General features: G+C 40.4%; 1 non-coding gene across 1 annotated transcript; it reads left to right on the forward strand.

Annotated features, from left to right (window-relative positions):
• Window positions 1-30947: 30947 nt before the first annotated feature.
• On the forward strand, window positions 30948-31030 carry TRNAL-CAG (transfer RNA leucine (anticodon CAG)). Its single transcript has one exon. It is a non-coding gene; the product is annotated as a tRNA-Leu (tRNA).
• The last annotated feature ends 41059 nt before the right edge of the window (window positions 31031-72089 follow it).

The raw sequence follows: 72089 nt of genomic DNA on the forward strand, positions 1-72089 counted from the left end.
ACAGAGGCTGAAAGGTAGAAGAGATGGCAGCAGGGGGAATGCACCCCTGCATTCTTTGAGCATCAGGAGGATATGGCATACCTTTAAAGCCAGGGCACTTGTGCCTTCCAAGGCAGTTTCTTGAAGTGCAGCCTCTACCAGGAAGTACAGCATGCAGGTCCTGAGAAGGGCCATGGCTTCCTCTTCTGCTGGTCCCCCTGCTGTACTGAGGCCTGCAGAGAAGCAGCAACACCTCCCCAAGAAGTGTGTGATCTGGCAGCACCGCAGCAGAGACTAAGGGGATGATCCCCAAAAGATCACAGATCAGTATTTGACACTACAGCTCTGTTCAGAAAGTTGTGTTGTATGTTATTCTTGCCCCCAGTACAGAACTCAATGTGCAGACCTTCTCTAGATGGCCTGTCTTATTTGATCAGGGTTGAAAATCTCAGCATCCCACAGAGAAAGATTACCTTGTCCTTCTCGGTGAGCTTATCTTACTCCCAATGTGCAGTTTAAAGTGAAGCCTGAGCCTTGCTAATTGTCTTAGAGCTACAGTTTCCAGAACTACCAACTGAAGAAGGTTTTGGAACAAGATTATCAGTCCTAGATATGATGGTGACCAAATCTGATCTGAAGTCTTCCTTCTCCTACAGGAAACAGCTCAAGAACTGCAGCTATGCAAGTCTTGGCTTGACTCTTCCTTGCACATGCATATGTGTGGTCTACTCCTCCTTGTGCATGCATATATGCAGTCTGGACACAGCGGCAGGTTAAAAAGTTTGCTGGGCTAAAGTTTGAAGCCAAGATATACAACGTAGACTCACTTGTGAATTTTCACCTCTATCATACCATTACAAATTGTGAGGAGGACAGAGTGTGTACAGAGGAAGTTAAGGCATGAAAGGTCCTACAGAAACATAACCTGCAAAAACAAGAGTGCCAGTACTGCTTGAAACCTCAAGTAGACACACTGGCTAGCTAGAACATGTTCAGTTCATAAGAACACTTAAGAGAAAAAAACTCAGTGCATCAAAACAACAGATGCGCTCCTGCAGATGGGCTCTGACCCTTGGAAGGAAATTTGGCTGACTATGTGTGTGCCCAGCAGTGAGAGGACATAGGTATCAGATTGCTGGCAGTGAAAACTAGCGTCCTGCACTACAAATGCCGCAGAGAGTACAAGCTGCCCAGTTTCAACAGAGCCACTGCACTCTCTGCAGGCTGAATCTGCCCATCAAAATAGCTGCAGCTTCTCAGTGTGGTAATGTGATCAAGAAAATCATCCTGTATGATGGTTAGCTTCATAGAGAGTGCTTCTTTATGTATACCCAGGAAAGGATGACCCATTCAAGTGGAAGAAAGGAAAAGTGGCAGAAACCATTGCCCCCATGTCCCTCTCCTCAGTCATCATTTTCTCTGTCATCCTGCTCTCCAGAAGGAGGAGTTCTGGTAGACAGGATACTTCAGTAGTGTGGCCACAAAAATGTCACTAAGATCAGAGGGCAAGAGGATCAGTCTCCAATAAGGTCTTGGGTTCTTGAGATTTCTGGTCTATTCATGGAAAAAAAGCTGAAAAAATAAATCAGAAATTGTTCAAATATTAACAGAGCAAGAGTCCTTGAACTCCAGGCCCTTCACATCAAATGCTTCTTGTCCTCCCAACCAAGCCTTCCTGTCCCTGTTCTTTCTTTCCTCCATGGGCTCTGTTGAGCACTTTCTGCCCAGTCTGGCCTCAGCTAGTCCAGGCAGCAGTGGCAAAACCTTCAGAGTTGTCAACATTTGCCCTTGTTTTCTATAAGTGAGAGGCTAGGTAGTGCCCTTCTCTATCCCTGCTTCTCTAGGTTCTTCAATGCTCATACAGTCTTGCAAGGGCCTAGGTCACCTGCAGCAACATTCACCTATGCCTACAGCTCACAGCTGCAAGCACCAGTAGCTGCAGACTCACAATGTGATTCATGTGCTGGGTGAGCCATCAGACCTCCCTCTCAGCATGTCTGTATGTGCTGGTGTCATGCTAAACAACTGAGATGATCAAATACAGAATAGAATACAGAATCAACCAGGTTGGAAAATAATGGAAGTCCAACTTATCACCCAACATCTAATCAACTAAACCATGGCACTAAGTGCCTCATCCAGTCTCCAGTGATGGTGACTCCACCACCTCCCTAGGCAGTCCATTCTAACAGTGAAGAACTTCCTAACATCCAGCCTAAACCTCCCTATGCACAGCTTGAGACTGTGTCCTCTTGTTCTGGTGCTGGTTGCCTGAGAGAAGAGACCAAACCCACCTGGATACAACCTCTTTTCAGGTAGTTGTAGATGGCAACAAGGTCTCCTCTGAGCCACCTCTTTTCTAGGCTAAACAATCCTAGCTCCCTCACCCTCAACTCATAGGGTTTGTGTTCCAAAGCCCTCACCAATTTTGTTGCCCTTCTCTGGACACATTCCAGCAAGTCAACATCCTTCCTAAACTGAGGGCCCAGAAGTATACACAGTAATCAAGGTGTGGCCTAACGAGTCTCCTCCCACCCCAGGTGTGGCCACTTTGCCCTCCCCACCCACTGCCCTATTTAATTCCCCCCAGGAAAGGCAGAAGCTCAATGCTGAGCCCATCTGGGCTTGGAGGATCCTCCTCTCATCGCTGGTGAGTGCCTGTGGTGCACACTGGGTGATGGTGGTGGTGACAACAAAGGCCGGGGGGCCTGGTGGCCCCCCGGCTGTTAGGGCAAGGATTGATGACTCCTCTAATATCATCCACGGGTGCTGGCTGAGCCTCCTCACTGGGGCTGAACTCCTCTGGGTGGGATCTTGGCTGGTGAGGATCTTGCCCCCAGTCTGAGATGGGTGCAAAAATGGTGGTGGTGGAGCAGGAGCTATTTAGTCATATGATGTTATGCTCATTATACTCTTTTTACCTGGAGGCCCCTTGAGTCTGCTCTCATCATGCAATAAATCTCTGCTTTTGTGCCTCATTTACAGACTACTTCTTCCCCCTCACTGCTTCTTTTCAGAAATAAAGAAGGAAAGGAGGAAAAAAGGCAATAAAGTATATCTGGAAAATGCATTCACTTATCAGTCAACTCTGAACAGGAAGCCTTCAGGAAGAGGGGCAGGTTGCAAAGTGGTTTGCCTTACTTGGAAAAAAGAAATACAACAATTTATGCCAACAAATTACACCATAAGAGGACCTGCTTTAATTTTTGCCTGATGAGATAGTTCCAAGAACAATGTTGGGCCTTACCAAAGGCAGCTGATGTTGTCACAGACTCATAGAATCAACCAGGTTAGAAAAGACCTCAGAGCTCATCAAGTCCACCCTATTACCCAATACCTAACACCTCATGACTGACTAAGCCATGGCTTCAAGTGCCAAATCCAGTCCTTTTTTGAACACCTCCAGGGATGGTGACTCCACCACCTCCCTGGGCAGCACATTGCAATGGCCAATCACTCTTTCTGTGAAGAACTTCCTAACATCCAGCCTAAACCTCCCCATGGCACAGCTTGAGACTGTGTCCTCTTGTTCTGGTGCTGGTTGCTTGGGGGAAGAGACCAACCCCCACCTGGCTACAACCTCCCTTCAGGTTGCTGTAGAGAGCGATAAGGTCTCCCCTGAACCTCCTCTTCTCCAGGCTAAACAACCCCAGCTCCCTCAGCATCAACTCATGGGGCTTGTTCTCCAGACCTCTCCCCAGCCTTGTTGCTCATCTCTGGATACATTCAAGTGTCTCAATGTCTTTCTAAATTGAGAGGCCCACAACTGGAAACAGGAATCCAGGTGCTGAGTGCAGGGGCAGAATGACCTCCCTGCTCCTGCTGGCCATGCTTTCTGCTGCAGACCAAGATGCTATTTGCATTCTTGGCCACCTGGGCACACTGCTGGCTTGTGTTCAGCTTACTGTCAACCGGTACCCCCAGGTCCCTTTTTGCCTGGCCCCTCTTCAGCCACACTGACCCCAACCTGTAGTGCTACATGGGGTTGCTATGGACGATGTGTAGAACCCGGCACTTGGATATGCTAAATCTCATGCCCTTGGACTCTGCCCATCTGTCCAGCCTGTCAAGGTCCCTCTGTAGAGCTCTCCTACCCTCTAACAGAACAACACCTGCTCTAAACTTGGTGTCATCTGCAATTATACTGATGATGGACTCAATCCCCTTGTCCAGATCATCAATAAAGATATTGAACAGGTTGGGTCCCAACACTGATCCCTGGGTGACACCACTAATGACTGTCTGCCAGCTGGATGTGGCACCATTCACCACTCTCTGGGCTTGGCCCTTCAGCCAGTTCCTAACCCTGTATGCAGTGCTGCTGTCAAAGCCACAGGCTGACAGCTTGGCCAGGAGTTTGCTGTGGGGGACGGTGTCAAAGGCCTTGCTGAAGTCCAGGTAGACTACATGCACAGCCTGCCCCCCATCCACCAGGCAGTCACCTGATTATAGGAGGAGATCAGGTTGTTGAGGCAGGACCTGCCCTTCCTAAATCCAGGCTGGCTGGACCTGATTCTTTGGCCATCCTGGAAATGCTGTGTGGTTGCATTCAAGATGACCACTTCCATGATATTGCCTGGCACTGAGCTTCCAGTCATCTGGAACCTCTCCAGTGATCCAGGACTGCTGAAAAATGATGGAGAGTGGCTTGGCCAGCTCATCTGCCAGCTCTCTCAGTACAAACTCACCATGGGTTATCAAGTTTGTGGTTGGATCCTGGAGCAGAGTTAACGATGGGTAAAATCTTTCCTCTCTCCTACAGATTACAGTCTAGATCTCTCAGCATGAGACAAAGATCAAGGGAACACCAACTACTGCTTGATTATTTAGCATGCAGTCTTTAATTTCCTGTATTGTTTTAGCTTTATATTCAATTACAAAACCAACCAAACAAAAATCTAGTATCAATGTGAAAAATACTATGTTGAATCAGAAAACCAATCCCCAATTTAGTCAGGAAAAGAAATCTTACTATATTTAATAAAATATGGTGATGATCATTATCAATTTAGTGTAACAAAACACCAGTTCCTGCTTACAAGATGGGGATTCATGCTCAGTTTTAATTCACAGACTAATAATTTCCTCGTTACTTATTCATAACAATTGAGGAATATCTGCTGCCAAATTCATTAAAATGCACCACCAGCAGTGTGGATTTGTTCATTTGGGGGTTTCTAAGCACAGAGGATAGTCTTTTTGCTAAAAGATGAGTTAAGTTCTTAGCAAAATTAATGTCCTGAGAAAGTGAAGATCAGTCAGGTATCTAGGCAAATTCTTTCAGAACAAAATCCTGTTCCTTAGATGAAGTCCGTGTGGTGTTCATTGACAGCAGAAGCTTATATAAGTTTATAGAGTTTAGATCTGATATACTGGGCCATATGGTACTATAATTTTATAAAGAGAGGTCTTCACTAAAATGAAGCTCTGTCTCAAAACTGATGGCATACATTTTGCAGATTTCTGTAGAGTAGCTGATGTTGCTGGGAAGCTTAAAATGCCACTTTTAGCACACTGGGAAATATCATCAGGTATGTTGCAAAGTGTTCACTGAGCCAAATTATAGGCACTTATTCTTGCTGTCTGGTCATCTCAGGCCAGCATGGAGTTACTGGAGAAACACTGGCTTCTCTAAGGGTGATCCAGAGTGACTAAGTCAGATTTTGACTTGGATTTACTCCTCCAGAATAATCTCTCAGTTTGCAAAGACAATACACTTCCAAAGGACAACCAATTTCCAAAGCAACTTCCAAAAGACAACCAACTTCCAGAACTGAGTCCTCTTACTTCTTTGGTTTGGCTTACTTGCTTCAGGGAAAGCTTTCAAATCTGAGTGTCTAGCAATAACCTGCTACAAAACAGTTTGGCACAGAAATATTTATTCTTCCTTTGAGAAATATGTGCATGTTCAAGTTTCATTCTGCAGCAAAACAGAAGTAGATATTACACTTGTGAGATGACAATCTGAGCCCTTCCTTTGGGAAATTTTGGAAGCAGGAGATGTATCTTGCTCTAGGTATCTCGCCTTTTACCTCTTGTCTTCTATCCCCCAGATTCCTTTCTGGACTGGAGATATGTAGGCTGATGAACACGTGTGATTTCTGAAAGAAGTGCATGGCTGAAAATGTCCCAGTTTTTCACACATTTGACAAAAACACTTCCAAAACCTGAAATACTCCAACCTGCTCAATTCTTGTATCAATATTTAAATATTCAAAACAGAATGTCCCACTTTTCAGAGATAGTCAACAACTCAAAATTCAGGCCAAGCAAGGTACCTGATTTTGCTCTTTTGAATGTGTCTAGGAAACTGAAAACCAGTAGTTAACTTAGTTATCTTGGGAGGGAAAAGGTTCTTGAATATTGTTACATACAAAAAATCACCAGGTACAGCAAACCATTGGTAAAGCCTAATTTGCTAAATAAGAGGTCTCTTGGTTTATAAAAACAATATCTGTAAAAGATAATGACTGTTTCTATTCAGCTCACATTAAGTTATTTTTGCAGTTTTACATCTCAAGACATTTAATACAATTTTTATTATGCCAGTATAGTGTTAATGCCATTCACTTCATCCATTCCTGCTTGCTATTCAAACTTCCTAGCTGACAGCTTAAACCCCTGTGAGTGGGAAAATGCATGAGGCATTATATGTGAAATGTCTAATAACCATGTCTACAGAGAGAGAAAATAAATAGCATTTCGATGGAGAGTAAAAGAGTATTTTAAAGAGACAGGCTTCTGAATTGAGTGGGAGTAGAGGCTCATGATCATATCTGATTCTTCCTGGGGTTATGACTATGCATATGCATTCATTTTTACTTTTAAAGAGGCAGACTACTGCACACTGCAAGTGAATTAACTTCAGTAACGACTTCACTAACAGAAGATGCTGAGCAAGGCTGCTGTTATTTTGGTCACTTAGAATGGAACTAGCATACTACGTTAACAGGTCATCAGTCTGCCATTGAAAATGAACAGAACAATCATAAGAGATAGAACTTATTTTTCCATAAGGATTAGGCATAATCTATTCTGATGTCATAAGGTAAACTAAAAACATCTCACCACTTCATATCGAAGTTACTCAGTAGGTTTCTTATGTGCCAAAGCAGTTAACTGACAAGCAATAATCTTCCATGCATCCTGATTGAAAGGTGAATCAATTAGTCTTCCTTAATGCGATTCTGTTTTACAACAAAACCACAGCTGGTTTATTTCAAAATAAGTGAGCATTGAGCTTGAAAAACACTCTGAGGAGAATGATACACTGTCTGCTATGCATTTTTCAATCTCATGTCTACTTTACAGAATTACAAAATCAGAATGTATTGATACAAGTCAATTCTAAGTCCATGCAATATATATGACTATTTGTGTCACCAGCAAGTGTTATTCCTACTGTACCAGACCTGCTTCACTGCTTTAAGACAGCTAAAGCTGCTGGGGAACACTTGCCCATTAAAAATACCATTTCCAAACCATTAGGATCTGGACTTCTTTGCTCATTATCCACTGAGGCCTGTTCAGTACATTCAGACAGAAAGTTTAAAATAAACAAGCTGCCTTTCTCTAAGTTTTGTGCTGCTGTTTATATTGGCAGTCATGCTTTGCTAGTGTTCCTGTGCTGGTTCTCAGCTTTGGATACGTAAGAGACCTCCCTTCCTTGCAGTGGTGCAATGGCATGCAATAGCTAGGCTGAACCTTGGTGGTCCTTTCTATCCTCTCACAGCCTCCTTTCCAACAACTTACTCTAGTCTGTGTAACTTCAGAGTATATTTTTCTTAATTTTTGTGTACACCCACTTCTGCTGCTGCTGCACAGCAAAGTCCACACATCCTTTGGACTGGGCCTTCCCTATTGTAGACATACACACTACATCTGTCTTATATATCCGCATATATGCCTTATATACTTATTTATAACAAATGCTTTTTCACGTGGCTTAGCTCTTCCATGTGAGGTCATTGATGCTATCTCCAGAAATAAGATAATTTTCAGCTTGCACTTCCATGCATGTATATACATATATGTAGAACAGTTTGTGTTACAGCCACCCATGAGAAAAAAAAAAAAAAAAGTGGCTTATAAAAGTGTCAGGTGTGAAGATGGCACAGAAAAGTACATAAAATAAGGGGCAACTCGGTTTACATTTTAATTACCAGGGATAAAATGTCATTGCCACATCGATATTGGAGTGTCAAAGTAATAGGCCAGAAGTTACACTGTCAGTGGAGGCTGTGGCTGCAGCTACGTAATCACGTTAGATACTAGATGTGCACAGTGAAACCAAGCTCTCCTCAGCCCAAAGGAGGGCACAGGTGCAAGGCATGCTCTCCCATCTCGGTGAATTGGCTGTTCTCCTTTGTCTAGAAGAATAGCTCCAAACAGAAGAACAACTTTCTTCTTCACCTGCCTTGTTGCCTGGGATCCAAATGAGGAGCTAGAAGTCTGAATTTCTGAGGCAATGGAAAGCATGTGAGTTCTTGCTTCCTGGCTGTGTACCTTATTCATGAGCAGTGGCATCACATCCATCACTTTCAAGGATTGTCATGGCTTTGCTTTGCTCTCAAGACAAAAGCATTTGGACTTAACTTTCTGAGCCAGGAGAGAAGGGTCTCTTCATAGTGTTAATTGAGACATCTATGTCTCAAGTTGGAGACATAACCTTTCTACTAAGTTTTTGTTATTTAAGAATCTACTTACAAGGACATGAACAACATATCAAATTGTGAGAAATGTTGAGGTTGCTAGGCACAGGGTTGGTTCAAAAGGTTTTCATCCAAAATCACCATATGGCTATTTTAAACCTTTGTATCAATGGTTCCTCACACCACCATTTAAATCTGCAAGTACAGATGACAGGAAACCACTGCATTTTGCCCAGCTTTCTAGACATGTCACAGAACAATCATTAGCACCAAAATTAAAGTGCGACTACAATTTATTTCACCAGATCTGTTAATACTCCTCATTAAAATTACAGTCAGTCTTTAGAGTTTGATTTTCACAAGCATTACTTTAACTGTGACTGTTTAACCTTTCTGAAGAATACCAGGCCTCTTCAAAGATGTAACACTCTCCCCTTAAAGTGAGATCAAATCCGTTCAACACTCCCACTCACATTGCTCTTGAGAAGAACCAGGGAAGAGAGGAGAAAATATATTTCAAAAACATGCCCAGACATTTCTTAAATGAGGTGAATTGACATAAAAAGCCAAATCTTTCAAAAATACATATCCTTTCTAATAACAGCTTTCTCCTTTGTAAGTGTTCTCCATTCAGATCTACTCTTTCCAGAACAGGAGAGGAAACACTGGTCTTATGTCCTACCTACTTAGAAGTGACTGATTAAATTCCCCCCCTAAAACAGGGGTCCAGAGCAAAACAGAGAAAGGCAGAGTTGAGGTTGAAACAGAAGCCAGGGCAGAAGTCTCAAGGCCCAAGTGGAGAAGGGAATTGAAGCAAAAGGTTGACCATGAAGGAATGTCCCATCCTCTATGAGGAAGATCTGGGGAGCACTTCTTGTAAGACACCACTTCTACACTGTGAGCAGTTAGACTTGACAGTAACACTAGTTACAGCCTCTGTGGGGTCAGTACACCAGCTGTTTGGGTTAAAAAAGCAGTATCTCCTGTATTTCTGATTAGGAACTGTGAAGCTGACTGGTCACTGTCCCTAACACTGAAGTCCCACACCAGGAGACAGATGAAGTACATAGAATAATTTCTTGCTGATATTGGCATATCAAAACTGCAATGCAGTATTACAAAGCTGGTAGTCATGGGCTGCAGATACTAAACAGATAAAACCACCTGAAATGGGACATCAACATTCAATACAAATTCATCTTCAAAGGCACATTAACATCCAATTTACAACAGGAATTTTTCAATTCCTAGCATAAATGTTACTTTACTGGCAAGTATTCTTTTAAATCTCTTTTTGCCAGGATGAGGCAAATTGCTTGGTCAGCCAGCGGTACTCCACTGCTCTAACATACACAGCAATTATGGTGTTGAAGGTGACAAGCTCCCCACATGCAGACTGGGCTCTCCAGGGCTACATGGGGCACAGCGGTGAGGAGGGAATCACTGCCCTTTTCTCTGCTGTCTGCATCCAGCAGGTCTTTCACCAGGAGATCTTCCTTCTTTTACTCCTCATACTCCTTTCCCTCTGGCAGGAATAAAGCCCTAACTTTACCTTCTAGCTCTCACACAGCAGCACTGTGATGCCTGATGTCAGGGACTAACAGTTTGGAAAGGATGGCACTCAGTTTGCCCAGATCTAGGCAAAGACACAGGAGTGAAAGGAGTGAAAGAAGTGATGTCCAGGGGAAGACTTACCAATAGTGTCTTGGGTGTTTAGAATGAAGTACAGAGTGAAAACAGTAAATAATCCCATTCTGTATTCATGCAGTGAAAGGACAAAGTAATATGAAATTAAAAAAAAAAAAAAAAAAAGTAATTTTAATGTCTCTTTCCAGACTTTTAGACAATTAGATGAGCAAGATATTTTAAATTGCCCCTGAGTATTAACTTGAGCATCAGCTACCCATCAAAATGAAGCAAAGCAAGAGTCCACAGAAGCTTTTCCTCAGGTATTGCTCAGCATGCTCTCACTGTTGCCCTGACAACCAGCCAGCTCTCTGCTGTTTTGCAACTGTTGCAGATGCAACAACTTTTAGATTTCTCATTATAATGTTATTATTGTTATAAGAGAGACAAAAAAAGGCTGAAGGAACAATCATGTCAAATTGAGCCTATGCACCCAGGTAAAGAACACTTAGAAAGTCTGATTTTTAAATAGCTCCTAATGGCTGGGGCACAGCTTAATTTTAGAGCACCATCAACAAGCAAAAATATCTGTAGGTGCTTTGATGCCTCGATGGCAAGAACCCTGTAATTACCTTGACAGTCAGATGTTGAAACATGAACTCCCCATCCAGATTTCTGAGCCTTGGACGTATTTTTCTCTTCTAAGGCTAATGCCCTTTATTTTCTGAGGATATCAGCTAATATTTGTGCTAATTATCCCAATGGTTACATTGAGTTATTTTGCAGAGGTTACAAAATTCTTTGTTATCTAATGTCTTGACCATAAAAACTTGCCCCAAGAATCCAAAAGAGGAGATTTTTTTTTAAACTGTGACACTTGAACAAGTCTCACAGATTAGGAGAGAATGACACTGGAATGAAACTTTCTCCAAACACATAACATCCAAACTTTAAAACTGATATTTAAATCTTGAAAGCCTAACTTTTTCCGAGATCCTAACATATTTTTATTCAGTCTTCAGCCTTTCCTTTTCCATCAACAAACTTTTCCATTAAATTAGAAGTCTGATCATAATCATATTCTAGCCATCTAGGGAAACAGTTATTTGAACAGTTTGTTCCAGGTGGAAAGGTTTCCAGCGGTACTCATAATAACCCAAATATAGTCTGAAAGCAGCCCAAAGCAATACTTCTTGTGTTTCTTTGAATCTGCCAACCAGCCCTCACTATTGTCTCCCCCCACATCCATGAAGAAAAGTGAGCCAGTAATTGAAACACTTCTGGGATATGTTATGATCCCAACTGCTCTAGTGTAAACCTGGAACCGTTCCATCTGTTTTCCATTTTAGATAATTCCACATTTATATCTCTGCACAAGAACAGTTTTTGGCTTTTTCTGTGCTTCCATCCAGCTCTGTCCAAAAACACTCGAAAGCTCAATCCCTTCATCAGCCTAGCACATCAGCAGTTTCTGATTTATAATGTGCATTATAGATTCTTGGCCAGAAGAAGCAGACATGAATCAACTGTGACAGCATGTCTTTTGCTAGCACGCAATCCTGCACAGACCATCGACACAGCCAGCGAGCGCCTGCCGTTTGCATCTTCTCAGGTTTTAAAGTTTAGATGTTGTGTGTTTGGAGGAGGTTTCATTCCACTCTCATCCTCTCCTAAGTAACCCAGTTATCCAGACAATTCCTGTTCATCAGCATGCAAGCAAACATACCATCCTGTCATTCTTCTTGCTCCTGCCTGTAATCATTATGTTATTAACAGCTGTACTGCTTATCAAATAGAAGCTTTCATGGATAATGCAACAGAAGAGACAGATAAAGCGATCATTTAATTGTTACTTTTAAGCTCGGTTGTTACACACTTGATTTAGAACCTAATGAGCTTCTTAATACAGCAGAGCAAACATGACCAAGAATACGCAGTTTCTTCAATTCAAAGTAAGCCTCACAAAAACTGCCTTTGTGCCGCGCTTATCTGAACATTTTATCCACCAAAACACAACGCTATTGAAAGGCTCCTGGCCAGGAAACACAGAGGATGAAAAAGAAAAAAAAATAAAATCAAAAATTCTCCTGGCAATTTCAGTTAGGCAGATATTGAATGAGAGCTCACTTTTGAATTGAGTTTACAATCTCGCCTTCATATGAAGTTAAATATTTTGTGGGAACGTAGGAAGAGTACACCTTGAGTACTGTGTCTGGTTCTGCGCCCCTCAGTTTAAGAAGGACATCGAGACACTTGAACGTGTCCAGAGAAGGGCAACAAGGCTGGTGAGAGGCCTTGAGCACAAGCCCTATGAGGAGAGGCTGAGGGAGCTGGGATTGTTTAGCCTGGAGAGGAGAAGGATCAGGAGTGACCTCATTGCCCTCTACAACTACCTGAAAGGTGGTTGTAGACAGGAAGGGGTTGGTCTCATCTCCCAGGCAACCAGCACCAGAACAAGGGGACACAGTCTCAAGCTGTGCCAGGGGAGGTTTAGACTCGAGGTGAGGAAAAAGTTCTTCACTGAGCGAGTCATTCGTCATTGGAATGGGCTGCCCAGGGAGGTGGTGGATTCACCGTCCCTGGAGGTGTTCAAGGGGAGATTGGACATGGCACTTGGTGCCATGGTCTAGTTGTGAGGGCTGTTGGGACAGGTTGGACTTGATGATCCTTGGGGTCTCTTCCAACCTTGGTTATACTGTGATACTGTGAGTTACGTAGGGAAGAAATGCACTCAATAGTTCCTCAAATATTTATACAGCCTCTCTACTATCTCCGCTGCACTCTGAAGACCAACAGGCTGATTACAACCTCTTTGCACCTTCTGTGCAAACCAAGTTTGGGTCCTCACACTCCTGTTTCTTAGGGATGGTTCCCTAACGATTTGAGACATGGCATCCCATCGTAAAGCCAAAAGAGGGAATCAGTCTCAAGGTAATAACTGCACAACAATGTTGGGCTGAAGAAGAAATAGTCACACCTTTGCTCATATGCTAATGAAGCAAATACACAGTACTGTAATTTCTCATACCTCTGTCTAAACTGGTCATAGTCAAGAAGGCATGAGGCATCCAGATACCCAGAGAGAATAGCCTTGTCACTGGCTTCTAGGCAAGCAAAGCCTGAGAATGAAATATGGTCAGCCACTATGCTGGGTATATTAAGTGCTATGAAAATGCTGCCCTGATTGTCAAATGAAGTGATAGAATTACTCCTGTTGGCAAAACATTTTTGGACTTAGTACAATATGCTAAGAATAATCACATTCAAGTTCCTCTAAAGCTTGATTTCCTCATGCATTAAGAAATAATAGAAGATAGTATTACCTTGTGATGTGCATGTTCACTTCCACAATGAAGTTGTAGTGAGAAGTATACTTTCATACTCATAGACAAAACCACTATCTAGGTTCCATGAGGAACTATTTCCATACTCCTTACTGAGCAGACCTTACCTCACCTGTCAAGATGATGGTGTAACCTGGGGACAAAGGCTTTGTGTCTGTCCATTTGTACATCCAAGCTACCCTAGGCATTCTCCACTGGCACCCCTGGAAATTTTGTTTAAATTAAAAATCTTGGTCTCCTCTGTACAGATGGTCACCTGCATTCAGTATTTCCAAACTAACTTTTAGCATGCAGCTGAAGCTATCTGTAAGCAATTCTGCTCTACCAACTCGACACAATTTTCTTCCTAAGGATAAAGATGAGATATATTTCTTCCACTTTTAATTCATGACCATGTACAGGCAGCAACATAAACCTTCAAAAATAACTTCACAATTTGCTACCAAAGTACTATACAAAGAAGGCAGTCAAATTGAGCCAAGGAAAGCATCCAGATAGTATGGTGGAGATAGATGGTGTAAGGACTTTAATGGACTAGGCTAATAAAAACATACATATATACTAAGAAAAAGAGCAAGATGAAACAGGAAACCTGAGGTTCAAACAATTTAGATAAAGCTTCCTCTAAAGTGAAAATCTGCTAAGCATGTACTTCCTTTTAAGTTTATAACTTTAAGCATAACCTTAAAGTTAGACACAAATTTAATTACTTTGCTCAGACAGAACCCTTGAGAGCTTTTCAACCAAATGTGAAGTGTAACACAGAGTTTAATAGACACATTTTCAGGCTCTCTTAATTGTCACTACCATAATTCAGTTTTCCCTTAATAACATGCAATGACATTTTCGCATCAACGCTGCAACCTACAGCTTTCAAGTGAAGCAGAGACTAGCAACTAAATACTTTAAAAATCACTGTCCTTTTCAAAGCAGGAAGAGTTGCTGTCATTATTAGTATTATTACTACCACCATTATCATTATTGTTATTTTTATTGACTAGACAGCAGATACAATCAGAAAAGAAAAAAATCAGGCATAAATTCTCTTTCCCTCAAGCTATCATTTCAAATGCAAGGACAGAGACATTACAATTCATTACAGAAGAAACATTGGTGGCAAGATTGTCTTGAAGAAACCAAGGCCACCTGCAAAGACAGCATGAAGCAAGCATGCCAGAAGAGACAGAGAAACTAGGCAGCACACTACCTCTCTTCTGGTTGATAAAGCTGAATCTTGCAGCTAAAACAAACGGCAGCAAGTGAGACGTTCATCAGCTCTGCTCAGTGTTTTGGGACAGATTGTCTAAAAGCAAAGTCCTGCCTTCCAATACTTAGACAAATGACCAAATCATGGTTGTTTGCAACCAGGTCTTGTCCTCCATCTCCCTGTGCACCTCTTCTTCACAGCCAGCACCAAAGCTCAAGGGAGACCAGAGGCTACCCTCAACAGGGTAGCCTCTGTGAATTGTTGGGGAGGGTGTTACAATTTGCATCCAGAGGCAATGTGCATGGAGCTGGGGACTGCAGACCCCTATCACACACCAGGATGCAGTGTGACAGGACACCAACTACTTCATCCATGGCAGGTACATCTCCCGAGTGCAGCACAGCCTCCCCTGAGCAACACCAAATGAGTCAGCACCAGAGTAGTCCCTCACTGGCCTGATCCTGTTCCCCAGCATCAGCTGGTGTTACACACATTAGATTTTGCAGCTACAGCTTTTAAGGCCAGTACAGACTGTGGTACACATATTGGGTTTTAGTTCAGGTCATCACAAAGCTCAGTTATCACAGGTTATTGAATATTAGCGTTGTTCTCTATCATTTTCACCACTTTAGACCCCAGAAATATAACAGACAAGAATACAATGTTCAAAAAAACAAATGTCCTTCACACAAATTTATCCTCCTCTTTGCAGTCTCCCTCACTTATCCTTGTGCATTTCTGTGTTAGTAATTCTTAATATCCAGCCCAGATTTCTCTCGTATCCTAAATTTTTCTGTTGTTTTCTCAGTTAGTGATGCCAAGGCTCATAAAATCAGATCTTTCTACAATTAACTGTCACATGAGCATGAATCCCTGTACTGCTTTTCTCAGTGCCCAGATCTCCACATCAAACCAATGATCACTAAGGAAAAGCAACAGAAAGACAATAAATACTGCACACTTGTTCATGTATAGCTATTTCCACATGGGGTGATAGGAACTGTTCTCAGCTTATTTTGTGGAGACAGAGGAAGAGAGAAATTCATGACTTTGACAAAGTCTTGCTCAGTGGTTGGTTCCTAACAGAAGCCCAAGATCATTCACTGACTGACACATCTGTTATCAGCTCAGCTTTCTATGCAGCACACTTTTTTGCTACCTCTGAATGCAGCAACTCCTGCTGCATACTTACTGGAATGCTTTCAGACAGCCTACCTGATATAGCTGAGCTCTTCTTGGACCACTTGTGCCTGAGGATGTGTGGTGGGTTGGAAATTTCCCCCACCATTAACTTTGCCAGACCAACTCAGTTAGAAGCAAATGGAAGCTGTATTTACAAGCAAAACTACACTCTACAATGGAATGCAATGAATACGTACAAAATACACAGTATTTACAATTAGCAAACAACACAAAACTCCCCCTGGTCAGAGGCCAGCGAAGCCATTCCACTGCCCCTCCTCCCCCTGTCCCACAAAGAGAAAGAAGCAGAGAGAACAGCAGTGGGTTAGACTTAACTAAACAATACAGCCAAGGTCAGCTGAAAAGCAGGTTAATCTCTCCCGATTGAAGCAAGCAGAGAGATCAGAAAAGAAGAAGGAATTGTTTAGGTACAGTCCATTTTATGGCAGATATTCTTCCAATGAATTTGTTTAGAATAATCTTTAGTTTTCCTTTTTACACCCAATAGTGATTTATTTATATTTTTCTACTTATCTGCTCAAAATCTGTAACTAAATTTTAAAGGCATAGGCTAAAACCATCACAGGATGCTAAGTGCATACAGGGTTTCTGAGGTTTGAACAAATTCTTCCAATATTTCTACTACTCTGTCTCTCTGAGGTAATGAACACTTGTGTGGTCTCTTCTTTCATGCAAGAAAAAACCTGGCTACAACAAAACAAAACAACAATCAACCAAACAAAAATCCTCTGATACAAAAGAGCTATGTAACCTGCAAGCTTAGAGAATGCTTCCTCCTCCTTTTGTGCATATTTATGCTTCTTTTGAATAGCATATTTGTCACAACCAGTTCTAGCATTCCCTAGGCAAGGCGAAAATAAGCCACTTCTATTTCAGAGTTTGCAGTTCTTGAGATGCTTGAAGGGGTAGGGGCATGCACTGGGTAACTACAGTTTTTATGTATATGCACAGGAGTACAGTTAAACTGAATGATTAAAACATGTGCTGGTGATTTAATCAGATGAAAAAAACCCCCAACTTCTCCAGCTTCACTGAAGTCAAGGGAGACATCAACTCATCACTCCTCATGGGTATCCTAGGTCATATCACATTATATATTTGCAAGTTTCCACCATTGTGCAATGACACTGAGCATCAGCTGAGAAACTCTCCCTGGGTGTTCCAGTCCCACACAGAAAAAGATGTAATGATTGTCAATCAAAGCAAGGAGTCACAGAGGATATTTTGACATCAGCAAGTTCAGTTTAAGCCAAGGCAATATTCCTCTCCTCATATACTTGCTGTAGAACTTGGAAAGGTTCTGGCCAGTCTCCACAGCCAAGTCTATTCCTTGCATGATCTTTTCTAGAAAAAAAAGTATTCAAATTCCAAACTGGCATATTTTGTACTATGTTTTCAGCTGACAAGGATGAAATTTAATTTGCACTAATTAGTCTGAAGTGATGGGAGCCTGAAATTAACTTCACACTGTAATTTAGAACCTGATAGTGTTTTGTGTATAACCCACACATTAGATACTGAAAGCTATATTCAGACTTCTCCTTTTAGACACCTAAGTGTAGCATTGCAGCACCTAAAATTTAGGCTTCTCACCCCACCAGGGTGATTCAGAATATCTAAATCAGATGCTTATATGATCTTGGAAAAGAGTCAGGTGCTTCTAAAAGCCTTCAGAGAGCAGCTCAGTAAACCCAGATTGACAAAGCCTGCACTTTCTTGTAAGGCGATTCGGTGACCCCACAGTGTAAGTCTTGCAATTTGAAATGGTGAGCTCTGTTTTGGCCTGTTGCATGGAGGAAGCTGATACCCTCTATGTGTTAGCTTATCAGACAGTTTAATTAACAAAAAAGGACATTGAGTCTGCCAGCCCCCCTCAGCCTGAGTCCAGGACTCCCATCAATATACGAATGTTTTTTCTCCAGGCAGGACATTAGCTCTTCATACTTCTGTTGCTAGTGGTAGGGGCTGCAGCCCTATGTCATGCAATTTATCAGACAGGGCATAGAGTAAATATTGATCCAGGCTATACTAGATATTTGGGTTGAGTGGCCAGGGCATTTCACCTGTTGACTAAGGGCCAAGTCTGTGATTGCCAGCCACACAGAATTTCTTTCCACTGACTTCAGGAATCTGATGACACTGCGGAGTGGATATACATCCTTTCTTTTCTATCTTTGGCTTCAAACAACATTCACCAGTTTGAGGAAAACACAATTATTTGGCAATTGTACCCAAAATATAACATTTTTACCCAGTTTTGATTATCACCAGGCACTGTCTGCTGTACAGATCCTCAGCTTTGGATTGCACAGGGCCTCAGTAAGCCTATCTAACTCTTTTTATCAAGACTCACATTCAGCTTTATAAACAAAATTCAGTTCCATCTCGACTCCAGTGCTGCAAGTGCTTAAGCAACAGCAATGGAGATAAACACATACTTAAATCCTTTGCAGAATTAGTGTCCCAGAAAGGAAGAGGATTAAGACTCATGTTCATTGATTGCATGTGATTTTAAGCTAGTGTAGGTTTTACTGAACTTCCTCATTAGAAAGCACAGCAGGCCGTTCACTTTAAAGAGCACAGTTTATTTTAGTTCATTATATCAGAATGTAGTTCTATTTTTCCGGTTAGTCCCTGAAATTGAGCCTGAATCTTTATACAATCTTTCTCCATCGATGAAATCAGCAGCTTTCCATTTGCTTCAGGGGTAAATAAACCACTAAACTCCAACCTGGAGTGGAATTTTGGAAATTAGAAACCTTCCCAGTCTTCAGCTGAACCAGTTTGTCTTCATGCTCCTCCTCACTGTTCAGTGGGAAGCAGTGTGCCATATCCTGAGCTGTCCAAGGTGTTTCAGGAATGCTGCACTGAGCATAATGGCAATGGTTAAAATGCCTACTTAGCCAGTCCTAATTGAATATGCAAATTGAAAAACTTTCATTAACATCTCAGAAATGTGTGATTCTGTACCCACTAGTGTTTATTTGCAGTTTGAACAGTTTGTTTCTGGAAGAAGAAGAAGGGGGGGGGAAACCAAACCTTTCAAGCTTGTCCATTAAATTATTCTACCAGCTGTCACCTTATTAAAAAGTCTGTAGTTATTAATAAAACAACTTTAATCTACTCACCAGAAATTGCAAATTTAAGAACAAGCTCCCTTCTGCCAAGGCTTCCTTGGAAAGGTTCTCACTTTCACTGACAACCTCAAATACGTTATCTCTCATCCTACCAATATTCATGCATGCAGTGCAGCAGAACCTAACAAGAATATAAATGCAGGTTTTCAGATTGGAAGGTAAGGGGGAACAGGATGGATTTGTTTTGTGAGAAAAGCTGCCAAAACACAGTGAAGAAATGCTGACAAAAGCTGGAAATCTAAGCAAACACTTGTCTTTTTTGTGTACTAATAAACAAATGGTGTAAATTAAGAAATAAATCTGGAAGAAACAGAGCATAGAAGGGATGGGTGAGGGAATGAAAGAGAATTGTAAACTGGAAGATGTAACCTTCTCTCATGCTCCATGAAGTAAAATATGAAGATTTATCTGAAAATGTAATTCGAGGTCATCAGGAGTTAAGAAAATAAACATTTATTACCAACCTCCATCATCACAGTTCTTCAGGTGGAGAAAGAAACCTCTAAATGGGAAAAATAAATGACAGTAGAAATCTCAAACCTCTAATGGGAAAAATAAATGACAGCAGAAATCTCAAACCTCTAATGAGAAAAATAAATGGCAGTAGAAATCTCTGCTCACACATAGGCAAACAAAAATGAATTGAGAAATAAAATATGTTAAACTCATCAATTCTGCGTCATACAAATAAAGCTGAATTGCTTCATCAGGTTAGTAAGTTGATGCAATTTAAAGTATTGAGCTCTTGACAAAACCTTACTTGTGTGAATTTTGATAACTCTACACCTCCAGCTTATTGTGCTGCTATCTAGAGTTCATCCAGCACGGTTTATGTCCATTTGCCCTGAGCAGAAAACAAAAAAGAAGCTCCTGCTGGATTAGAGCCATGACTATCTCAAGTGTGGGACAAACGAGGTAAACTCCAAACTGCGAACCAGAATATTAGCACTAGTGAAAGCCTGCAACTGGAGAAAAGAGACAAACTTTCACTTCTTAGCACTGCTGTCAGCAAGAAGGAGGGGGTAAAGCTGCTACGCTTCTCATGTTTCTGATCTGGGAAAGCAAATCACTGTGATCACAGTCACTGTGCTATATCCAGGGTGTTTGAAAAAAAAAAAGAACAAACCACCACACATTTCCATGCAGGGAGAAAGTTTGATCCTGCCTATGTAAAAATACAAGCAGTTTGGAGTTTAACCACTGGCATATAGACCACTGAGACTTCCTCCCCATGTACGTTTTTCTCCAGGCAGTGACAATTTTTTATTGTTTGGTGTTTTGGGTTTTTTCTTCAGCATCTTACTTATTCTCAATTTCATACTAAACTCATCAGAAAGTTGAAATTATAGTCTTCTGTCCTTGAGAAACATAAACATTACTTTCAATCTTGTAAAAGTTGACAGCATTTTTGTTCCAGCTGATTAGCCCTCTGTAATGGTGCTTCCATCATGTTTTGTAAAGAAAGGAACACCACGAGACTGGCATCAAAAAGGGGTCTTCCTGGAGAATAAGCAAAATGAAGCAAAGAGATTACAACCCACAAGGCATGTCTTTGCCTTTCCATTTTAGAACCACCCCCAGATTTCTCCTCCATCTGTTTGGATGCCCAAGAAAACCATCTTACCATCCTTTTTCCTGTCTTAAGTCTGCTTGAATTCTTTTATCTCTATTAAGTCAAAACAATTCCCATCAAAACTCACAGTGCCCTCAGACTGTAGCCCTCCTCATCACTTCCATTTATTTCAGTGATTTTAGAAACCATGAGTGTTCTGTGATATCCTAATTTCGCTATACTTACAAATGGTCAAGTCCAGTTTTTTCTGAGATTCCTACTGAGTGTCACTGGAACATGGACAGGCAGACAGCCTCACTCTTAGTCCTGAGGATAACATTTTCAAGAAGTATTTAAGAGTAACCACAAGGTTTGGAACTGGGTGAAATTAATATGAATCTATATTTTTACAGTAAGGATTATATTAAAAGTGTCTCACTTGGAAGGTCACCAGGATCTTTGGAGTCTACCTCACCCAACAAGGTTTCATCCAGTTGCATGTTCAGCCCTGGGGAGTTCAGGGAGGGGAGGGAGGAGGATGAGGAAGGAATCTTACATAGCTTATATTTTTCGAGGTTCCAAAATCTTACCTTCATACACTGGAAATGTTTGAGATTGAGTAAGTCTACTTTTTTTTCCCCACGTGGTAATTCTGCTTGTTTGTCTCTGACTGCGTCCTTCAATTTTAAATAGATTGCCTGATAAATGTACAGAGTGATGTCTGACAACCATTAAGTACTAATCGCTCACTTGCATCATAGATTAATAACATGCAGGGTGAAATAGCTGCCAAGAAAATGCAACTATAAAAGATTAAAGAGAAAAAATAATATAATTAGCTCACCAGTTATGCAAAGAAACACACTGTGAGGTGACTTCTCCACATGAACTGAGTACTTTAGCAGGCCTGACAACAACCCTCAGCTAGGATCCCCACCCACAGACCCATGACATTCAGACCCATCTCATTTCATCTCAGCCTGGAGAAAATAGTGTCTTCCTCAGCAGTGCCACAGTGGATCCCCAAGGCCCTGGCCTGTAGGTGGACTTCAGCCTTAGGCTGTGTTAGTTCATCTCCTGGTTGGATCCTTAGGACAGATGCTGTAGCTTGTCCCTCATTCCATCTTTTCCCTATCCCATGGATGAACCGAGAAACCATGGAAAATTACTCCTTTTGCTTCTTTTTTCCACTTAAGCTTTTATAACATTTTGAAACACATCAACACCAGGATGTTTTCCTCACTTTTATGTTGTTTAGCAATGAGCTGAAGTCTGGGTATGATGTCTGTAATAACCAGTTCTGACTGTGTGATATATGGACATGAGGCTGTCACATAAGTTGCAATAACAACAAAAGTCAAAACTGGAAAGAGGTGAAAGATCCTCTAAAAACCTTATGAAGTAAGGCATTTGGGGACTTCCTTTCAAAACCACCTACACCAAAAGCTTCTGTATCTCCAAGATGTCCTAGAATAACTTTTTCAGTTACCTCTTTGTTGTCCATCACACTTGTTCTTTCGACCTCCCTCATTGCCTTCTGCATATTCACATGCCCTTCTCCAGAGCAAGCAGCTTGTAGGACTCTACAGCCCATAGTCTGGAGTAAGAAGGTATTGCTCACATGGTGATTTGCCACAAAGCACTGGGAGATGCAGAAAGGAGACCGTTATGCCTCACTTGCTGTCCTGTGTAGTCCTTCCTTGTAGTCCCTGCTAAGCATAAAATTGAAACATGAAGCAATTTAGGAATTTGTTTATCGATCTGTTTTCACTACTGACCTAGATTGTGTAGAACCTATAAAGGTAAAAGGAATATTTGGGCAATTGTGACTTTAGACAAAAATGGTTTTGCAACAGACCTATATTTTTATTTTTGTGACACTACCAACAAAATCTTGCATGGCAATGTCATGGTACTACTACAGGCAAAGCCAAGAATATTAAAATTAAGGCAGTTGACCTACAAACCCTTAACAGAACACAGATCTTCACTCCTGTGCACTACTACTTTGCTAGAAGCTACAGTTATAAAGAAATATGTGGATCCAAAAAAGTATCTATTTTCCCACCAAACATTGTTAGTGGAACAGAATCTGTCACTTTGAGAAACTGAACTTATTAGCCTTTCAATAGAGTGGCTAGACTTTTTAATACACACAGACTCTCTTTTTCAAAGTGACAAATCTAAAATTAGGCCTTTAATCTTGCATACATGGGATTTTCAAAAATGCTGGTGTGCTTTGAGAATCTCACTAAATTCAAAATACATTTCCTAATTAAGAAACACAGTTTGCTTAGGACTCATGACTTCCCAAAGTCATTAGAAAATTTTACCACACAGATACGACAGATATGATGTGGACAAGGTTTATCAATTTTCCTTTTGAATTTTTTTTGTGTGTTAAAGGAATGCTTTATTCTTAGCACAAAATTAAGCAGTACAACAATTTATATCAAAGCTGAAATTCTAATAGCTATTACAAATCCAATAGAACAAATACAAAACAAAGAATATTCAAAATGTAAAGTTTTGAAGTATGATTCGAAACTTAGAAGGATATATTAAAACTGAACGTTCAAAATGCATACAGACATAGAGGTTCTACCAAATGCCTGACATGGGGCAGTGGAAGCAGTTTGCTAAAAAGTTTTCCATTGTTCTAGGTTCATTTTCTCCATACTCCCATAATGTATCCATTATCAAAGCAAGCTCCAACCTGATACGTTTTTTGTGCATGTAGGTTTTCATAAAAAACTATTTCCATGAATTGAAAAAGTGGATATCCAGTGTAACCAGATATCTTCAAAGGATGAACTAGATTCAGTGCTAATCACACTGCTCTCATTAGCTGTTGTGATGGAGCACCCTGTGATCCAAGAAATCTTCTCCAAAAATGGATGCTGACATGGCATTTATTGAGTCCGTGCAGATCCAAATCTCACCTGCTTCTGAAGAACTGCGTAAATGCTTCATGCTGGGACCACTCAGTTGGGATTCAGCTATTTCATGACACATCCAATCTGTGCTGATAAAAGAAACTGTTCTAATTAAAGATGCTTACACAACAAGATAGAAAATAGGCTGTAAAGAAGATGCAGCATATATTTGATAGTCTTTATGCGGCTTCTTCATGAGAAAGCTTACGCTTTACGAAAACAGTAAAGAAAGTGTGAAGCCTTTGCAATACAAAAACCTTATCAGAACAGAAATATTTGCATTCTGGTAGAAAACTTACACAGTGAATAATTTCTGGGGTTGATGGGCTCAGTTTTTCACTGTTGTAAAATTAAATTAACTTCAAAAGATCTACCTGAATAAGCACACCTCAAAGGTAACCACAGGCTTCTCAGTGTATTTGCACAGGAGATAAAAGCCTTGATTTCTGTTTTTTCTCTGTTCATGTCATTCTATTTCTTTAGTCTACACAGCTAACATTTTCCTGTTTCCCAGTGGAATATTACGCAAAACAAAACAATTCTTTCTAAGCCCTTTTTACTGCCTTTAAAGATTGACCATCTGGGGAAGTCCTCAAGTATATGCCTGTTTGAAAACGGAATATTTAAAACAAATAGTGTTACTCTAGAACAGCTTCTCAGTATTTTCTCCTTAGTATAACTTTTCACAGAAGAAATTCTCTAATGTTTCCTTCACAGTTTCAAAGAAGAGTGCCCTGTCTTGTTCTGTGTTAAGTCTGGCTAGCTTTGATCAGAGTATCACCTAACTCATCCAATGTCTAGATGTTAGGCTACTTGTTCACATTCACCCTTCCTGAAGATGTTCAAGGCCTGCTCTAAGATTTCAATAACCTTATCTGCCTTTTTTGTGTGTGTATGTGTGACATAATTTAAATTTAAATTTTGTTTTGTCTTTTGATAATTTAATCTGATTTTTAAGCAAGTAGCATATGGTGCTGGAGTCAGATCTCTGTAACCAGAGACAATGATCTTCTGTTTTCATCATTCAACCCTCCCCAAAACATTGTGAAAATGAATAGGCTAAGGCTAACTTGTCTGTTGTGAAATTACCTCTTCCTCTTGACACATTGGTAACTCCTGCAAGGATTACAGAAATACTTCTGTATTTTGCAGTGGATCTTAGAGTCACAAGTCTTCAGCAACCTCCTGTACAATCATTATCTTACTCCATGTTTTATCTAACTTAAGAGAACATGTAGATAAACCACTCATGAGCATAACAGAACCTCTGTCTGAGATGATAGCAACTAAATAAAATGAAAACAAAATCATTAACTATCTAAAAACATAGATTCATAGATAAAGATGCTATCAGACACCAAGAAGCAAATGGTGAACAGGAAAGTTTTAATTTGTTACAAGTAAGATTGACTGGTCCATTGTGGGAAGATCTAATTACTAAGTTTGCTCATATTTGCCTCCCTGGGATTCTGCAGCAAGATATAAATTCTTGTAATGATTGGATATATTAATCTTGCTGTGGCTCAGTAATCAGTGAATATAATATTAGAAGAAAACAAGAAAGGAATATTTTCCACAAGGGTTTTGCAGGGACAGGGAGTTAAAGTGTAATCTTTATTGTAATTTTCATTTCACTCCTTTGCAGACAACTCAGTTGATCTCTACTTAAAAGTCAGGGCAAAATTGTTGAGTTAAACCCAAAGTTAATCTCTTGGACAAGCTGTGCAGGATATTTTGATATGCACCATTGCAATATGAGAAGAGTGAATCAACACAGAGTCATCTAATGACAATGAAACAATTATTTCAGAAAAATGAGAGATGGTTTAGAAAGCCGATGAACTTCAGTGGTAGGTGAGATAATCTAGCCTGTATGCAAAGCTTCAGATATTTCCATGCCCTACATCACAGCAGTACAATTTGTGTTTTTAATTTCTTGTATGTCATAGGAAGCTCTATGTCTGCAAAATTCCAGTATGTTTACTATATTAATAATGGTTTGCTTTGCAGTCCTGTGACTTCTATCAAAAATCCCTAGTCATCTCCCCTCACTCACCTCTCATAACTGTTTGCATTCAAAGTGTGCTTGCCTAGGCAGCCTCTGTGCCTGCTGAGTTCTGGTATTATCCACCAGGCTCCTTTTGCAAGCTCTGCATCTAGTTTCTGTTCTTCCCACTTTGTTTTAAATCTGTTTTCAGCAGTGGAAAATAGGTTCTAGGTTCTGTAGTAGAACCACTAAGAATATCTCCCTTCTCAAAGAAGCATGGATCCCAAGTAGCCTGATGATGTCAGAAGTTGTAGTAACAGGAAAGATCCTACTCATCTCAGCCGTAAACTGCAACCTGCTCATGGATGTGAAACTGCAAAAGGATACCTCTTGCTAAAATTCCTGTTTGAGTTCCAAGCACGTGGGGTGAAGATTTACTTCACAAAATGATGTTTTGATGGACAGAAAATCACATGCATTTTCCTTGACCCTCTTATCAAAAGATTTATTTGAATTAGAGCCTCTTCACTCCTTCAAAATATCCACCTAAGACATATTGTTTGCCTGGAAAAGTTTCACCCAAGTAAAATTCAAATTCGGTATGCAGACAAGAATTAAATACATGCTTTTATGTGGGACATATTAAATAACTTAAATAACACTGAATGGTTCCTCCTCCACTAATAACACCAATTTACTTTCAATTTCATGAGGAACTATACAATCCCCATCAGTTTGCCAGCAATATCAGGCTTTTAACAATACCACAATCCTTTTATATATATATATATAGCTTTTTTTTATTTTCCAAATGATGATACAACTGAGAGACAACTGTGAATGTTTCATTTGCTAATGAAAAAGAAAGAAGGTCTCTCTCCATAAATTGCCTGGCCTTATTAACTTTGTGAACCAGTACCGTTCTGTATTCTTGTATCTAAAATTAAAGCATAGTGCCACACTTCCTGCTACATAGGTAGCCTGAGTAGGACAGTCATTATGCACTCATTTCACAGAATCAGAGAATCACAGAATCACAGCATGGTAGGTGTTATAAGGGACCTCTGGAGATCATCTAGTCCAAACCCTGCTGCCAGAGCAGGTCCACCCATGGCAGGTTTCACAGAAATACATCCAGGAAAGTTTTAAAAGTCTCCATAGAAGGAGACTCCACAATCTCTCTGGCCAGCCCATTCCAGTGCTACAGCCCCCCCACAGCAAAGATGATTTTCCTCATGTTGAGGTGGAACTTCCTGTGTTTCAGTTTGTGTCCACTGCCTCTTGTCCTATCACCAGCTGAAACAAACTGGCCCATTCTTCTTGACACCCACACTTAAGGTTTTTTTAAACACTAATCAGATTGCTTCTCTGCAATCTCTCTTTTCCAGGCTAAGCAGCCCTAGGTCTCTCAGCCTTTCTTCATAAGAGAGATGTTCTATTCCCTTAATTATCATTTAAATGAGAGCAGAATTGTGAATTACCACTTACTTCATGTTAAGATATGTTTATTAACTTGTATGCTTAAGGTGTGCTGAAAAACGTATGTGTAACATAAATGGTCTTGGAAGTAACAGCACCTTTTGTAAACCCAGTGAGATTAAATTGCAATACAAATCAACTAATAAAGCACATCATTAGCAATCCTTTAAACTCAAATGCCTAATAGGAAACAAAACAAAATAAAAACAAAGGAAGAACAAAAGTGACTGCTACTCAGCCCTTATGTTAAAAATAATCAAAAAATCAACACTATATAATTAAATACAAAACCAAATCACTGTAGAAACACAAGATGTTTTTTGCCTTAGCCTGCATAGCACATCCACTGCAAACTCACAGATACCTATGAAATTTAATCAAATGTGAAAACACCAAGGCCATAAACTGCAAGTGAAACATAATTCTGAGGAATATATAATATTCACAGCTCAAGAGATGTATTAGTACAGCTTCCCAGTCAACATGACCTCAATAGCTCCGCATGATCTATTTTTCTAAAGCATCATGAGATAGAGAAGTACCTGTCAAGAGTCCTGGCCTCGCTCTTTGGGAGCATAATTCACAACACAAAATGAAAAACAGTACCCAACAAGTACTAAAATTCAGTGTTTGGATCCTTTTGGAAATACCTTTGTGGACTGAAGTAAATCAGTCAGCACATAAAGAAGTGTATTTACTTTTCAAAGGAAAGAAAGAAAGAGCAAAATTAGTGCCATGACCTTAGTCTCAACGAATGCAAACAGATGTAGTGTTTAAACATTCCTAGGAACTATAAACAAATCTCTTAATTGTTAGTTTGGCTGTGGATATACTTGTCTTCTTTTACTTCTCCATCACAACCATGTCTATTCAGCATCTTTTGGCTCCTCAACCAGAACACAGTCAATTATTTTGGAGACTTCATCCTGGCTCTTCACCCACTGAAAGTCAAGGACAAGGGCATCTCTCCAGTCACAAACAGAGGTCTCAGTCGACCAGCAGCTTAGTCCCTATTCCATTCTCCAGTGATGACATTCCTCAGTTTCAAATTTCTGGTGTACATAAATCCCTGATATTCAAAACAATATTTCATTCTTCAGTTCTCTCTTCAGCCACAGAAGTTGAATAGAAAAGGGAAATATAGGTTGCTTCTTTGCTCTTCATGATGTGTAGAAAACCAAACAAGTAACAGGAGGTCTTACCATACTTATGTATATGAAACACTGTCAATGGGGGCTGAAGAGTATAAACATTTTTTTTGCATTCTCAGATGTCTTCTCCTGAAGGTTTTTCAGATTTTGATGCCACAGAATGCTACCATTCTCACAGGCAAACTTCCACACACCTCTCAGGTCAATCCAGTCCCAAAATGTAAGATTCGCACAGGGCACAAGGCTGTTCACATGGGGCCCCAGCCTGGGACTGTATCTCCTACAGGAGCAAAGAATGCCACAGGGTTTGGCTGCGATATGGATCATAGAGATGTATGGAGCACAGTGCCACAGCTGCTCCTGCCCTTGTGCACCAAGCATAATTGGAGAACAGACTGTCAAGAGCATGTGGAGAGGAACCCTGATGGAAGGAAAGGCAGCAGCAGTACTAATGTGTGAGACATAGCATAGCAGTAGGCAAGTATGAGGAGACAGGTGCTAAAGGATCTAGCACTCACCATAAGAGACTTAAAACTGGCATCTGCGCAGTACAGTGAAATACTGGAAGGTGCACAAATCCATCTAGAAGCCTTAGCTGCACTCCTTGCAGTCAGAGTCCCAGGCAGCTGCATGCATTTGTGGAAGCTCTATCTGGTTTGCCACATCCATTCTGGTGAGCACAGAGGACAGAGTTTTCTGCCAGATGGAGACCACAGTTAAGCTCTGAGAGTGATGACCACAAACTAAAGCTACCTCTTAAGCTGGCAGAGCTTCCACGCCTTTCCTGCACACCCTTCCCTTCAAACCACCAAGCAAACTGTGGCACCATGCTCTGTTTCCCTGCTTTTTATAGTCATGAAAAGTGGACATGGTTGCTCTGGCAGCACACAGGACTTGTCAGTAGCTCCCGCAAGAACTGCTGGCTCCTGGTAGGTCTTTCCATGGTCCTGTCACTTCCTCACTTCAGGTAAAAGCCACTGTGCATAAAGATCTGCTGCTCTGCTACTGACTGGGCTGAGTCCAGAACAGCTCATGTGTTTTCCAAAACAGAGAGTTCATCACAAATATTTCTACAGACAATGCTTGTTGGTTTTGCATGTAATACATGAGAACCTTCACAAGGATCCTTATGGAACAGTGTACATCCACAGGTGTGTGTTGGTTACAGGAGCATTTTAATGAAGCTAATGATGGAAAAAAAAGCCAAAGGCATCTCTGGATTAGCTCCTTATTGAAAGGTCAGTTTTCTTGTTACAGAGACATGAAAGCGCAATTACTTCTAAAATGTGGAATAATTATGTTACTACAAATGCCCACTATCATGTACCTGGGTACAACTGAGACCAATTAAAATAAAATTCATCTCTACAGGCCCAAGCCATCGCTTACTAATAGCTGACTGTGAAAGGCAGAGGCTTTTTTAGCATATTAAGAATTCCTAAAGCTCTGTAGTATCCTACAGCTAGTTCTAGAAAAAGAAAACATATCCTCCTAAGCAAGCATGTAGAGTTTCTTTGGAAGGCTCTGTTCCTTTACAGTTGAGAGGAGATTTTTTTGATTAAACAGCTATAAAGTGGCAAAGGATCAGTAAGAATCAAGACACCATTTAAAGACTCATTTACTTTCAGCTGAGCACAGGAAAGGGAAAATCATTTTGGCTTGGAGGGAAAGAGAAAACCCAGAAAAGAAATAAAACTGGTAAACAGAGAAACATATCAACGAAGATAAAAGTTTAGTTTCTGGCATCTCATTTATCTTGGTAACTCCACAAAGGAATATAACAGATATTTATGTCCAAATTTAATTCATACATATTCCTTGACAGGGTTGTGTTCTTTTGACTTTTTCATAACCTACTGGAGATAAACACCCTTAAAACGGACCCTCCAGCACTTTCAGAAGCCAGCCTTCCATTTATAATTAGCAGTGTTTTCTTCTTCTCAGAGTTTTGACCTATCTTCTATATGGATTTCATTAATACTGTTTATTAGCCTCTTTATTATGCCTAATATGTCAGACAGTCTGTCATAAACACAGCTTAAAATTGAATAACCAGGAAAAGAAAGTCGCTAGCTTTATCAAGCGGTATCTTCTCAGTCATTGCCTGATCTGAACATACAGTAATTCATCGTGCAATCGAAAACAACAAGATTGGCAAGGAGAAATGTAAGAACTTGTCAAATATTGCCAGAAACACCTTAAAGGATGTGATAATACAATACATTAATTAATTTTTGAAAGCTTGCCAAAGAAATGAGTGAGAACTAGTAAGGCTGCCAGCTAAAGCTAAGATGGAGAATATGACAATTATACACCTGAATGTAATATTTGTTTCCCCAGTGGAGCAGAAGATAAGGGGAGACGGCTCATTAAGACATTCTGCAACTAGGAATAAACTAGGTTCCATAAGAGTGGATCAGAAGACCATTTCTGGGGCTTATAGGGAATACCACTTTCTAACTTTTTTCCTTTGAGGCAGAACTAATCAAAGTGATTTCCTAGAGATATACATATCCTCATTCTGGTACTCCCTACCTCTTGTATGACACCTCTCTAACATGGGGATGCAAGAAGAATCATGGATAGTACAGGTACAAGCCACAGTTCAAGATGTGGTCAATTAGTTACAAACATATTGCCTATTGTGAATATCTGCTAGCAGATAATAGATTGGTAGTGCATGAGTTAGCGGCAGGTCAGGATGGCTGAGCGGTCTAAGGCGCTGCGTTCAGGTCGCAGTCTCCCCTGGAGGTGTGGGTTCAAATCCCACTTCTGACAGCTCTGTTTCAGAGAGTGATGGTGAATGGTGCTACATCCAGCTGGCAGCCAGTCACTAGTGGTGTGCCCCAAGGTTCATTGTCTGGGCCCCATGCTCTTTAACATCTTTATTGATGATCTGGATGAGGGCGTTGAGTCCATCATCCGTAAATTTGCGGACGCGGCATGAGATTTAACACATCCAAGTGCCGGTTCTACACATTGGCCACAACAACCCCATGCAGTGCTACAGGCTGGGGTCAAAGTGGCTGGAGAGCAGCCAGGCAGAGAGGGACCTGGGGGTACTGGTTGACAGTAGGTTGAACATGAGCCTGCACTGTGCCCAGGTGGCCCATCCTGGCCTGTATCAGGAACAGTGTGGCCAGCAGGAACAGGGAGCTTGAGTACTGTGTCCAGTTCTGGGCCCCTCAGTTTAGGAAAGATGTTGACTTGCTGGAACGTGTCCAGAGAAGGGCAACGAAGTTGGTGAAGGCTTTGGAACACAAGCCCTACGAGGAGAGGCTAAGGGAGCTGGGGTTGCTTAGCCTGGAGAAGAGGAGGTTCAGGGGAGACCTTATTGCTCTCTACAACTACGTGAAGGGAGGTTGTAGACAGATGGGAGCTGGTCTCTTCTCCCAGGCAACCAGCACCAGAACAAGAGACTGTGTCCTCTTTCATTTGTTTGAAGTCAGTGACATGAATTCAAACAAATGAAAGAGGACACAATCTCAAGTTGTGCCAGGGGAGGTTTAGACTGGATGTTAGGAGGAAGTTCTTCATAGAGAGAGTGATTGCCTATTGGAATGGGCTGCCTGGGGAGGTGGTGGAGTCACCATCACTGGAGGTGTTTAGGAGGAGACTTGATGGGGTGCTTGGTTGCATAGTTTAGTTGATTAGGTGGTGTTGTATGATGGGTTGGATGATAGGTTGGATGTTGGAAGGTCTCATCCAACCTCGTTTATTCTGTTCTATTCTATTCTAAATGCTGGGTCTTGCCACACTGGGGCAATAGTTTGGGTCTCACACACCCCCCCTGAAACTGTTTTCACCAAAGTTACAAACTTTTAGTTCTCTTAATGACTTGCAGGTCAGTTTGCTCATCAGATTTAAAAGATATGAGAGACACAGTTTGACTGACAGATGGGTCATACTGGACTCATTTATTTTGGAAACTGGGCTAAGCAAAATAAATGCAACTTGCTTCTGATGGAATATATTACTGAGATTCTGATATTTGAGTTGTGTATTTGACAAAAGTTCAAGGGAAAGCAGAGGGAAGAGGGAGGATTGGTAAAAATGATTGGTGATCTTTAATACCCTGGCCCAGCAGGTGCTGGATGATCTATGGAATTAATACTAGCTGCTGAATTTTATCTACTTATGCATTTGTTGCACACAGGATATTGAGACAGGCTTATACCCCAAAGCTTTACTATATGAGCCCATAGCTGACAGCATATATAATTTCCCTCAATGGCCCACCATAACAGCAGTATCTAGGTTTACAAGGTCTTTGAAGCTTACACCATGAGGACAACAGCATGAGACCCACAAGGGAAAGGTTACTGCCACCAAGACTCTGCAAAAAAACTGTCAGCAAAGATTAGCTGGAAAGGTACAGAGCTGCAAGCAGAGAGCAGGTTGCAGGACTGCAAGCAGAAAACCTTTAGTACTACAGGGCTTAATTTGCCCAAGGAACTATTGAATTGTTTGAACTGTTATCATTTAACTTGCCATTTGTGGAGGCTGCTTGGATCACTTCAGAGTATGAAAGTCAGTAAACAAAACTCTATTATTGCAATCTGTGGTGTTGTCTGCTCCCCAGCAGCACAAATCAGTGTCAGGAAACAGGCAGTGCACCACAGCTACAGGACATTAAAAGCAAAGAACTCTCTTCTCGAGCACTGATTGAAAGGTACCAAACTCATCAGTTCAAGCATCTTAGAAATATGAGTGCCCTGATAGCACTGTAGCTATGGTCAGCTCTACACAATGCCTCTGCAGGCTCACACACTTTCTCAGGCCTTTCAGCTTTAGCTGTATCCCTGTAATGTAGTCACAAGAGTGGGACAGCATCTAACTCCATGTCTGATTGCCAAGTGGCAATCAAGACCTTTATACAAGAGCCATGAAGAAGCATATAGTGTAACCCACAAGAGGCACAGAACTGGGGGGGCAAAAAATGCTGTTGGCTTTTTCTTTTCACCAGTGAACCGTTACACCATTTCTTAGCTCATGAATGTGAACATGAGATGTGGACTTCTGAAGGCACTTCTCAACATAGAGAATATATCAGCCATGTATATGACAAACACATAACAAATGAGCAAGTCTGATGCCAAAGGTCCGCATGGCTCATGACCCTTTTCAGATGTATAGGATCTGGTGGGTTTAAACCCAAGACATACTGTGGTAAAGGCATTAAAATGCATTTACCATAAAACCAAATCTACATTTACCACAGGAGAAATCATTCTGGTTTTGCACAGCTGAGGACCTGCTCACATTGCAAAATAAATGAGAGCACATGACTTGAGGTTGTCAGTCAAAGGGACTCTTCAGATCCGTTTGGTCACCTGCTAAGAAAGATGCTGTTTGGTCTTGGCTATAAAAGAGCAGGCAGTCCTCTGGGGCAAACATCTCCTTCATCTGTGTAGATTATGTGAAAACACCTCTAAGCCCCTCTGCAGCTGAAATCTGGGTAGTTTCAGGGCAGGACACAGCCACAATCTCAAAAATCAAGTAGTCCTAGTGAAGGGCTAGACTACTAATATGCATCCCTTATAAATCCACCTGTATGTATGTCCCAATTAGACTAGTAGTTTCCTCTGACAGGTCAATAGAACACCTGCAATATTTCACTTACGACAAAGAAAATATCTGGAAATGCTAACAGACTTGGATGGTAATTCTCTAATGATAAAAGATCCTTATGCAGGATAATGGGGTCATTTTAGACTAACAGGAATATGAAAATCCCGACAGATTGGTTACTCTGAGGGAAAGCTAGGAGGAAAAAATGTTAAGAGGAGTGCATTTTTGTATTTGAAGCACAAGAGAAAAATCTACATACTTTTTCCACCAGCTAACCTTTCTCCATTACCCACAATTTCCTCTGTGAAAAAGGAATCTGGTAGATGCTGCATATTTTCTCACTATGTCATGTGGATCCACAAGCCATACAGTTTCCTGATCCCTCTCCCACTGGGCTTCCCTATATCTTGGTCTGTGACCCACAGGTCACTTGCACCCAGCATAATGGTGACTGAGCAAGAGAAAAGCTAAATAACTGCATGCAACTGTGTGGTACATGTGCCTCTGACAGGGTCCCTTGACCAAGGCACACTTGCTAGATGATGACCTCTATATGCAGCCTGGTGCAATAGTTTCTTGTTCACAGTGAGATCCTGCAAACCTGGCACAGATTTTCCTCCCAGACATCAGGGAAGCAGGAGGTTGCAAGTCCGGCTCAATCTCTTTAGATCCCTGGCTCAAGGTAGTATTTCCTATTGAAAAAAAATCCTATGAAGAAAGGCACAACAAAGCCTGTGCACCCCCAAAAGGGGTACAGTTCTCAGTCCCATCTTGAATCAGGTGATGGGAAGGCACTTATTTATAACAGAAAATACTTGTTTGTCTGTAGGACCAGACAGAAAGATTGCTGTCAGTGCTGTCCCTTAAAACACAGACTGATAGTACCTAACTCCCGTGTCCTCCGCACAAAAGCAATGTGATGCACTGTCCTGGAACACAGTTGTCTTCAAAGAAAAAAAATACATAAACCACAAATTTCAGCTACAATTCTTTAAAAGAGGCAGGGGGAGTGGAGTGGGACGTGTAGAAACCAGGGAGCAATTCCAGGGCCACATAGGGAAACACTAGCAAATGCTAGAAACAGCTCTCATGGTCCTTTGAAAGTGGCTTGGTCTGATGCTGTAGAAACAAGAGCTGGTTCCAAAGCTATCCATCAAGTGTCTTATACCATCTTCATTGTAATCTCACCATACTGTTTCTTCCCACAGAAGACAAGCTACCTGTATTTGTTTCAATGGGCAACTTCTCCTCTAGCGCTTGCTGCCCCTTCTTGGGTGCAACACACCAAATCCTCATTCGGTCTGCAGCAGAAAATTCTTGCTGAGTTCCTAGCCTCACATCTAAGCCAGCAGTCATGCTCTCTTTTTCTATCTCTCCACTCATGTGAGAGTGATTTGGCAGGATACCCCTGAGACACTGCAGAAACTCAGGTTCAGCTGTGTCATGGAGGGGACAAAGCACACTCTTCAACAAAAATGAGCTGAGGGGCTGTGGTCCTCTGAGTCCTCTACCTCTTCTGGGGTTTTGTGCTCAAGAAGCTAGACTTTCCTGTTTGTCATGACTGGCATTCCACACACAGTACACCAATACAGTAGTACTGTAACAAGGAGTGTCATGTTGGACAGGTATCTAAGTGTGCACAGTGTATAATGGAAGAAATGGTTACAAAGTGCAGAGGATTAAAACCTGTGCCCATGCTGTGTACAGTGATGTTGTGAAAAGGCGCCTAAGCTACTGGTGTCATTAATTCCTTTGAGCTGCCCCACCATCGAGCTAAGCACAGACCAGACCAGCCTGTTTCTCCTTCTTCAGATTCCTATCCCTGTATTTTTCTCTGGGACCATCTCCTAAATGTGTCAACATAACACAAAAGTAATATTTTTTTTCTCCTTAAATATTTCCATTTGCTAGCTCACCCGGAAAGGTGCTGAGGCGATATGATAATAACATCCTCAGTTCTGGCTTGTGCTACGGGCTGTGGCCATTTGCACTAAACTCTGTGGCCAAGGGGAGACCACTGCTGCTCCGCAGGACATTAACATTTGTAGAGGCATTCAAGAGAAGTCTCTCCACAGTCCCCTGCCAAGTTATCGGGATAATCAGCAATTCATCACTCGCAACAGTCCACTGTATCTATATCCCATCTAACATTTTCCCATTCTGCTGTTTTATTAATCCCTAAGAGTGCATCAAGAATTTGTTTTGGATCCCTTCCCAAAGAAGGATGTTGGCTGCCAAGAGGATCCCCTCACATATGGGCCTCCAGTCCCCTTACACTCACACATGCATGTTCCCACATGTCCGATGAATCAAAAAGCTTAGAAAGGAGTGGGCAGATTCTGTTGAGGTTACTGTACTTGGCTGCACTTGTTGAAGTTAGAATTACAGATTTATTTTTAAAACACCTACAGCTGAATTTAAATTTTATTTCCTCTGGCAGCAAAGTTAATAGGGTTTGGTTTTTTTCTTTTTCTTGACAGAGTCATAGGTTTCCTACCTTAATACTTAGCAAACATGAGACTGGTTGACAGGTAAATTGTTTCCCCACCCATCCAGCTCTCCTTCTGCATCACATTCCCATAGCCCTCAGGCACCAGGATGAGAGAGGGTAAAACTCATCAGTGGGTTCTTTTTGGGACACACTGAACCTCTCAGTAATCTCATGTTCATGCCCCAAAATCTATCACACACATTATTTATGGGCATTATCTAAGCTTCTGCTAAATTCCTGCATATAAATATCTAACTCTGGCCACAGGCAATACCCCTTCTGTCACTGTGAGAAGCAACATGCAGAAGAGAACTGCGCCGCTCAGGGAGCAGACGTGGGTGGCTCACACCATGGGTGGGATACTTTAACTCTTATAGGCTTCTGGCTCTGTGACTGGTTCTAAAGCCTCAGCAAGCCTAGGCTTTTGCCCAGTTGGCCAAGAAAGCCAATGGCATCCTGGCTTGTATTAGAAGTGCTGTGTCCAGCAGGAATAGAGAGGTGATCAGCCCCTTGTACTCAGCTCTGGTGAGGCTAGACCTCAAATATTGTGTTCAATTTTGGGCACCTCAATATAAGAGATGTGTGGAGGTGCTGGAGTGAGTGCAGAGGAGGGCAACAAAGCTGGTGAAGGGCCTGGAGAATAAATCTTATGGAGAGCAACTGGGGCTGGGGCTGTTTAGTTTGAAAAAGAGGAGGCTGAAGGGAGACCTCATTGCTCATTACAACTACCTGAAAGGACATTGTGGAGAGGCTGGTGCTGGTCACTTCTCCCAGGTAATTAGTGATAGAACAAGAAGGAACAGCCTCAAGCTGCAACTCAGTAGGTTTAGTCTGGATATTAGGACATTTCTTTTTTCATGGAAAGAGGGGTCAGGCACTGGAATGTGCTGCCCAGGGAGGTGTTTAGAGTTACCAACCCTGGATGTGTTTAAAGGTTGTTTGGATGTGGTGCTTGGGGATATGGATTGGGGGTGAACCTTGTAGAGTAAGGTTATCAGTTGGACTTGGTGATCCTGAGGGTCTTTTCCAAGCTGAATGTTTCTGTGATTCTATGATTAATGTCACAGGGTAGGCTTTTGAAAGGTGCTTTACTACTTCCCTTTTGTTTCCATGGTAAAACCACCACCTTCATATACAGTCTTGTTTAATCTTAATTCCTACTTTTGCTTTTTATGTGCAAGAAGAATTTGTGAAGATGTTTTCACTGTTTTAATCCAGGACTAGCATTGAATTATTCTACAATTACTCAAAGACACACACACAAGGCTCATGATTAATTCAGAATAGAATAGAATATAGAATAGAATAGAATATAGAATAGAATAGAATAGAATAGAATAGAATAGAATAGAATAGAATAGAATAGAATAGAATAGAATAGGACCAGACCAGACCAGGTTGGAAGAGACCTTCAAGATCATTGCATCCAACCCATCATCCAACACCACCTAATCAACTAAACCATGCAACCAAGCACCCTATCAAGTCTCCTCCTGAACACCTTCAATGATGGTGACTTCACCACCTCCCCTGGCAGCACATTCCAATGGGCAATCACTCTCTCTGTGTAGAATTTCTTCCTAACATCCAGTCTGAACCTCCCCTGGCACAGCTTGAGACTGTGTCCTCTTGTTCTGGTGCTGGTTGCCTGGGAGAAGAGACCAGCCCCCGCCTGGCTACAACCTCCCTTCAGGTAGTTGTAGAGAGCAATAAGGTCTCCCCTGAGCCTCCTCTTCTCCAGGCTAATCAACCCCAGCTCCCTCAGGCTCTCCTCATAGGGCTTGTGCTCCAAACCCCTCACCAACTTTGTTGCCCTTCGCTGGACACATTCCAGCACGTCAACATCTTTCCCAAACTGAGGGGCCCACTTTGCTCTTAGTGGTCAAAAACTCTGAAGCGGGCAACTGAGGAGTTCAACACATTCAATGATTTCTTAGGGACATTTTAGTGCAAATCAGCTGCAAGTGTTTCCTCTGCACTATAACAATGTTGAGATTTCAACAATTTTGTCAGTCCTCTGTCAAAACACAGTGTAGAAATATTTAAAAAAGCCCCACAAACCAAACCTCCAAAAACATCCAAAAAAGTCAGGTTAAGTCACATTGTATATTTTTTGAGTTGTTGAAGCAAAAAAAAACCCACACTGTTTTTTTCCTTTTTCTTTTTTTTTCCTGTTATTTTCAATATTTTTTAGTTAGTGCTTGAAACTTTTTTGGGGAAAAAAACCAAAATAGACTTTGTGATCCCAAAAATGAAGTTATGTGGGTCAAATTAGTCGAGTACAGTGTGCATTGTCTGGAAAGCTTTCTTCCAAAACATTTACAGCCAGCCAGGGGAAAAAAAAAATGAAAAAAGAAAAATAAAACAGAAAAACAGAATAAACAAAGATTTAAAAGGAAATAAGTGTTATTCCATGAATTGCTGACAAGCTCTGCTCCAGGTATCCAAAGCACACCATCTGATTCGATTCCGCATCACATCACGTTCAAGATACTGTAGCCAAACCTGCCTATTTCTACAGCGTGCTGTGAAGACCATAATTCCATGTGAGTCAGTTGAACTGCACAGGGGCATGTAGGAACCAGACCAAAATGCAAAAAAATATGGGATACAAATAGCCAAGCCCTTAGAAGATAACTCTGTGAGTTGAAAGTTTTTCAAAGAGATGTCAGGAAAGCATGTTTGCCTTAGCAGCTTTTTACACTAGACCAGAAATACTCTGTCCCCTAGATAATATAATATATATACATATAATTATATATATATAATTTGCTCAGACTAATTGAAAGAAATGCATTTTATTGCTCATACCTGATCTAGCTGAAAATGAGAGTGCCATATTACTGCACTCTCCAATATAAAGAGTTTTAATGGCTTTCAGGCTGAGACAGGCAAAATGGAAGGCAATATCACACGCACACTGCCTCGTCGCAAAGCATGTGACTTTCATAACATACATCTCGTGTTCTAGCACACTGTCAAATCCCAAGCTGAAAATTTGGAGATACCTGGGTAATGATTGACTACAGAAATTAATCCACAAGTTCTGTACCTTGCATTGCAGAAAAAAAGCCCCCACCACCTAGTGTGGAGATCTGACAAAAATATTCCCTCAGCCCCATTGTAACAAACAGGGACTGAATGTTGCAAAAGCCCTCCTTCCTCTGTACATTTCTAGAATATTAAATGACAATGGAAGGTTTTTGAAGCCATGCACCAGGCAGATTAAAAAAAAAAAAAAAAGAAAAAGAAACTCTGTATGTTTCCTTTGGGAAAGAGTACACAATTTCCAGTCAGATTGCATTCGCACAGGCCAGGAGACTTGGAGAGCAAGAGGCACAAGCACAAGGTTAGAAAACAATATTCAAGTAAAATGCAAAGTGTGAAAAGACAGAGGAGGCAGTTAGAAGGAAAGTCTGTATAAGCAGGGAACATACTTGCAAAAACAAGCTGTCCTTTCTGCTTTGTGCCTGTGTGGTAGAGTGGCAGCTGCTTTCCTTAACCTCTTGACTGCAGCAGGCTGAAGATGGTGTGGGAGGAATTCTGAACCCCAGGAGCTGGCAACTGTCCCTAGGGCCTTGCAACCAAAAGCAAGAGGAGTAGGTCATTAAACATCTTGCAAAATTGCCACAGATGCAAAAGAATTTCAGTGTTTGGTGTTCCTGCAGGGATGCAACTCCAGATCACAGGCAGGGTGCAGAAGGTTAACCAAATCCTACAGCTCTGACACTGGTGCCCGATATAAGAAAATACATGACACCATGACAATGGGAATGAAGGACAGACTCAATGCCCAACTGAGATCTATCTTTTGATGTGTTCCATGTCTGTAGCGCAGATAAAGGTCATCATGTTTTTGGCAATGAGTTTTGATAGGATCCTATGGGCATTGTATATGTAAAGTCAATCAATCAAATAAATAAGTCAACTGATGAGGGGGAAAAGCTTTTGCTAACTGCTAGGATTTTACAATAGTTTCCTGAAAAACAAGGTTTATGCAAGTGTGCAGTCTGTCTACCTGCCTCCTTGCTCTTTCCAAACTATTTTCAAACTTTTCATATGAGATCATCCCTATTGGTATTTGGTATTTGGTAGCACCGAGCAGTCAAACAGTGCACCAGTGCTAGTAGGATAACTATCATATCCCTAGCTGCAGGAGAAGGAAAATAGAGGCATCTGTAACACATTCCTGTTGGGAAGTGAGTTTCATTAGGTTAGACTTGACTACAGCTCTGCTACCATCAAAACTCTGAATACTTTCATGTCAAGTGTGCAGAAGAGTCTTGTCAGCACAGTAGTCTACCAATGTATCACCAGCATATAAGCAGCATAGCATCCTACAACCAGCAACACTATACTGGAAAGCTAAAAAAGGAAATCCCTGGCACTTTGAGCTGAGAAGTGTCAAAAATTTAACATTTGTTTCTCATATGCTCTGTAGGGATCCCACAGGACACCCAGGCCACAATCTATACAGTGGCAAACTCACTCCAGAAAGGAGAGGCTGCTCTGCAACATTTGGCCTCTGGGTCAGGGATTTCTCCCTGGAGCAGTAAAGCAGAGACAATTTAAAGGGTGAGGAACTGAGTGAATGCATCACAGTATCACTAAGGTTGGAAGAGACCTCAAAGATCATCAAGTCCAACCTGTCACCACAGACCTCATGACTTGACCATGGCACCAAGTGCCACGTCCAATCCCCTCTTGAACACCTCCAGGGATGGTGACTCCACCACCACCCTGGGCATCACATTCCAATGACAAATGACTCTCTCCATGAAGAACTTTCTCCCCACCTCGAGCTTAAACTTCCCTTGGCGCAGCCTGAGACTGTGTCCCCTTGTTCTGGTGCTGGTTGCTAGAGAGAAGAGACCAACCCCTTCCTGGCTACAACCACCGTACTTGAGGTCTATGCTTACAGTACAAGAAAAAATTGCCAATGACTGTGCTACCAACAAAGTTGCAACAATCAAATGCTGCTAATGATGTCCATAAAAGAAGAAATGGTGAATGGCAGGTCATTTTTCAGGCACTCTGATGTTATCGAAGAGCTACTGCAGGCATCGTTTCAGGCCTTTGGGGTTAGGGTTTAGCCTTGAGTTTTGCCATCCTGATATTTTTTTACAGACTGAATTAACAAACAGAAAAAACCCTACATCAATCAGCTTTTGCAGGAAAAGATAACCTGTGCAAGAGCTAAACAGGACCATCATAAAGTTCCACAATATACTATCAAACAATTTGTCAGCAATTAGCTCAGTTGCTACTGAAAAAAAAAAAAAGTAGCTGGTGGACCCTTGTCTTAGTGAAATGAATTCTTATTTCCTATTTGCATCTCCATATTGCTTCCTTGAAAGAGATTTCAAGCAGAGATGTCCTGTTGAGAAGGTGTGAGCTAAAGGTTTTGCTTCCAAGAGCCTGTGCCGGAGGGGAGTGGTGGTGAGATTTGACTCATCTGCCCAAGAGTGGGTACAAACTTGCAGCTCCCCAGGCATTTCTTTCTGCCAGCCTGCAATCTGTGTTAATTTCTTTAAGTGTGATATGAAAAAATACAGCAAGGAGCAATGGTGGGACTAAGCAGGAGACCTGCTGTAATTTACAAATTGTCTGTGACAAGTGAACACAGCACCATGTTTCATGGAAACAATGAATTTGACACTTGCCTGATTCAGCAAAGAACCTGTCTTTATAATTTACATTTCACTAAATTTTATCTGTCCCCTACTTTTATTTCCAAGAAGTTGGCTTTCAATGGATTGCTTTTTCTTTTTTTTTTCACTCTCTCCAAACTTCATTTCCCTTGAAATGATTTGTTTAATTAGCATTTTTATTGATCATTTGACAATGATAAAAACTCATTTGATTCAGCATGAACCGTAGTTCTGATACAGGACAAAACTGAAGGATTGAACAGCTAGTCTTCAATTCACACTTTAAAAAAAAAAAGGAAACTTCCCAGTCTATGGGAAGAAGAGTTGGCATTTGGGCAATGAAAGACATGCAAGTAAGGTCCTCTTTGTAATGTCTTTGCATTATTATTTATCTTTTTATGGCCTGTGAAAGTCAAATCCAAGCTGAAGATGCACTCCATCCGGGGATCCCGATAAGGAAGAGGGGGGTAGGCAGATGTAAATGTTTTGAACACGCTTCCAACCAGTGGTCAAACACTCTTTACACAACTGGCCTCTTTCTCTGTGTTTCTCCATGATTAGGGCCAACTGTGGTTTTATACAATCACTGCATTTCATATTCCAGAGGTGTAACCTAATGCAAATATCTGGTAAAGTTTTGTGGGTGCTTTTCATTGCTGGAGTGCTGGTGTAGCTGATTTGGAGTACTGATAGACAAACATTTTGTTTGCTTCCATATATATCTGACTCTCTCAGTAATGCAAGAATGCATTGTTTATCATGCACAGACACATCTGAAGCCATGGAGAGACCTCATGTGTTCTTGTTCAGTAAAACTGCTTAGAGGAAGAGGTGAGCCATTACACCTTAGCTATCTGAAGTACCATTTCTCCTGATGGAAACAGAGCAGCTCCAGCAAAAGTTATTTGGGAGAGAATAGAACCAGCTACACTTCATTGCATTTTAAAAGGGGCTGTTATAAAAATTTGAGTGTGTGCTTCTGATTCTTCAGTGTACGGCAGGGAATACGATACTTGGCAAAGCCGATGGAGGATACATCTGGGACTGATTAGAAGTGGTTGAAAGGTTTCCTATTTGTTCCTAGAAAACCACTGTGTATTAGACCAACAAATGAGAAAAAAACAATCTAAAAACAACCTTCCCCAAACCCACAAACAGGCCTCCAGAAAAGGTTTTAAATGGTTGTGTTTAGTGTGAAGAGAGCCCTTTTAAAATACAAATGAAAAGCCTTGATAGATGGACTAATCTTTTAAAATGATATCTTGGGCTTCATGAAATTACACCTGAATAAAAAGGACAAGTATTTTTACTGCAGAAAAAAATATATGGAGAGTTGGCAGACTCAAAAAAAAAGCATTGCACAGTGCCATTTTTGGGATATTCTGAGTCTCAAGGAGAAAACAGGGAAAATCATTGAAAATCAAAGAAAAAAAATCTAAAATTAGATGGTGGACAATGCTATTACACCATGTCTAGATGAATCACTGCATGAAAAATGCATCTTTGACAGACAAAGCTAAAACTACACGGCTGTTTGGTACAAATTACAAGTACAGAAGAATTAAGAGTAACTTGGGCCAGATTTTTTAATCAAATAAATGAAGTGTGCAATAGCCTGTAAAATCTATCCAGCATGAGCTCAATTTAAACCTAGTTTTGATCACTGAAAGGATAGCAGCAGACTTTGCTTTGGGGCTGGGGATGCCAGCACAGTAATTTTGTATTTGACAGCATTTGATACATATGTTGTCTGAAACCCAGAGCAACTGATACCATCTCAATGCAGAACAGCCTAAGCTACATTTTCAGAGCAGTGAAGAGGGAGTGTCTGTTCAGTAGCACCACATCACCCCCATGCTTCTCTGCAGTGATCAGTGGGGACCCTGGGAGGAGAACCAAATGTGTCACTGTGAAAGCAAAGTATTCAGCAATGACACACCACCTGCTGGACATGGATAAATTTTACTGTCATGCACGAGACAGAAACACTCTATGTATATTTGAAATGAAAAAATCATGGCCAGATTACCTTTTACATGATGCTGAAGACCTTCATTGGAAGAAAGTTTACACAAGCTCCTGCCATCGGCAAGTCAGGACCTCCAGCAGACATGAATTCAGGGGGAGATAATGCACTGTGAGAGCTACTGATATAAAGCAAGGAAAAGACAAGTGAGCTTAGCAGCATTAATATTAATCCTAGCATTGCACTGAATTCACTTTTCAGGTATTTTGCTCACACTGTAACTCTGATGTCCACTCTTAAAAGCTACTTGTTATTGTTGAAATACCTTTTTCTCTTTTTAATTGTGGAATGTTATTGAGCAATGGCTGGATTGAGGTTTAAAACCATCATAATAAATAATATTCTTTGGAGTTCCTGGGAAACAAACATCACATTACATCTGTAACTATATAAATTGGTTATGCTACAACAAGAGAGAAGCTAACCATGCAGTATGCTGGCCCTGTATGTGTGTGCAGTATATCCAGTGTGTGTGCTTAGTCCATTGTGACTTACTCTGCTGGTTTGACAGAAGAGGCTCAGGTTAGGCTGTATGTATGTCCAGTGTAGTGAACTCTATAAAAACAAGCAGACTCCTTTAGCATCACTATTCAAAGCAAGTTGTCCTATTTTATTTACAAGCCAGTGTGCACTGAGAGGGCTTCTGTTAGAAATGTCCTTCATCAAGGCCAGATGAGTACCTGTGCAGAAGCCAAAAACAGTCTGAAAACTTATTCATATAAAAGACAAATCACAGGTTAATCTGAGATCTGTGGCAGGTGGTAGAGTTGAGCAGAAGCCTGAAGTCCATGCACAGTTCTGCTTATGGCCACCAGTACCATTTCCAACAAGCTTACCCATTCCTCTGCAAATACCCAGTAGGATCCCAACATTAGAATTAGATCCTCCAGACACTTCAAGCAAACACCCAAGGACACAATAGAAGGTTTATGAATACATGCCTCTCTTTTGCCACAGGCCTTTCCTAGATGGGAGAAGGCAAATTTTCATGCTTTTTCCAAATGCAGTACCTTGTTCAAGGCCACACTCAGGAACTGAGGGGCAAGTTTCATTCAGAAATATAGTTGCCAGACTTTCAACGAATTGGATAATTTTACAAAATGTCATTTCCTTTTTGTTCAATTTTCAGAAACAGTTGGTGACAAGTATTGAAATAAATTTGGCCAACATTCATTCGTTTTGTTTAAATGACATTTTGTTTAAGTGCCATTTTATGCCACTTTAATAGGAAGATCCCAAGGCAACAGTGAGTTTCATAGAACATTATTTTTTCTAGGGTATGAGCTAGCTCTGGCTTTGTTGCATCAACCTTAAATTGGTAGTATGGGGAAAATGTCACCAATATTAGGCTCTTCTAGGTCTGTTCCCTGTCAGCCTTCTAGGTTTACATATCTACTAGCAATTTTGCCACTTTTTGGCAGAACACAATGTTTCAGGTACTTAAGCCTATTTCTCAATCACTCTCCTGTTTTTTTTCCTCTGTTCACTTCCATGCTCTAACTATGACATCAATTTCAACCTTTGACATGGTTAAATCAGCCACTAAATCAGTTACTACAACTCTCATACTGCTGCTTGTAGCCCTTGATATTAAAGCCATCCTTAGATGCATGAGCAGTGAATAGATAGCCTACTCACATTTTAAAAGAGGGTGAGGGCAATAACTGAAGTTACAAAATTAGTTCTTATGTGCAAGGAAATAATAGAATTGTGTAATTGTAGTTAATCCTTTCTGTGTATCTTTTTGCAATCCTTTCTGTGTGCATGCATGAAGACAAGTATCTGGTCACGTTCTTTCTTCCCCATGGGAGCCCTATCTCATTTCATGTATAAAAAGAATGACATCCATGTGGGTAGAAAGGGCTGCTCTATGATTTCTGTTTACTGCTGTAATTGAGTCTGTGATCCAGCCCACTTTGAAAAATCATGACTGAAGACTAAATTATCTTTCCTATTGGAAGCCTCTCTCTAGCATTAAATAAAAAAAAAAAAATAACAAAATACCTTTTAGAGCATTCCAGTGAGATTAGACAAGCATTATTCTTACTTTACATCTGGATATCTGGCACAAATAATTATCTGGAAGAGTTTTCTCTCTGCATTGTTAGAAAGGTAGCCTACATGACCAGGAGTAGCTTAACATTAGGGAAGAGTTATGGAGCTAAGTAGCATCGTTGTGCTAATTCTGTGATGCAGATAGAGAGAAGAAGCAACTCTCCTAAGGATCATGCAACCCTTTACAAAAGAAATGAACTTCTTTCTTTAAACTCTTTCCTTCCTCATTCAGCTGCAACTCTCAACTTTGTCAGCAAGACAAGTGTCTCCCTTATGAAGGTCTTCTCTGTCCCTTACAGCTCACCAGCATCAATAATCAGGATCACTTATGGATTAGAAGCTGATTCTCCAACTGTCTCTACTCACAGTATTCAGCCTAACTCTCGGAACTCTAAAATTAGTCAAATATGTGTTAAGATGTGAAATTTCAGGTCCTAGCACGCTGCAAAACCAGCAGTACCTCAAGGTGCCAATCACCAGGACAGCCCCCCAGTTCTGACAAGACGTTTCCTTGCACCATGATCCCTAGTAAAGGAATTAAGACACCTGCTTTAAATCTATTTGTTTAATTTTGCAGTTTAGAGGGCCATGATACTTTGCTTCTGTCACAAATTCATTTCAAACTCTTGCTGAGATAGTTCTGGAACTGCACAGAGAGGATTAATGATAGCATTGCCATTAGCAACAGCTGCAATGGTGCCTACCTACTGCCTGTGCTCCACAAACCAAAAGTGCAGAGAAGGCACAAAAATAAAGACAAAGCTCACAGAGGTCTACTTTATCTCCATTTTACAAAGAATTATAAGGTTAAGTCTTTTTGTCAGAGGGCATGGCTTTGTCAGAAGGCAGATTCTTTCAAATCCTGTGGCAGTATTTCCAGTATTTTGTTGATCAACAAGCGTGGCACTTGTATTTGTGCAGAAACAAACAAACAAAAAGATATTACTGGTTCAGGTAGAGCTTTGCAGATGCTGTTTTCAGTTAGTATCATTTATTGTGCAGCTCTGGAAAAATTATAGTTATTTCCTGGAACATGCAAACTCAGAGGTAACTGGTGAGCAGACATTGTACTTGTACTTTACACAAGAGTAAGTATAATCCATAAGTATAAGTAAGTATAAGGCAATAGCTGATGTGCCTTGAATGTTCAAAACAGATGTTAGCACAATTCTCTTTTTCTGAAAGTCTTCTCTGTATTCCAGTGAAAGTGCATACATTATATCCCTTTGGCTCAAAACACTAAAACCAGAAATACTCCTTGTAATAATTCACTCCTCTCCTTGCTATCATAATCATGAATTTAAAAGAGGGCCTTAGTCAAGTTACACAGTTGTTTGAGATTATACTTTTTAATGTAAAAACTAGCAATTTTTTTATCATTGCCTCTCTTATAGCAGGCACTTTCTGCAGCTGACCCACTGCAAAAGGTTGGAAACCTTGATATTTTAATGAGGTTAATAATAAGTATTGGATAGACAGTATTTGTTTTGTCTTTTAGAATCAAGATAATCATATAGGTTATGATAGTATAAATGTATTTACAGAGCTGGAAAGGCCTCAGCAGCAAAGGAAGCAAAATATAACAGCTCAGCCTGTAGCTGAGGCCTCACTGAATAACCCACTCAACATCAGAAAAAAAAAAATTACTGTGTTGATTATAATGGGAAGAGGATAAGATACAGCAGATAAAGGTCCAGCACACAGCAATAAACAAAGAGCCTAAGTCGAATGGAAAATCTGACAAGCCTTGCTTACTGGCATGTGCTATCCATTGTAATTAGCTGCTTGCATATTGGAGAGCTGATTGATCATAAGTAGGAGTTTTGTGACTGCAGCATCCGCCTTGTTGATCATTTAAAATATATCACATAACAGCTTCTTGATATTTCTCTATGCTTGGCATGGATACATAGATATAGATACAGCAATCCCTGGCCCAACAGCTCTGCCTTGTGGAGCAGTCGCTTTGCTCATTTTCAGCCACTACAGACTGCAGCCTATGAAGAACAAGAAAACAAAGAACTGCATGTATGTGAAAAGCTGTTCTCCCTCTCTGCCCTTCATGTAATTCATCAATTGCCCTCTGACCATCAGAACACACATAAGGAATTGTGCTCACATCAATGCAACTTTTCAAGTGTCTTACCTTCCCTGTGTTTATATCACCTTGGCCAGTAGGAGCAATTTTAAACATGAGAGAAACAAAGGCTGTGTTCCCATATCCATTTAGGGTACAAGGAACATAAATGTCCCTCATGTCCTATGAGGAAATCATAAAATCTACCTTCCTGATGTTTTGGGCCAGGGGTTATCCACAGAACCCTGCAGCAGGACAGCTTTAATACAAACAAGCTATATGTACAGAAGAAAAAAGAGCTCACCTTGAAAATCAGAAGAGCACACTGTGTATTCAAAATAATTCTTGCACCTGAAGGAGACAAAATATAATTTTACATGCAACTTCTGAGATTCTCTTTCAGTTAATCATGGACATGTTCCAGAAGTCAAAAGTGAATTCATCCATTTTCCTTTTCCTTCTGACATTTGGAACTACGAGTGTTTTCTTGCTTATAACATGGTGTAAAACCCCAAGGAAACAAGATGAAACAATGTCATCTGGACCAAAAGTACTTTGACAGGAACAGAGCTACATACATAGGTGTGGACAGATGCAGTGCAACAGATGCAGAGGTGAGTGCACCTGGTCTGAACATAACCTTAACAGAGTCGTTGTACAGTGCCTGTACAATTCCCTGCTTCCCTCACAGTTGTTTTCCCTGTAAAACAACAACAAGATAAGGCCCAAGTCAAGGGAAACAGAAAAGGCTGCATCTCAATTAATTTGAAAGAGGAAGAAAAAAAATTTTCTTGCTCTTAGCAGAGGAAGAGAGGAGAGCTATCCTTTTCCTCCCACTCTCTCCTACTTTCACCTCTGAGAATTATAACACATTTGCTCACAATACATAGGTTATACAAGGGTTAGTTAGCTAATATTTGCACAACATTTTGCTCATGAAGAACACCATGCAAGTATTATCATTATATGGAAAAGCTTGCTGCAAATGTTACCCACAGCAAGTGGGATAAACCAAAAGCATCAAGATGGGATGTGACTCATATGCCTATAATAATAGCCCTGGAAATTCTGCTGCTTTCAAATACAAGCATCAGATATCACATCAAGAGTAATAATTGTAGCCCTGTTCCAAGGAAGGCAGAAATGCAGAGTGACTTGTGTGTGCAAGTACAGAAGAATCAAGAGTCAGCACTGTTACAGATGTCCCCAGAATAATCCAAAATCATTAAGACGTTGCAATCACTTTCCACCAAGCATAAACAATTCACAGAGTTAAAACAAGTGTTACATAAACAAACAAATGTTGAATTTTTTGTTTTTAAGATATAATGATGGGTTGTTCACAAACACATTCAGATTTTGCTAGAGGATACTGGCTAAGAATATAAAATATGTTGCTTATTTACATAAGGAGACATTTTTAGCTTGAATTTTAAACCCATTCAAGTCAATGACAGCTGACAATTTTAGAAACAGTCCAGTCAGGCCTACCAGAGAAGCAAACATTGCCTTGCCCGGGATACCAAGTAACAATCAAGAGCTCAAATACACAAGCACTACCATAGGATAGGAATTTGATATGCATCTGCTGATCTGTAACTCTCCACTACATTGCAGGCAGAAAAGAAAAGGTAATTTGAGTTAACTCAACCAGCTTTCACTGAAGAAGCTATGCTTGCATGAAGTACATCTTGTTTTGCAAGAGAAATATAAAGCACGCATGAACTGCCATCACGTTGTATGAAGTTCTGTTACCCGGTGATAACCTGGTTTGCTATGTCATCTGTGAATACAGATCATTAGGGTTTCTTTTGGTGTAAAATCTCTTTTTATCTCCTTCATCCCTTCTCAAATACACTTAATTTTTTTATGAACACAAAACATATTCCTACATAAAAGATACAGGTAAGTTTGAGGGAGTTGTGATTAGGTCTGCAAGCAGTAATCACAAGAATGAAAAAAAATATTACCTTTATGGTAATCTATGGAAAACCTGCACCTGTTGCTCACAACCTGTCCCCACATCTTCACTGGGAAATAAAAACATTGAAAATAATAAGCAACTGTATTCATTTTGGTCACTGCCATTGTCTAGCCCTCCTTGATGATAAATGGAGAATTGCAAGGAACCCTGTGACTCTTCCAGCATGAAGCTATTTGAGTGACTTGTTGTGCTTTTCTTCAGTAATTCAAAAATCTTAATTTTTTAATTGTTTTTTTAAAGTTTGTGAGTCTGTCTCACAGCATCTAGTCAGTTTTCTGAAAAGTACATAACAAGAAATCTTGCTGCTGCAGCTATTCAGGCTGTCCATCAATGCTGTCAGGTCTACTAGGAGCACTTTAAATATCACTATGAGTTGGCAAGATAACGGATACTAATATCTACTTTTTGTATGATATCCTGCATGAATGAGACCCATCTCACTTACTTTAGGCACCTCTTTAGTTACAGGCAACTGTCTGGGCTCCATTTTCATACAGAAGATTGAGGCAAATTCTGCAAAATTTAACTCTCTTCAGTGATGATAGATGGGGCCAGGAAACCAGACTAGACTAAACATGAGCATGAAGTGAACATAGATAGGTAAGTCTGCTGGCAGTAGTGTAATAAAAACTTTCCTGATACAAAATTATCCAGACGGTTGTCTCTGCAAAGAATGGAATGGAATGGAATGGAATGGAATGGAATGGAATGGAATGGAATAGAATAGAATAGAATAGAATAGAATAGAATAGAATAGAATAGAATAGAATAGAATAGAATAGAATAGAATAGAATTAACCAGGTTTGGAAAAGACCTTTGAGATCATCAAGTCCAACCTATCATCTAACACTATCTAATCAACTAAACCATGGCACCAAGCACCCCATCCAGTCTCTCCCTAAACACCTCCAGTGTTGGTGACTCCACCACCTCCCTGGGCAGCACATTCCAATGGACAACCACTCTTTCTATGAAGAACTTCTTCCTAATATCCAGCCTAAACTTCCCCTGGTGCAGCTTGAGACCGTGTCCTCTTGTTCTGGAGCTGGTTGTCTGGGAAAAGAGACCAATCCACACCTGGCTACAACCTCCCTTCAGGTAGGTGTAGACAGCAATAAGGCCTCCTCTGAGCCTTCTCTTCTCCAGTCTAAGAAAACCCAGCTCCCTCAGGCTCTCCTCATAGGGCTTGTGCTCCAAACCCCTCAAGAAGTGTGAGTTAATACATGGAGACTACTATCTTACTCAACCAGGTCAATTTACAGTAAAGCAGCACCCACTAACAAAAAAAAAATAAAAAGAAAAAATAATTCCTGAAGACAACTTCTACATTCGATAAGGATGCAGACAGTTCTTCCAATAACCAAGAGAAATCCATTATAGCATGTTTTCAGAAATTTGCAGAGGCTGACACAGCTTTATATTATCAGGCAGCAATATGTGGCAGCTTTGAGGTTCTGTTACACTGGCCGTGACCATGTCATGATTTATCAATTACTGTGTAAGACTAGGAAAAGGAAGGATAAACATATGTGAATGTGCATGCACACATGTGTTACACACGTTTGTCCTCTCCCATCACCCTAGCCTCATGTCAACTGCTCTGAGAAGCCTAGAACAAGTTTTTGGTTTTTGTTTGGGTTTTTGGTTGTTCTTTTTCCATTTGTGGCATGGAGGGTTGGAAAATAATTGGACTCTTTACAATCAGTTCCCAAATGGGTGGTAGATGCCATTTTTTTTAATCCCTAGAGTACTTCTATAAAAGAATTCTTTCAAAGTACAGTTCTGTAGTGGATGTGTGTCTGATATGTAATGGTGACAGTAAAGATGACTTTGTTTGCTTACTGGCACAACATCAGTTGATTGGACATCTGAGTGCTGAGCTAAGCCCCAGATTTAGGATTTAGCCTGAATTTCAAAACAAACATGCAAAATGTGGTCCTTTTATAGCTTTATTTTGATAAGGCATCATTCTCCTAATCAGTCATATTGTTAGAGTGGCACTTAAAAGAAAATGGAGCTAGCAATCTAACAATAGCAAGATCCATATAGGTCATTGAATCACCAACTTTATGTGAGTCACTAACAGTACAGCACACATTATCTAAAGGTAATGTTTGGTAAATGATTTTATTTTGACAGGGAGACATATGCTTCATTGTTGATTCACTAGGTGGTGTTTTAATTGTGAGACATTAGTCTAGTGTTTGCACATTGCCTTCTTCCAGCTCAGGCTTTGTTGAACGAGCTAAACAAAGCAAGCAGGACTTCCTGTGAGCAGACTGGGAGCCAGCCACAGGCACAGGTCTCCTTGTTTTCCCATGTACACCCAGAGCTGGGAAATAAAACCTGCTAAATTTAGTTTGAATAATGGTTTTGCACAGAACCTGAACAAAAGACACCACTGTTTTATAACTAAGCTTTTTTAATAGGCTGGATAAAAATCTACCTTAAATTTGAGCTATTTTAACTGTAAAATGGATTTCAAATTAAAATGTTAAGGGCTGGACTCTGGAGGCACAGATGACAACAAAGTGACTAAATCCCACAGAAGTTGGATGCTTCATTCCCCTATATGACATGAAACATCTCCCACTAAGCATTTCTATATTAAGCATCCAATAAAAACTTTGTTTTTCTTGAACCTCATTTTCTTATTTGAGTCTTTTCTTTGAAAAAAATAGTCAAAACCCTTTTTCCAAGTGTTGGAGGCTTTCCTCTGTTTCTACTTGGAAATGGGGAAAGTGAAAAAAATCCACACAAGAAAAATATGTAGCTGGTAGTTGCCAGTCTGAGGTAAAACTTTAAAAGGGATCTGTATCATCCAGATAGAAATGAGCCCTGATATTGTAGTTTGTCTTCAGGTCAGTTACCTGCTGCACAGCCTGCAACGCAGCTGTTTTCCAGCCCTTTTGTGTTCTCATGAATAAGCCACTCTGAGACCTCCTTGTGAGTGGGACTTACCATCACCCTCCCCCAGCTAGTGCTGAGTGTCTAAGCTAACCTCAAAGTCAAAGGACATTCAAAGCACATTGCATGTTACACAGTAAGCACAAGTGTCAGAAAACAGACTTTAACCTATAGGCACCCGTGCCTTTCTTCCCATTTGTGCTAGTTCACCTGGTTAGGCTAATATCCTGGGACACATTGTAAAGGAAACTTAATTTTCCTACACACAGGATACTGACAAGACCCTTGGTAATACTGCAGTGAGACTTTCTACTGCAGTTGAATTGTCTGGGAACAGAAACAATCCTCTGCTCTGCTTTACAGGTACTCTGAGCATTTGTTCCAAATGCACTTTTTAGCCCTTGAAAATCATTCTGCAGTTCTGGTTTACTTATTCGTGAGGAGAGGAAGAGGGGAGGGAAGCTGGCCACCTTGATTTAATTTCCTTTCTGAAGCAGAGCACATTTTGATTAAGAGAACCACAAGGAGACATTCCCTATAGGGACTCAATATTTGGAATTTAATTTCCTTCTTACTGAGCTGTATGCTGTTGTTGGAACCAACAGACAGAACAGCTGACCAAGCGATGAAAAGACCTACCTGAAGGTGCTGTTGACTACAATTTTCATTTGAAAATTCCTGCAGATTTTGTAACAAATTCCTATGGACTTTGTAACGAAGAGTTGCAGAATTTAGGCTGCAGTGATTTTTAACTACAGTGTATGAAGACAATTTTGAAATGCATAAGCTCAACTATCTCCGCAGATTTAATTGTACAACAGTGCAGGAACAGGAAAATTCCATTTCTGGGTGTTTAACTCTCATTTGCTATCTGTTACTAAGTAGACTTTCAGAGCCACAGTTCACAGTGTTTATAAACAGTGAAGTATTTTCCCTGATCAGAGTGCAAGGGATACATACAACCCTCTTTCCTTTTGAACCAGCTTACAAGGCTAAGTTTTCCTTCTTTTTCTTCCTCTACATTCCCTGAGTGTTTAGCAGTGAATTAAAAATACTTTCAAAAAGTGTATTCTAAAGCCACAAGGGCTTCCTCTCACAGAGGGTGGCAGGCCTATCACCATCCAGATAATTTTGTACTCGGAGAACTATGCAACTTCCTCACAGCAAGAAAGACTCCGTTGTGTGCACCACTGTAGGGGATCAGGCTGTATTTTGGAGTACAACAACTCTCCCTCTGCTGTGAGGCTCTGTGAGGTTATGCTTGCCAATGACACACATTGGGTGTTCAAATTAACTAGGAGCAACCATAGTATTTGCTGGTTTATGCACACATGCATGCAAGATAACCAAGATGATTACCATCAACCTGAGAACATTTTGTCATAAAATGTATATGATGCTCAGGCTCTAGAAGTAACAGAGCTAGTGGAAGAGAAGTTTATTCTTTCAACCCCCAGTCATGTAAAACACATAAGATGTGCAAAATTTCAATTCACTTACATTACTCTTACACTTCAGGGTAAGCACCAATTTCAGTGCCATGCCAGACTGGAGATGGAACGCTTTGTGCTGCATCCTATTAGGCCCAGTGGGCTCTAAAGGGAAACACAGAAAATATCTTTCAGTAACTTAACAGGAAGTTTGATACCTGTGCTACAATATAAGTTCCTCAAGTTTGCCCAAATTTATAAGACTATAGATAAAGCAGATGAAAAAAACCCAACAATGCAAACTATAAAAAGTGCAACTGCTGAAGGGAATATATCAAGTCAAGTAATAAATACAACCCTTAATTGAATGGCTGGTTAGACATGGTAGCTTATGTGGATAGCATTTTTTCAACACCTGTAAAGATTAGTTAATTTGTGTAAAGAAAGGATAACAAAGAGTTTTACTAAGATTTCCCATTTGACAGCTGAATTTAAGAAGAAATTCATGACTTTCTCCTATGTCCTTTGTTCTAGCAGTGAAAGTAAACACAAAGGCAACTCTTGAGCAGATTTTCCCATAAGGCTCATAAAGTAAAAACAATACTCAGGACAGATGCTAAAGTACACCAACTTGTATGTGTATCCTTTTCTCTACTGATGCACATAACAGAGGCACAGATCAGACACTTTACTGTACAATATTCTCTTTCATAATATGAGCAAGTTCAGTAAACAGATGCAATACGTGCAACAGAATACCACTAATTCACACTAGTGGCTGGCAGAGGAATTGTGAATTACCATAGACTGCAAACTTATTCATAGACTCAGAATACCAGGTCAGAAGGGACCCCAACTTTTCAGGCTAAGAATATAGCCTAAACGAGATGGCCCAGCACCCTGTCAAGTTGGGCCTTGAAACTGTCTAATGTAGGGGAATCCACCACCTCCCTTGGGAGTTTATTCCAATGTCTAATAGTTCAAATGATGAAAAAAAAAAATTCTGTCCAAACCTCCCCAGTAGCAGCTTTTATTCATTACCCTAGTGGATGTGGCTCACTTTGATTTCAGGTGGTTGCTTTTAAAATTTGACACCTTCTCCCACAGCATCCTTTCAGCTAAACAGAGGAAGTGTGGTCTGGATGATCATATAGTAAGGTGGATTGTTAGCTGGTTGAAGGAAAGAAGTCAGAGAGCTGTGGTAATGGGACAGAGTCTAGCTGGAGGCCTCTATCTAGTGGAGTCCCTTAGGGGTCAGTAATGGGACCAGTACTATTAATATATTCAGAAACAACCTGGATGAGGGAATAGAGTGCACTGTCAGCAAGTTTGCTGATGACACGGAACTGGGTGGAGTGTCTGACACACTGGAGGCTTGTGCTGCCATTCAGCGAGACATAGACAGGCTGGAGAGTTGGGCAGGGAGGAATTTAATGAAATTCAACCAGGGCAAGTATAGAGTCTTTCACCTGGAAAAGAACCACCCCCTGTATCAGTATAGGTTGGGGACTGACCTGTTAGAGAGCAGTGAAGGGGAAAAGAACCTGGGGGTCCTAGTGGATGCATGGTTGACCATGAGCCAGCGACGTGCTGGCCAATGCCATTGTGTGGTGTGTTAGAAAGGGTGTGTTTAGTAGGTCAAGAAAGGTTGTCCTCCCCCTCTTCTCTGCCCTGGTGAAGCTGCATCTGGAATATTGTGCCCAGTTCTGGGCCCCTCAGTTCAAGAAGGACAGGGAACCTTATTGCTCTCTACAACAACCTGAAAGGAGGTTGTAGCCAGGTGGGGGTTGGTCTCTTCTCTCTAGCAACCAGCACCAGAACAAGGGGACACAGTCTCAAGCTGTGCCAGGGGAAGTTTAGGCTCGAGGTGAGGAGAAAGTTCTTCACCGAGCAAGTCATTTGTCATTGGAATGTGCTGCCCAGGGAGGTGGTGGGTTCACCATCCCTGGAGGTGTTCAAGAGGGGATTGGATGTGGCACTTAGTGCCATGGTCTAGTCATGAGGTCTGTGGTGACAGGTTGGACTCGATAATCTTTCAGGTTTCTTCCAACCTTGGTGATACTGTGATTCTGTGATACTGTTTAGTTAGTCAGGAGGTGTTGGGTGATAGGTTGGACTTGATGATCTCTGAGGTTTTTTCCAACCTCGTTGATTCTGTGATTCTGTGAAGTGTCTATGGGCAAGTAGTCATGTAGTTACTTTGTGGATGATACAGTATAAATGAAACTATTTCACTAAGAGTTTTCTAAGTAATTCTATAGTACCAGAGATTGATTCATCTTATTTAGGTCATTCAACTTGCAGTCCTTGTTACTGCTCTATTGCCTTTTCTCCTTAACTGCTAAAAGGGGTATAACAAATGCCATCTTTTAATGTTTGTGCAGTCTTACTTTTAATGTTTGTGAAGTCTTAAAAGACCTTTTTTGAGGTTTATTGTTGCTTTTAAGGATTTTTAGAACACCAAATTGCCTTTTTTCATTCAGAGACTGTCTTGCATTTCACTGAGCTACAGCTAGATCCATACTTTATCTAGAAACCCATCACTAAAACTGAAACCAAGCAAGAAGCAACTAGTTTAGATCATATCCACCGTTTTAAAAGGTTGTTTTCTGGCAAGTGACTGCTTTACAGTTTGTGTCCTAATGCATCCTAGACCCAGGCATTTTGTAGAAGGATGGGGCATCCAGAGGGCATTTCTTCTCCAACAGAAGATTCACAGAGTATTCTGTGCTTCAAATTTTCTTACACATTGGATTAAGACAAAGTAGATGACATAATACCTAAACCTTCAGCACACTTTGGTCACCAAACTTTAGTCTGAGTGGATGTCCTTTGGTTGAAGAACTTGTCTACTGACAGCACATCTTGTCTTTGCCAGTCTTGCAATGTCAGCAAAAAGACCCATTTAATTATAAATTCAACCAGATTCTTTCCTGTGTTTATAATATTCCTACCTTTGGGGAAAAAAAATACTTCAGCTGGAAGCTTGCATTGTAAAACCGTTCTTTGAATTAGCTCTCCAAACTGAATACATTACTGTTATCCACAGCAAACATTTAGCATATATTTCTGTTTGCTAGCCTAATTAATTCAATCCCCTTCACTCATGTTCTCTCTTCCACAAACTTAAAACCAGTAGAAACTGCTTTGAGAATACTTCTACCTGAGAGAATCGCAAAGAAATTCTCAACAATCCCTGTGTTTGAGACTACTAATTGAATGCTTTCACTAAAGAAATGACAAAGGACAATTATCAATATGCATGAGATACTTAACAGTTTGCAGTGTACAGTGTAGGTGGGTTTTAAAGAGAAAAGGTCTAGGTCATCGTTCATCTCATCCTAAGGTAGAACTTTCAAACAGATTTAAATCAGCAGAATCCCTTTCAGGAAATATGCAGCTGTTTTCACTGACTATAAAGAAGTCCCAGGTGAATAGTACAGATGCAGATGTCTACATCGGATTTGCCTGAAGTTATGTAAGGGAAATCCCGCTCTAAGGGCTTGCATGACTTTTAGATAAAATAATTGTATGAATTCTCGATGGAGAAATTACAAAACCAAAGAAATGATTGTTACTCGGAGCTCTAAGGGACACAGTTCTTTGGAAAAGTGCCAGGATTCATTTATATTATCATGGTCTAAACAATGCTATAAAATCGCAGCTCCTCTAACATTTACTTGTTGTTCACAGACTGCAGGTTTCTTGTTCCCACATCCTTCTTCACTGGATACATTTCAAGGAGGAGCAAAATCCTCTAAAATATGTCTCTGCAACAAGTTGAGTTTTTTTACCATGACATTGCTCACTGGCCTCTTTCCCTTGCCTCCTGCCCTCTGTCCCCCTTCCCCTCAACTCCTCCTCTCCAATATGTTTCATTTTCTGTCCTCCAAATTCTTTTTCACTGAGCTTCTTAACAAATTCAATTTTCTTTGGTCTTGTATCAGTCTCTGTGTGACCTCCTTTTTTATTCTTTTGTATTTCCAAAATAATTTGTAGTTACAGGTTAAAAAAAAAAGCTCTTGAATGCTTTGGAGTGTTCCAGATTCCAAATTTCTCTAGTACTATATTGCTGCTCACAGCTTTTAAAAACCAAGCAGACTTATGTGCCTGGTTAGCTGCTCTCTGCTCCCTCCATTAAAGTTCATGTTGAGCAACTGTTGTCTAAATACAACAAGATCACAAACTTATAAAATGCTAGTCTTGAACCACAGAAGTTAGAAATGTGAGTGAGGCCTGAGATAATTTAGTTCTCAACATTTTGTTCTAATTGGTCATACTGTAGACAGAGGGCCCACCTTCAGAAAAAAATGTGCTGGTTTTCTCCTTTCTTTCACATGGTGTATATAATACTGCAGGGCTTTTTTTTAACAGCTTCTTCTAGCAGACACCAAAATACAGCTTTGAACATCTCTTGATTTTTTGATAAAAGGCAATGTACACTCCTATTTAATAAGAAATGGATTCTAAACCTGATAGTATGATGAATTATGTTTCTTGCCTAAGGCCTTGGTACTACCTGTGAGTACCAAGGATTTAAATACCAAGCTGATGAAATCCCTGGTTAGAATCTTTTCATGTCATCTCCACTTTAAATATTAGGCTTTTGCTGATGCTAAATAGTCTAAATCCTGAGTCAGCTATCAAACCTCCACAGCTCATAACGGATCAGGCTGTGTATAGTATCTCAGCATTCACGTCTGAATTGACTTACAGCTCACATTAAGTAAATATATTCTTAGCTCTGCCCATCAAACTCTGTTAAGAGGCAAGGAAGCAGTGAAGAAACCTGTGCAGCAACTTTAGCTTTGTTCATCATCTGACTTATTTACTGTTGCTAGGTAAAGTAATTTTCTGAAAGTCTGAATGAAAACTCATCCCTCAAATGCTGAAGGCAAAATGCATGCATGGAAATGTAAAGGGACAAGACGACTCAGGGTACCAGTGTGAAAATCTTTTGCAGCTGTGCCAGCAGTGTGCAACATTGTTCCCAGACCAATAAAAACTTGGAGTTAATGCTGTTTCATTACAAAGTTGACAGTTTTAGTTCAGCCATCACAGACAAAGGCCTCCACATCACTGAGGTTACCACTCTGCAATTAATAGTGAGGTTACATATAGATAGCAAGAGGGGCAAAAGCTTGAAACTAAGGTAATGAAGTTATCCTTACTCCTGAAAACACAAATGGTCCTTCCAAGTAACAACCACTAGGGAGGCACAGAAAGACTGGATTTTTGCTCTTGATACTTTATGCGTCCTGAAGACAAAAAATTGATAACCAACCAACCAAAAATAAATAAACAAACAAAAAAAAGAAACAGTGGAGAGAGAGTGTTAGATCTGGGACTTATACACACAAACGGGCTGGTATTTCCAGCTGAAATTGAAAAACAAATGAGAATTTCCATACCAACCTTTTGTTTACACATTGACATCAAGCTTGAGGAAAAACACCAAGGAAAAAAGTCTTGTCTGTAGCCAAGATAATTAATTCTATCGTGCATCTTTCATTTACATTTGGTGATGTAAGTTTAAAAAATATACCATCTTCTATTATTCTGCAGGCAATATGGACGCATAGAAACCTTACTCCCACACAACTCATTTGTGAGGCCAGCAATATTTATGACTAAAAAGCTTTAGCAGAATTTAAACAAACATACACTTTCCTAGGTGAAATGCTACATCTATTTTTATTTTCTGATCATTTAACCTTAACAGTAACAAGCACACATTCAGTGAGCTGAGTCCTCAGCTCTTGAAGATATAAGGCAATTTGAACTACCTAGAGAAGTAATGGCTTAGAGACGTAATCCCTTCAAATCAAGATCAGCTTCGTAATTGTGAGTTATAGCCAGATAAAATTTACTCAAATGAGAGATCAATATTTTGTAAAACTACATTGTCCTTTTCAAGCAAACAATTCTACAGCATTTCTTTTGTCACCTTAGTATCTTCTGTGAATCCATCAGAGCAGGAAAAACTACTGCTGCAGTATGAAAAGATTCTGCTTAGGCTTTTGCACTTCTTAGGGAAGAAAAGTCCAGACTTCATTTACTAGTATCCTGACTCATAGTTCTCACCACAACCAAAGAATGTACTTCTCATTTCCCCTCCTTCCCACCACTCCACTAACTTCCTTTACAAACAACTATCTACAAGTGAACCTTAATTTGATTAAAGTGAAGAAAGAAAAAAAGGAAGAAGCCACCAACGATCCCATCCCAATATATTTTCTCTTTATTTCATTTTTAGCTACATCTGAAGTTTTTGTTCTCAGTAGCTGTCTGGAGTAAGGAAAACGAGATTCTTTGTCACAATCTCACTCATAAGCCTCATACATGAAAGCATAAGTTGATGTGCTCTGTTCTGGTCTGTTTCAGTGAAGAAATCTGTTCCCTCACAAGTGAAATGCTGAAAATTACATTAACCATGATTCATTCTACTAAATATTCAGAGCTGTGTTATTTGTCACTGCATTCAATCCACGCATGGTTGAAGTCAAGTTTATAAACCCTAACTTTTCTGGATTTCACATTAGCCTAATAAAATACACACACTTATGGTAAGGAATGTTTTTTGTATATATAGCAGAAATACAATTTGCATTGAAGGTCTGAAAATATATGGAAAGCAGAGTATAAGTGCAAGGTTCTGCACCTGGGCCAGAACAATCTTTACTATCAATACAGACTGGGGGAGATGATAGAAAACAGCCCTGTGGAAAAGGACTTGGGGGTGCTGATGGGTGAGAAGTTGGACATGAGAAGACAGTGTGTGCTTGCAGCCCACAAGGCAAATCACATCCTGGGCTGCATCAAAATGTGCATTGCCAGCAGATCCACAGAGGTGATTCTCCTGCTTTACTCTGCTCTGGTGAGGCCTTACCTGGAGTACTGTGTTCAAGTCTGGAGCCCTCAATATAGGAAGGACATGGACCTGATGGAGAGGGTCCAGAGGAGGGCTGTGAAAATGATCAGGGGGTTGCAGTGCTTCTGCTGTGAGGACAGGCTGAGGGGGCTGGGTTTGTTCAGCCTGGAGAAAAGGAGGCTCCAGGGAGACCTAATAGCATCCTTCCAGTACCTGGAGGGGACCTACAGGAAGGATAGGGAGAGGCAGTTTACAAAGGCCTATGGGGATAGGACAAGGGGCAATGGCTTCAAACTAGAAAAGAGTAGATTTAGGTTGGATGTCAGGAAGAACTTCTTTACTATGAGGGTGGTGGAACACTGCAACAGGTTGCCCAAGGAAGTGGCTAGGGCTTAAAGTGAGGCTCGACAGGGCTCTGGGCAACCAGAGCATGACAGGCAAAATACTTAGAATGATTTGCATAATGACACTCTTGAAGATGTACTGAGTGATAGTCGTTGTGCTTTGGTTGAATTGCAGCCAGTATTTGCTGGTGATAAAGACAAGATGTATATGGCAAAAAAATGGCATATGTTTTTAAGAGTAACAACAGAACTGCACAGCAGAACTGTGTTTCTGATAAGAATTTAGAAAAATGAGTGAAAATTAAGCATATAGCTATTTATAACTGGTCAATACCCTTCTGTTCAAGATCATGAATAAAGAAAATCCTTTGAAAATACCAGAGTCCAGATTCCAGTCTGATATGCCATAGTAAAATTTTGTTTACAATAACAACAGAAAAATCTCACAAGGCATGTTTTAAAGTATGAAGATCAAGACAAGTGCACCCAGCGTAAACTACATAAGTATCTGTGTATATTAATTACCTGAAATTGAATAGAATAGTGTTGCAGATTACAGCACCCCACATAAGCCCCATGAAGCCCAAGATGTTTTGGTCAATACCTTCAAACAACTTTTATCCAATTACAAACATCAAACTTTTGTCACTTCTGTGTAAAATAATGCCACCTATGTTTTGCACAGTGGTATGTGTCAAGGATGATAGTAAATACATCATTAAAATGCAGGGATTGACAATTAAAAATCACAAAAAGTGTATGGGCAAAGGAGGGAAGCAAGAAGGGAAGTTAGGAAATTGCATTTCAAGAATGATGTTCAGAAGACTTTCTGTTTTGGTCAGTCTTTTATGGTTTCAGTGAATACTGAGTCACATTCTTATGGGATGTATACACTCTAAAAGCTGTAGAAATACTTTTATAGGCATACTGAAAAGTATTATTAGTTTACATTCTAATCTTTGCAAAGTATTTTAGTAATGCAATCTAATGAATAACAGAAACGGCTGTGTTTTCACATCATATTGCATTATGTGTAATTCACCCCTGTTGTCTCCTTACCAGATGGTGTACTGGTAGAATTTAGTGGGTACATAAATGATGGATTTGAACTGAAATAAAATCAACCTTTCCTTGTGAAATGAATTTTACATTCCATTGCTGATTTCAGGACAAAAGTCTGAAATGTACAAGCTGGAAAATCAGCAGAGGGAAATAACAAAGGAGTGCTACAGCACTATACAAATGAATCACTGCAATTCACTCTCTTCATAGACTATACTTTTCTGCATGCTCAGCTCTCACTGATGACGTGAGAGTAGGAGACATAAAATTACTATTTATGAAAATTGGGGAGGACAGAATGAATGGTAAGTAAAATTGAGGACTGATCGGTTATACAAAGCAATCTGAATTGCTTGTTAAGGTGAACATGTTAAAGTATTATGCAGGTAAAGAGTGGAAGAAGCAAAGTTACCAGAGCAAACCTTGTAATGTTCTGCTAGTAAAACCCGTGAGACCTTGAGAACAAACACTAGTCTTGCCTGGCAGAGTTTGCACAGCAGTCTTGAAGTCACACAGCTCAACAAAATAAAATACATTAACACGATATTTGTGTTTCCACAGAGACAATTAACAAGAAGATGATTTTACAATGGCAGTAGTAAGTAAGTATGATATGGATTTGTCATGCTCTATGGTCTGCATTCCAGAAAGATTAAATGAAAAATAGGGGAGAGCTGCAGTAAAAATAAGTATGCTCAATGGATTCAGAAGCCATTGTACAGTTTAAGAGATGGGGATTTGTCCAAGTGAGACAGCTATTGAGGATGGGATGGGATGGGATGGGATGGGATGGGATGGGATAGGATAGGATAGGATAGGATAGGATAGGATAGGATAGGATAGGATAGGATAGGATAGGATAGGATAGGATAGGATAGGATAGGATGGGAGAATAGAGGTCGACCCTCAGCTTTCTTTTCTCTGAACTAGACACACAGAGATTCCTCAGCTCCTCCTCACAGGACACGTCTTGCAGCCTTTTCACCAGCTTTGTTGCCCTTCTCTGGACGCATTCAAGGACCTTCACGTATTTCTTCAAATGTGGACCCACAATTGCACACAGTACTCAAGGCAATGCCACACCAACACTAAATGCAAACAGAACATTCACCTCTTTTGACCATCTGGTTATGCCATGTTTGATGTATCAAAATGGCACAATAACCCAACCGCTGTTTCTAAATATCTTGAAGATGAGAACATAGCAGATAACAAAGGAAACTTCAGTCTAGTGCAAATGAAATCTTATGAATAATGAATAAATAAATTCACATCAGATTTAAGACACTTATTTTTAACAGAAATGTGATTACTCATGTGTGACAAATACCATGATGCCTTTCATTTACAAGATGAGAGGCAATACACACTTCAGTCAAAGACTCAAAATCTGGGTAAAGTTCTCTGATAGAAGTGCTACAGAGTGTAGTACTGTATTTTAGAGTGATCTTTCTAAACTTTAAAATCTCAGCATAGTATCCATGGACCAAAGGCAGCTGACATAATTCTAATTTTTAAGTAAATATTTTTAAAGAAATGCTACTTGTAGAGTATTTTGCTTCCCTATAGCAGCACAGACAGCAAATGTATAGGTTTTCCATATTTTATTTTATGATCTTTGAGATACATTTTTTCAGTTAAAAAAAAACACACCAGGAGCAATGTCTATGGCTTTTCTCCCTCTGGTATTATTCATAGAATCACCTCCAGTGAAATCAATTTAATCTTAACTGTAAATGGTATTCACCACTGGAGCTGGAAATTAGGATTTTTAGTAGGATGCAGATCCCTTAACTCCTTAAATGCTGCAGAGAACTGGAGGATTTGGCAGTTAATCCCAGAAAAAATGGCAGTGATAAAAAATACGTTGACTCATCTCACCAATAGATCTATAAAACCACCATTAGGCTGTTATCACTAGGAACAACATTGTGTGGGTTGTGCATGTGCAAATGAGTGCAAAATCACAGCTGGTATTTCTAATTCTGTCCAGCCCAAGAGATATATGATCCCAGAAGTATCTGAGGTAATTAAACAAACTAAATCAAACCCAAATACTGAATTCCCAAGTGAAAAAAAATAAATAATAAAATAATGTGTCATATATATCTATTGAACCATTTGCTCTCCATCTGTGTACTCTCTAATTTTTCTTGTCACATACTCTAATTAAGAATAATGTTCATAACCAAACATGTGCTTGCACGTCTTCCATCTACCACTCCAAACCCTGCTGAGGGAGCGCACAAACTTGTTACCCCAGCATCCTTTCCGGAGCGATCGCACAATAACTCTGCTTGCAACTTCAGCATGCATGAAAACAGAAAATGATTCTGTATTACAAAGAACATTGCACATTTTGTATGAGCAGAGTGGATCCTACACAAGAAACTGCTTTTTGAATAAATGTTCTTTCTTTCACTTGTTTGCCACTATGTGAGGAAAAGCTTCACTTTTGTTCGACAATGCATTCCAATACCGACTCCATTCAGAAAGCACGTAATGGTTGTAATTACAGCTTTAAATCCAGACTGGAGCTAGTTTTGTTACAGTGAATGTAATTCACAGGAATCTGGACAATAGGCATAGCGAGAAAAATTTTCTGCTGTAACAATCCCTATTGCAGTATTTCATGTTTCCAGAACGCAGAGGCTTTTCAGAACAAGATTTCTGCAAAGCCTTATGTGTGTCAGAAGGCTAGAGATATGGATGGAAAGTTGTGGTAGCGTGTACCAATTCAATTGCAAGAGCTCTGTTTATACTCAATGCAACCCTGCGAGCGACTCATGAATAGCTCATGTTATATGCAAAAAGTAATTAACAGGAAAAGCAAACTGAACAGAAGTCTTTCCATAATTCAAGTTGTGAAAATAAAAAGCTCAGTGCTAAGTAGAATTAATACAGTTTATTTTGCTTACATTCATCATTCAATTTCTTTAATAGTATTTTATGGAAATAATTTTTTTTAATTCATATGCCCAGCAGCCTCTTCAATTTCCATATGTTTATAGTAGTATGGGCACAGATTCTGTGAATGCCTTTGAAATACTCATATCAGCTATGATATCTGTGATGCACACATACTTTACACGAGTGTATATTATGCACCTGTATTTACATACAGGTTTGTAAAAACAAATGCATCATCTTGCCTTGTTTTCTCCAAGATGTGGTCCAAAGATACACTAACAGAGTGCACTAACAGCCTTCAAACAACTCACTCCAGCTGTTGCTGCTTTACCAGCTGAGGTCAGAACACAGTTCTGCCCTAAGATGTCCTTGTGGGTCGTCTTCTAAATGCATTTAGGAGTCACTAAGAATGGATGACTTTATCTCTAGCTGGGTGACATCGTTTGTTCCACTAGGCAGGGAGAAGTATCTTGTTTAGCACCTCTCAATAAAGGTGCTGAATAAGCAATGCTTTATTTATGAAATATTGTATCATTTAATTTAACTGCAGCTGGCACAAAAATCCCATAAACATATGTGACTGTTTACTAATATGTCCAGTGAAGGCAAAAACAATAATATGCTTTTTCTGTAACCTTCTATACTTGAAAATGCTGGATGTGAATCACAATGTTTTGGAAGTTACATTTTGCAAATAATCTGCTTATAATATGTAGAGAAAAAGAAACATTATATCATAAACAGACCTATAGGCAGTTTTCATTGTATTGCTGGTTTTGTAAATGGAATTTGCTCATGTAAGTGCTTAAGGTGCATTTCCATAAAGCAGCAGGACTCCACCTCTGTGGTTATTTAAAATGTGGGTTTAGGGATATGATGAAAGGCAAAGTGGAAAATCAGAGATAAGCCATTTGCCCTGGGAAATGTACTCAAGGGCAAGTTAAGTGTGAAACAGCCGAGTAGACTGAGAGGCAAACTCCATCTCTACCCAGTGCTGGGGCAGGGCATCTAAATGTGAGAGCAGAGCAGATGAGCTCCATTGAGCTTTGCTTAACCCAGCTATCTGCAGTATATCCCATCTGCTTTCTCAACATTGTCACGTATAAGCCTGACACTGGGCAAATAGAAAGGTTGGTGTCCCTCCCACATTTACTGCTAGAATCACCTGCTGACAGAGCAGATGGGATTTGTTGACAGCTTGAAACTACATTGACTACCTGCCTGACAAAGCTTGGTCTGAGGAGGTTCATTGGCCATCCGAGCTTATATCTGTGCCTTTGCCTGCAGCACTGCTCACAGAGACTTTTTCTGACTAAGCAATTCCTTTGCAAAAGATACAATTTTCCCATGGTCAGGTATCTAATGAGTAACACAACTGGAAAAAGAATCCAGAAGTCCCAGACCAAAGTATCCTAATTTATACCTAATACAGAAAGAAAGCCACAACAGGATGATGAGAGTGCCTCTGTCAGCCTTCAGGAAGTCTTGGTGACAAGGAGCGGTATTGCACTATTCAGGGTAAGGGTTTGACTTCTAAATGAAAAGACTGAGAAATTATTACTCAACACTCCCTCAATATTTGCATATCTTTTGTCTCCACATCATCAGCAGTTCAGCATGTAGTTAGAGTCCTTCTGATTGTAATGACTGGTTGCCAGAATACAATACGACCAGGAGAAAATGTGGAGCTGGTTGAGCTGAGTCAGCTACTGCCATTTACTCATAGGGTGGACATGGAGTCACAAGCCCCGAAGGTGCACAAGTTCAGCCTGTCTTCCTCACTTCATCTTCCAAGTCAGTGCTTTGTTTTCAACATTATTCAGACATCTCAAGTCTCAGCAGTAAGTCCAAAGTGGAAAAGAGTCAGCATTTCCAGGGTGCAAAAGCCAAAATCCTTGTAGGAAACAAAATGTCTTCCATAAAAATAAAAATAATGCTGTGAACTACAGCAGCAGTAAATCAAATCTGGGACAACTTTATGCTGGTTTCAAACCTGCAAAGTTTTATAAAGAATCAAAGATCTAGCTATTTTGTAAACAAGAGGTATGACTTTTATATATCCATACATCAGTATGCAAGTCCATGCTGCAATTACAATTTATTCATATTAACATTTAACGAATTATGTTATTTAGCTTATGTAGCTAAACCATATTGTATTATAGTACTATACTGTCATGACATCCCTATATTAAGCAGCACCTCCTTTCTTTACCATGGCTGTAGACAAGGTACAGATGAACTTCTGAATCCATGTTACTGTACAGTGCATTATGACTATTAGGTTAGAGGAAAAGAAAAAAATGTATGGTCAAGACCCAGCGGCCTGAGAAGATTCCCTCATCAGCAAGCAACAGAGCATTTGGAAATGATGAAATGCTACATAAATCTTCCAAGAAACAGATAAGAAAATGAACAAGGTCATAAATCCTTAATGTTTAACTCAAACCCACTGAAGAAACACTTTTTCAGAGACAGCTAGATACAGCCAACCAGCAGAATGAATCAATATAAGCCATAAAAGAGATGACCACATAGTGAGTGAGGAGAAATGCTGACAATTCATGAAAAAGAGACAGAGATAATGTGAGCTGCAAAGTTCTGCCGATTATTCCAGGCAGTTGAGAAGGTATCTTGTAACAGGTGACACCATTTTTTATCTTCAGATAATTGCAAGAATTAATATATTTCTGTCAATAAATGTGGGCTGGAAAATAAACTCCATGAACTGACAGTCAGTCTTCTTTCCTAGTGAGTGTGAAATTGCCTTGCGTGATACAGCTGACACCACAAAGCATGCAATGCAATTGTACCCAAATATTCTCTAGTTAGTATCAACCATTAACCTCAGTCAGTGGATCACTGAGGTCAGGACTAGGGATTTATATTCAAGCCAATTTACGCCTATCTGCCCACAGAGTCAGAACTGCAGCAGGGCTTCTAATCAGAAGCATTTCCTACACAACCACAGAACTTTTTACAAAGTCATTAGGTCCAATTAAAATTCAACTCAAACTGTGCAGCTGGCCTGCCCATAGACCAAACTAAGTTTCCCAGTCAGCTGGAGGTGAACTTAAGTTACCTGAACATACTTCAACCCCTTTAAGTTTCAAATAGGAAATTTGGGGTCTGGCAAAGCAAAATTTCATTAAAATTATCTGCTGCAAACAGAAAAGTACCTGCTTTTGTCAAAAGCTGTCAGCCACAGATGTTTTTGTTTTTGCAGTAAAGGAAAACCACTTGAAAATTTTGTTATAAAAATCCAGTCCTTCTGGTATTTCTATGCCCCTGTTCTGGACAGTAGTCTGGGCCACTGATGTCTCCTAAGCCATGCCACAGACCCAGGAAGCACAACAGAGCCTCAGTGAAAAACTGTGATGCACCAGAGAATGACTGTTTTACGCTATTAACCCACCCACAGAATGGTGGTGACAGGAGGCATTTAAACTGTAACATCTACTATGTATAAATACATCTCTTTTCAGTCAGAGTTTTTACACAGAACAAATACTACCTCCTCAAAAAAATCTTATGAATGAGTAAAGCAAGGTGGTAAAAGACACAAGATATGCTGTTGAGGCAGAAGAGTGCAAAATTCCCCCTCAAAAACATTAGTATTCTCTAAGGACTTTATCCAAACCTATTAAGTCAATGAGACTCATTCTATTAGCACCAACTGGCTTTCTGTTTGATCCCACGCAGCAAGATGGAAATTGTATTCTTTCAAAATAAACCCCCAAAAAAATGAAACCACAGTTTAAATTAAAGAGCATTTCCAATTAAAAGGCCTTCATGCTCTCATATTACAGAAGTTCTGCCAGAAATTATGATAGTTTAGCTCAATGTAGTATATTCACTCCCAGCTAAATTCTTGAAACATTTTGATGGCTAGAGAGCAGCACAGAAACCACAAAAGGGGTAGTTTCTGCTTTGTTTGAAAATGAACTATTTGATTTTCAGTAGCTGCAGTAGTTGGAAAGTAATTTAGACCCCTGCAAATCAGGAAGAATTGACCAAATTACTCGTAGCTTAAACTGCAGAACACAAGAGAAGCCCTGCTTCAGGCCACTGCCTACCATTTGGCAGGGCTAAATTAGAACTGCTAACTTATAGCTATCTTATTTCTTTTTTATGAGAACATCTTATAGACTTCCCACTGAAGAGTAAGGATGCCAGGAAGCAGAAGAAAGCCAGGAAGACACAAAGCTCAGGATCAGAGAGAAAGAATAGCCTACAGAGGCAGAAACAGGAGTGAAGTTAGGAAGCAAAAGCAGAAAGAAGAGGACACCAAATTAAAAATAACTGGCTACTCCAGCAGCCAATGGATGCCACTCAAGAACCCTTTCCCAGAGTTTTACGTGAGGGAGTGCCCAGGGAATAGGCCTGTGGATAACCATAGGCAAAGTCCTTTCTACTGTGCTTCTTCCTGGGTAGGAGAACAGCAGTTTGCACCAGAAACAAGCTGATCAAGCTATGTACAACAGAAACTTCCCCACACAGGTCATAGTATTGAAAACAGCCCACACGTGGCTTCATGACTGCAATTGGACATGGCACAAGGGAACGTGAAGATATTTCTGTGTCTAAGTTCATTGCAGCCTTTGGCTTCTCTCCAGAGGCTACCAGCAAGGTTACCAGCTACTGCCAAGCATCGCAATGGTGTCATTACAGAAACACCTGTCCACGAGGCCACAGCCATACAGCTCACCCACAGAAGCCGCCAAACAACAGATGGTAGCAACTTTTGATTGCTACCAACATGGAATTGATTTGAATCAGTGAGTTAAAAGTAAAAATATTTCCAACTCATTTCTTACTCCTTTCAGTTTTGTTGTTTCCCCCCCCAGCTAACATAATATATTGTGTATTGCCTTACATTAAGTACCGGGGAAGAACTTGATTAAAAAAAGCCACACCAACAACCTTCTCCTTGCTGTGTAATGCAAAATAGAACTGGCAAACTTGAATGCCTACTGTTTACATTTTACAGAAAGAGGGCAATTTCACACTGCCTACTACTGATGCTGCAATATTTCCATACACACTTCTTCAGTTTGTTTTGTTTATTTGTTTTAACTCCATTGTGCCAAAATTAAGACGAGAAGACACATCAAAAATGTCATGTCTTCTCCATTACAGGACTTTGTGCCAGCCCTCTGCCTGCATTTTTTGTTTGTTATAACATTGATTTGTTTACAAAACCAGGTCAGTTCTGGGACTGACCTAGATAAAGCAGCAGGGTCCCTTTGTTGGTCCCTGCTGCCTATCAGCCAGCTTTTGAGTGTGCCCATGCTCAGGTGACTACTTACTCCACATGCTGCTGCATATCTGGCTCTGTTAACCCAGCCATTTCCACCAGAGCCACCTTGTTCCTTTCAAGGCACAGGATTTCTTTGTACCTAAAATCATCCAGCCTGCTCCTGTCCAAACATCTTTCACCATTCACAGAAAGTCAATGAATCAAAGGTGAAGAAGAAAGCTCAAAGCACCCAAGCAGATTGCTGAAAGCATACGTGGTAGGGCAGGCATGCTGCAGCGATGTGTGGGTGGCCGGCTGCTTGTCTGGCTGCCTGCCCGCCGCTCTTCACACGCTGGCAGTACACCTCCAGGATGCTGCTGTACCATAATCAGCCTCAACGGCACACGCTTCAGGAGACGTGCACAGACCTCTTGGGTTTGGAGAGCTTTTGGATCTGTGGTTATTTAGGCTTCTATTTATGATCCTGTTGTGTAATAAAGAGTGTGCTAGGGGAAAGTGGCTTTTCCATATCTCAAACATTATTACTTTGACAGAAATTAAATTAAAAGCCCTTATCACCACTTAGGAGTGGAAAAGTGCTGGAGGCTATAAACCTCCTGGGTGAAATCTTAACCCTGTGAAAAGCAAGGGCAAAATTACTATTGACAATTAATAAAGCCAGGATCTCACTTTATGTATTTGTGTGTATGCGTCTGTATGGCTAGCATTTTCAGAGAGAATCAGGATTACTTATTAACTGACATGCAGGGACTATGGCAAAGACTTCCCACAGTATCATCAAAGCCCATGGAAATGTTCTAAAGATTCTCAGTTCCACTGAATCCTGTACAAGTCAAATAAGAATCTTCCAAACCCAGTATGTGTTTTGGTTTCAACACAGTACTGTAACACAGCACTCTTGAGTGATTGCATGGTTTTTCTGAAATTAATATTCATTTGGGAAAATGAAAGTAGGAGTGTATTATTCTGTGTTTTATTAAATCACATTAGTTACTGAGCTATAAGTGGCCTTCTCAGTTGGAAATAAATCCCACAGCATTGGCTACTAAGTTTCAACTGTTCAACTGTAGATACTGTACAAAAGCAAGCTGGCTGTGAATGCATTAATTCTAATGCATTCTAATTCTATTTTGTATTTGCAATGTCTAACTTCCCCAGAAGAAAGATTTGTGTTGGTTTTTTGTTGTTTTTAAAGCA

This window comes from Dryobates pubescens, chromosome 12 (genome assembly GCF_014839835.1).
Source record: "Dryobates pubescens isolate bDryPub1 chromosome 12, bDryPub1.pri, whole genome shotgun sequence".
NCBI classification, from domain to species: Eukaryota; Metazoa; Chordata; class Aves; order Piciformes; family Picidae; genus Dryobates; species Dryobates pubescens.